A 71,807-nucleotide genomic window follows, 5' to 3' on the forward strand; every position below is an offset into this window, starting at 1 on the left:
ATCTTGAGCACCAGATACCTGTAATGAGGTATGGCCATGAACTTGGTGAGCGACGGTCGACCAAGAATAGCATGGTAGGTGCCATCGAAATTAGCGACCACGAAGTTGACGTAGTCGGTGCGGAAGTGGTCCGGAGTCCCGAATTGCACAGGTAGCGTGATCTGCCCGAGAGGTGTGGAGCTCTGTCCGGGGAGAACGCCCCAGAACTATGCCTCGTACGGCTTCAGGTCCACCTGGGCTATTTTTAGAGCGGGCAGGCTATTCTTGAATAGTATATCAATGGAGCTGCCGCCGTCGATCAGTACCCTGTCGAATTGAACCTTGTTGATACAAGGATTGAGGACCAGGGGAAAACGCCCTGGCTCGGGTATGGCGGCCCATTGGTCCTTCCTGCTGAAGTAGATTTCACGGTGAGACCACGGAGGAAGCCGCAGATCGGTGAGAAGGTTGTCGGTGTTTGCCACGTTCAAGCAAGCGCGGGCGAGCAGCTTGCGTTCTAGTTTGGTCTCGATGGACACCTTGCCGCCGATGATGGTGTGCACGCGATCAGTCGGCTTGACGTATTTATGACGAGGATCTGCATCGTCATCGTCATTGTCCTCGTTGCGTTGTTCCCCCGCGTCGTTAGGCTTGTTGGACGTATCCGGAGCCTGTTGACGCGTGTAGATAGTCTTGAGGACGCGGCAATTCTCCATGGTGTGGTTCGACTTAGGATGGAGCTGGCAGGGCCCCTTCAATGCTTTGGCATAGTCATCCTCGTAGTAACGACGTCCGCCGCCCTTTTTCACAGTATTGACCTCGCCGTCGTCTTCCCGAGCGCGCTTGCTCCTATAATCGTCATGGCGGTTGCGCCGCTGATTACGTTGTTCACGGTGGTCGCGGGAGTTGTTGCGCTGGTTGCGGCGGTCAAAATTGTCGTTCCGACCATGATTGCCACGGTAATTGTCGCGGTGTGGGGGGTGGTCGGAGCGTGGAACCCTTGCTGCTTCTTCAACGATTATCTTTTTAGCATCGTTAGCATCCACATATTTCTTAGCGGTGGCCAAAAGCGCTGTGACCGATTCGGGTCTCTTCCGGAGGAGCTTGTCTCTCAGGGCATCGTGGAAATGGAGGCCGGTGACGAAAGCCTCGATTGCTTCGTTGTCAGAGATTGATGGGACCTTGATGCGCATCTCCGAAAAACACTGAACGTACTCGTGCAGTGGTTCATCCTTCCGATCTTGGATCCGTTGCAGATCGTACTTGTTGTCGGGTTGTTCACAAGTAGCGATGAAATTGTCGATGAAGGCCTGCTTGAGCTCCTGCCAAGAGTCAAAATAGTTCGCTGGCAAGCTAACCAGCCATTGGTGACCTGCATGACCAACAGTGTCTGGGAAGTAGTTAGACATGATGTGCTCGTTAGCCATGGCTGAGCGGCACGCAGTTTCGTAGAGCAAGACCCATAATTTGGGGTTTTCCTTGCCGTCGTACTTCTGAAGTTTCTTGAGTTTGAAATTCTTGGGCCATATGACTTGGCGAAGGTGTGGAGTGAACTGCTTTAAACCCGGCGGGCCGTGGGCAGTGTCATATTCCATATGGCGATAGCTTTCATGGGATGCACGATCGTTGGCTCTTTGGTTGATGCGAGCGCGCAGATCACGTCCGACGAGGTAATGGCGGAGATCATTATTGCCATCACGGCGATCTTGATTGCCATCTGGATTAGCCCTGTGACCGTGGTTATCACAGTGATTGTCACGGTTATCTCGGGGGTTGTCGCCTCGAACGTCGTGGCGGTTATCCTCCCGGCGGCGGTTGTCGTCTCGACCACCATCATGACCGCCGTTTCCGCCTTGACGGTTGTCCGATGGGTCATTATTGCGTGAGCCACGTCGGTTGAGTGGCTGTGAGCGACTAGAGTATTGGTGGCTGTGGCTTGATTCGACAGAAACGAATGGAGCCCGAGCTTGATTCATCTCTGCGGTCTGAGCCATAGCAGCCGTCAGATAAGCCTGTACGCCATCACGGATTGCTTGGGTTTTGGGAGTGTTGGGCAGCCGCTGCATTGTCGCCATGGCGACGGCTACGTTGGCGCTTGGGGTCTTGAAGACTTGTTTGTCCCCCACCCTGTCGAAAGCATTGTTGAGGTCACGTGGTTGGACCCTTATGCGTCATGCCTCCTGGTCTGCTTTAGCTTTGATTTGCCGGTGATTAAACCGGTCAATATTGCGTGCTTTGCGTGCAGTCTTTTCTTGTTCTGTTTCGCCAACTGCTGGCAGGCTCGTCGTTGCTGACAACATGGACCAAATCCCCTCATCTTGGCGGGAAAGACGGAAATTGGGGGAAACCCGGGGCGTGGTCTGGTAGATCCAAATCGTATTTGACGCCTTCATCTTCGTGACGCTGAAGCTCGGTGTGGACAGATGCGTTGGATGCGATGCCGGATGAGGAGGTGGAGTCACCCTCTCGGACTGTGTGGACAGATCCTTCTTGATAATCTTCAATCCAGACCATGTTGACGATGTTGCATGGCTTCGGCCGAGATCGGTGTATAGGACACAGATCTGAGCGGCGTCGCAGGTTGTACGCGTAGCTGGAGGCAGCGTTTTGCAGGCCGTAGGGCTGGACCTGGTGGTTCTCCGTTGGGACTTCGTACTCGCAGAGTCGGAGACCCATCACGACGGCTGGCCGGCGACGAGCGAAATGCCCCTCAGGAGTTGATACGACCACAAGATCTGTTCCAAGTCGCGCAGGACGACTGGTCCGAGCTGGTCGGATAGATCTATTATGGGGAGCTATTACCTGCTCGTTAGGTTGGCTTTGAATCGTACTTACCAGAGCCAGGGTTTCAGCGAGTTGGATGCCGACCCGATCAACGGAGTCGAGCAGGTCGGTGTTGTCGATCTGCTTTCCTCTGTAGCAGGGAAGCGGATGATGAGTTGTCGGCGTGGCTATAGGCGTGGTCAGAGCCAGATGTCCCGTGGTCGGAGCCAGGTCCATCGTGGTTGGAGCCGTATTCACCGTGGTCGGAGCCGTGTTCACCGTGGTCGGAGCCGTTTTCACCGTGGTCGGAGCCGTAGCCGATGCAGGTGAAGTAGTCGTCGGCGCAGGCTGAACCCACGCCTCCTCCGTGGTCATGGCGATGGAGTCTTCGGAGCCGGTGGTCTAGGTGATCTGGCCGACGGTGAACGTGAGGACGTTGGGCGTAGACATGGAGCCGGAGATGATGACCATCTTGTTTGCTTGGAGAGCAGTACGCACACCCCCTACCTGGCGCGCCACTGTCGACGAAATATGGTCGGCAGTCTACCTAGGGGTATACCCAAGGTAGTAGATTATCGGTAGACAGATGCGCAAGCCCCAAACAAGACGGTGACACAAGACAGACACGAGTTTTTATCCAGGTTCGGCCGCCAAGAAGGCGTAATACCTACGTCCTGCGTCTGATTTGTATTGCTGTATGTTAATGAAAGATGTCTTTTTAGAGGGGTCCCCTGCCTGCCTTATATAGTCCAGGAGGCAGGGTTACAGATCTGGAAACTAATCCTAGTCAGTTACAATTGCCATATGTGGCCGGATAAGGATTCCTATTCTAACCGACCAGGATCCTGCTTGGTCGCCAAATCCGTCTTGATTCCTTGTGTAGGACTCCGATCAGGCTAACTGGGCCGCACATCATCTTTTGAGTGAACTAAAACCATCGATCTGGGCCAGCCCAAGCTTAGCCGTAAGGGTATAGGGGTTAATACCCCCACACACGGGGATGGACCTCCTCCTATCTTTAAGGGAGATGACTTTCCATATTGGAAAATCCGCATGGAGGCATACTTAGAAGCTCTAGACGTTGGTATACTTAGAGCCGCCTCACAAGGCTTCCCAAAACCTCAGGATGCTACTAACTTACAAGGTGATGAGGTTAGTTATGAAAAGTGGAATGCAAAGGCTTGAAACATCATCTTTAGAGGCCTTTACAAAGATGTGTTCAATCGCGTAAGGAACCACAAAGACGCCCATGCACTATGGTCGGATGTTTGTGCGCTCCATGAGGGAACCAAGAGTGAGCATGAGGAACGCTATCATCTTGTAATTAAAAAGCTAAATTCATTTGAGATGCTTCCCAAAAAAAGTGCTAATGAGATGTATTCATGTTTAAATGTTCTTGTAGAGGAAGTCAATGGGCTTGGACTTACTCAAATGTCACCATCCGACGTTGTGAGAAAGATCTTGAGTGTCCTCCCCATTGACAAATATGGGCATATTATGACCGTGCTACATTAAGGTGATCTTTCCGCCGCTACACCAACACAAATCTTGGGAAAGATCAATGCTCATGAGATGTACATGCACATCACACCACAAGATGGCTCATCCTCTACCAAGAAGAAAGAGAAGGACTTAGCATTCAAAGCTAGTTAAGATAAAGGCAAAGCAAGACTTGAGTATGAGAGCTCAAGTGATGAAGAAGATGATGATGAAAGTCTTTCTCTCATGGTGAAGAAGACCGCCAAGATGCTAAAGAAGCTCAATAAGAGTGGCATCAAGTTTGATGGCAAGAAGAAGAAGTTCTTCACAAGCTCAAGAAGAAAGCCAATCTCCGAGATGAATTGCTACAATTGTGGAGAACTTGGCCATCTAGCTCATCAATGCACAAAGCCCAAGAAAGACAAGTTCAAGAACAAGAACAAGGGCAAGAAAGATGACTCAAGCAATGAAGATGAAGATGAGAAGAAAAAGAACAAGCCATACAAGAAGAGAGATGGCAAAAAGAGGGACTTCTACAAGAAGAAGAAGAGTGGAAAGGCCTATAAAGTCGGTGATTAGCTCACGGATATTGATTCATCTAGTGGATTATCTGATGATGATAGTGACAATGAGAAGGTGGCCACCATTGCTATTGATCTTCCATCTTCACCACCACCATCGCCATCATCTTCTACATACCTATGCCTTATGGCCAAGGGTGAACGCAAGGTAACTAATAATGATGATAGTAGTGATAATGAGCAAGCTAGTGATGGTGATAGCGATAGCGATGATGATGATTCACCTTCATATGATGATCTTGTCAAAATACTAAGAAAATACACTAAGATCATTAGAAAGAGTAGAGCTAAAAATGAAAAGCTTGATGCTAAAAATAATTCACTCTTAGCAAAATGTTATACATTGGAAAAGACTAATGATGAGCTTAAAGAAACAAATGATGATATATCATCCAAACTTAAGGAGCTCAAATCTTCTAAGAAAGAGCTTAAAGATAAACATGATAAACTTGAGTGGGTGCACAATGAGATCATCACTAGCCACAACAAGCTAAAAGATGAATATACAACTCTAAAGATCAATTATGATACTCTTGTTATTGCTCAAGAATTTTTACCAAATGAGCCACATGATGCTACTAACCATGTTGTTAAGATTGATATAGCTACATCATGTGATGATTTAATTGATGTGAGCATTGAGCAAGGAACTAGTGGCAAAGGCAAGAAAGTGGTTGAGTGCAATGACTATGATGAATATGTCAAGCTCAAGAATGCAAATGAAAAGCTCATGAAAGATCTTGAAGAGATGAAAAGCCACAACACCATTGGGCTAGAAATTCTTGATCATGATGAAGAGTTGATCCTTGAGAATGAGAAGCTCAAAGAAGAGAACAAGAAGCTCAAGGAAGAGAAGAACAATGTTCTCAAGGAAGAGAACAAGAAGCTCAAGATGGAGAACAAACATCTCAAGATTGGGTTGAGCAAGTTTGCTAGAGGCAAGCACCTTCAAAGTGAGCTACTCATGAACACCGTCATGAAGATGGATAGAAGTGGCATTGGATATGTGGCAAGTGTAGAGAAGAAGAAGGCTAAAGTTCAACAACAATAATCAAAGCCAAAGCCAAAGCCAAAGAGATGTTTTGAGTGTGGACAAGAAGGCCACTTTGCTCATGAGTGCCAAACTCCACCGCCATAACCATTGCCCAAGCATGCTAGACCCTTTGCTTTCAATGCTCACTACATGCTTAGAAAGGATTCTAGTGGAAAGATGAAAGTCATGTTCTTAGGACCCCCTAACAAGAATAGGCCTAAGAATATTTGGGTGGCTAAGTCACTTGTTGAGAAGGTGAAGGGCCCTCAACAAGTTTGGGTTCCTAAAGCTTGAATCTCTTATGTGTAGGTGAACTACAAGACCAGTGGAAGTCATTGGGTTATTGATAGTGGTTACACTCAACATATGACTGGTGATCCTCGTATGTTCACCTCACTAGATGAAGAGGTAGATGGACAAGAGAAAATAACTTTTGGAGATAACTCAAAGGGCAAGGTTAAAGGATTGGGTAAAGTGGCAATATCAAATGATCATTCCATCTCCAATGTGCTATATGTTGCTTCATTGAGCTTCAACTTGCTATCCGTTGGATAATTGTGTGATTTTGGCTTCCAATGCTTGTTTACCGAGAAGGAGGTTGTTGTATCCAAGGTAGATGATAATCAAGTGATATTCAATGAATTTAGATACAACAACTTATATCTAGTGGACTTCACCTCTGAAGATGCAAATTTGAAGACTTGCCTATTTACCAAAACAACACTTGGGTGGCTATGGCATAGAAGACTTGCTCATGTTGAGATGAGCTCACTCAAGAAGCTTATGAAGAATGATTTGGTGAGAGGTTTGAAGGATGTGAAGTTTGAAAAGAACAAGCTTTATAATGCATGTCAAGCCGGCAAGCAAGTTGCAAATACTCATCCAACCAAAGCTTTCATGTCAACCACAAGAGTGCTAGAACTCCTTCACATGGATCTATTTGGACCAACAACATACAAGAGTTTGAGAGGAAATCTTTATTGCCTTGTGATTGTTGATGACTATTCAAGGTATACATGGGTATTCTTTCTTTATGACAAATCTGAAGTTGCATCTTGCTTCAAGAAGTTTGCCAAGAGAGCACAAAATGAATTTGAAGTGAAGCTCAAGAAGATTAGAAGTGATAATGGCAAAGAGTTTGACAACACAAACATTGAAGCCTATTGTGATGAAGTTAGAATCAAACATGAAGTCTCCACAACTTACACTCCTCAACAAAATGGTGTAGTTGAGAGGAAGAACTAGACTTTGATCACTCTTGCAAGGACAATGCTAGATGAGTACAACACCCCCGAAGCTCTATGGGCAGAAGCAAACAACACCGCATGCTATGCATCTAACCACCTATTCCTTGAAAAGTTCCTTGGCAAGACACCTTATGAGTTGCTAAATAGGAAGAAGCCGGACGTCTCCTTCTTTAGGGTGTTTGGTTGCAAATGCTACATCTACAAGAAGCGGCAACACCTAGGGAAGTTCCAAAGATATTGTGATATTGGTTTTTTTGTTGGTTACTCATCAAAGTCCAAAGCATATAGAGTATTTAATCATGCCACCGGCTTGGTTGAAGAAACATATGATGTGGAATTTGATGAATCTAACGGCTCCTAAGGAGCATATGAGAATCTTGATGATATAGGTGATGAACCATTGAGGGAGGCTATGAAGAATATTCCGGTGGGAGACATCAAGCCAAAAGATGATGAAGATGATGTACAAGTCATTGATCAACCTTCTTCATCAAGTGTGCCACAAGTTGGTGAAAAAAATGGGAGAGTAGAAAATGAAGATACTCATATTTCTCATGAGCAAATGGTGGTACAAGCATAAGATGTTGATGCTCCACAACCTCCTCCTCAAGTGGTCAATAGAAGAAATACACCTCTCCTACAAGATCATCCATAAGATCTCATCATAGGGAGTCCATCAAAGGGTGTAATGACTCGATCTCAAAAACTTACTTCATTTATTGCTCATCACTCTTTTGTCTCTTGCTATGAGCCTACCAAGGTAGAAGAAGCTCTTAAAGATCCAGATTGGATCAATGCCATGCATGAAGAGTTGAACAACTTCACTCGCAATGAAGTTTAGACTCTTGAAGAGCGACCAAAAGGTGCAAGAGTCATTGGAACAAAGTGGGTGTTCCGCAACAAGCAAGATGATCAAGGTGTTGTTGTGAGGAACAAGGCAAGACTAGTTGCAAAGGGGTTCTCCCAAGTTGAAGGTTTGGATTTTGTAGAGACCTTTGCACTGGTTGCAAGATTAGAAGCCATCCGTATCCTACTTGCATATGCATCACATCATGAAATGAAACTATATCAAATGGATGTGAAAAGTGCATTTTTAAATGGCTTTATTAATGAACTAGTCTATGTTGATCAACCTCCCAGGTTTGAAGACCCTAGATGTCCTAATCATGTTTATAGGTTGTCCAAGGCACTATATGGGCTTAAGCAAGCCCCAAGAGCTTGGTATGAGCGCCTTCGGGACTTCCTCATTGAGAAGGGCTTCACCATTAAGAAGGTCGACACCACACTATTCACCAAGAAGCTTGATGGGCATATCTTCATTTGTCAAGTATATGTTGATGATATCATGTTTGGATCATCAAATGAAGACTCATGCAAAGAATTTGGTGAATTGATGTCGAAGGAGTTCGAGATGTCAATGATTGGTGAGCTTATATTCTTTCTTGGTTTTCAAGTCAAGCAAATGAAAGAAGGCATCTTCATCTCTCAAGAGAAATACACAAAAGATCTTCTCAAGAGATTCAAGATGGATGAATGTAAGCCAATCAAGACACCAATGCCTACCAATGGACATCTCGACCTAGATGAGGGAGGTAACCCGATTGGTCAAACTCTCTACCGTTCCATAATTGGTAGCTTGTTCTATTTAACCGCATCTAGGCCCGACATCATATTTAGTGTGTGTATGTGTGCTAGATTTCAAGCTAGTCCTAAGAAAACACATTTAATTGCCGTAAAAAGAATCCTTAGGTACCTCAAGCACACACCAAGTGTTGGTCTTTGGTATCCCAAAGGAGCTAGATTTGAATTAGTTGGCTATTCTGATTCGGATTATGCCGGTTGCAAAGTTGATAAAAAAAGCACATCCGAAGGGTGCCATTTGCTTGGTAGATCACTTGTGTCTTGGTCCTCTAAGAAACAAAATAGTGTGGCTTTGTCCACCGCCGAAGCAGAATACATTGACGTGGGTGCTTGTTGTGCATAAATATTATATATGAAACAAACTTTGCTAGACTATGGTGTAGTTCTAGAAAAGGTACCTCTTTTGTGCGACAATGAAAGTGCGGTAAAACTTGCTAACAATTTGGTTCAACACTCTCGCACCAAGCACATTGATATCCGTCATCACTTTCTAAGAGATCATGTTGCTAAAAATGATATATCACTAGAAGGTGTAAGAACCGAAGATCAATTAGCGGATATCTTCACTAAACAGCTAGATGAGGCTACATTTTGTAGATTGCGAAATGAGCTCAATGTACTTGCTTTTAGTAACTTCACTAAAAATTGAGCTTGTGTTGTCCCTTGCATTCATTGTAATGTACAACATGTCTATTTTTTGGTAATGCATATAGGACTTGTCTAACATGGTTAAGATAACCGCCGAAAAGCGTGTGAAGAAGCTTAACCTTGGATCAAACTTGACAAGCAACTAGATTTACTTACAAGTAATGCATATGGATGGATGTTGTTTTGTCGTTTTGTTCCATTTGCCCTCTTATTGCCTATTTTCTTAAAAAGAATTATAGCCTAAGGCAAAATATTTTGAAAAATATGAGGGTTTGAGAGAGGTCACTCACATCAGTCCCAATTGGTGTTTATTTGGATCTTATTCATGTTGGGACTTTATTGGGAACAGGCAGCGTGGAGGAACATTAAAGATTTGCTGGAAAAGAGTGACCGGACGCTGCACCGGACTCTACAGTCCAGCGTTCGGTCAGTTCACAGGAGGTGAACAGAAGCTGAAGGAGTGACCGGACTCTGCGTTTGTGCGTCCGGTCAGGAAGGGTTCCAGTGTCTGGTCGATCTACATGGCATTCAAAGCAACTGATCGGACCCTTCCTGCATCTGGTCATGGACCACCGGACGCGTCTAGTCACGATTCTAGAGGAACTGGACCTCTCTAAAATCGACCGGACGCTGGGTGGTAGCGTCCGGTCGCTACCACCGGAGCGTCCGGTCAGTAGATCTCGTGCGGCTTTAGGACTCTTTATCCGTTTCCTTTCTTGTCGCGTCGGGGGATCTATTTAATCGTGTAAGCCATCCTTGCTGACCTATTCTGCCACCGCCAAGCCCTAGTCGCCGATGAGCTCCACCGCCCGCCATGTCCACAAGCCTCTCACGTGCCTCCCGTGCCAACGCCGCCGTGCCTCCACCACCACCGCGTCCGCCCTGCTCTTCCCCATGCCAGCGCTAGCCCTCGCTGAAGCCGCAGCCGTGCCTGTGCATCAACACCACAATCGCCCATGCAAGCTTCGTGCGCACGCCGTCGCCCAGTCCCGTGCCGCCATCGTGCATCTGCCACCGAAGCCTCCACTACAGTGTTCTTTCTCCTCTCCACCGGTAAGACCATGCCCTAGCACCCACTATGTTTTGCCCATGACCTAGATTGATTTCAAAGCATTGATTTCAAATCACATCCAGGGTTGCCGATTCATCGAAGTGTTTCGCTAACCCTAACCCTAGCCGGTTCCGAAGGTTCCCCGTGTGACGTCGCTTCTCTTCTTTTTCTTCAGATCATCGGTTCGTCAGGTAGCAAGCCAGTCGCTTCTATTTTGTACCTACATTGCTTGCTCTCATAGGGTTTCGCATCTTTTAGATATATCGTATTTACTCGTATATCCATCTATTCCATCGTGTAGCGAGTCGACATTGTTGAGGTGTCAGTGGCAGTTGACAGTTAACTCGGAGCCAAGCTCGTGAGTACGGATCGAGGCCAAGCCTCAAAAGTGTCAGTGGACAGTTGATCTAGTCAATGGCAGTTTTTCTCTTGTTAGATCAGATGGCTCGCACCAAGAACATTGGTGGTGGTCTAGGAGATGGTGATTGGAGGCCCCCGCCTCGCCAGCCGGCAGGACCTAAAGGCAAGGCAACAAAGCAGGTTACATCTAAGAAGTGCAAGTACCCCAACACAAAGATAGCGAGAGTAGCAGCAGTCGTTGAGGCCGTAGAGCATGCTGAGAAAGGAGGTGCTCATAGTGGTGTTGTCATTGTAGATCAGCAGCTTACACCAGCACAGAGGGCAACAGTTGAGGAGGCTGAGTGTCTTCATGGTGGTCCACCTGGGACTGTCATGATGGTAGGACGTTGTCTGGCTATTGAGGAGCCTTAGCCTCAGGGGGAGTCCTAGCAGGAGCCACAGCAGCAGCCCCCACCAGCAGAGCCTCAGCCGGCTTAGGAGACTCAGGAGGGCCAATAGGCCGAGGAGACCGAGTAGGCACCCTAGCTATGCCGCTCTGGTCGTACTAGTGTTACAGTTCCACCAAGGCCAGCTACACAGCACAAGGATTCATGCCCACTGCCTAGACCACAGGGTCCACCTCCAGTGGTACATCTTGACTTGAGGGCCACCATGGCCAAGCAGGTTCGGCAACTAAGGTTTGTTGAGTTTGAGGTGTGGTTCCCTCCGAGGAGGGATGAGAGAGCAGCAGAGGGTTTCTATACACCGCTCTAAGAAGACTTCTACAACGCATATTTGAATAGTGGGGCAATCTTCCGATCTCAGAGAGTCTACAGTATTGAGGCTATTGTGGCAGCAGCCGGAGAGCATATCCACCCCTGCTTATCATATTTGTCGGGGCTGATAGATCTGATTGGCCAGACAGGATTGTATGTACCATCTTGGGTTCGGCGGTTCTATGCTTCGCTCTATGTTGACCCGCATCATAACTTCATACACTTTGCATTCAACGACAGAGACTATAGGGTGATGAGTTTTAGGGCTAGGGAGATACTGAGGCTATAGGAGCAGCCTATCAGATTGCATAAGGTATGTTATGGACAGCAGGAGCCTCCCAGGCGTCCTCATGGTGGTTTGGTGCCCCCTACAGACCTTGTGTGCCATTGTTTCAAGGAGCCCTTTGGTGAGGGGTCAAGGAGGAACCCAGTGACCTTACTCCTACAGCTCATGTGCTAGAGGCCATCATCAGGAGGACACTACTTCTCAGGTTGGGATACAGAGAGGGCTTGACTTGCCTCCAGCTTTGGCTCCTCAATGCCCTGATGCAGCAGACTGTGTTTGATATTTGGGACCTCCTTCTATCAGAGATGGAGGATACTATAGCTGAGGGCTTCAAGGGTCACAGGAAGCTTCCGTATGCACATTGGATCACATTCCTGATGCTTAAGTCTATGCAAGTTAGGACCCTAGAGATGGTTGCTGAGTATAGAGGTGCCACCACAGAGTTTCTAGCTTATAACATGGCATAGAGGATCAGGCACAGCACACCATAGGCACCCACTTAGCCTAGCCGTCATCTAGATTTTCCAGAGTCAGTAGCTCAGCAGGACGAGATTATCAGAGGCATAGCCACTACTGAGAAGGAGCAGCTTAAGGCACAGCAGGAGGTGACAGAGTCTAGTGATAGTTTGGATGATGACTATTTGCCGATTCCTCATATGCCTCCACACAGACATGATGCAGAGGCCGGTAGTTCTAGCTCCGCTCCACCTACACCGCAGATGAACCCCATCTTGATTACTATTCTTGAGTGGATGTAGCAGGATCAGGCATGATAGGCTCAGGAGACCGCTACCAACTTTGCACAGTTTCAGGCTCATCAGGACGAGTTCCAACGCCAGCAGCAGGTCCTCCAGCAATAGCAGTAGCAGATGCATCAGCAATAGTTACTCATGCAGCAGCAGCTTATGGGATTTATGCAGCATGTAGTAACAGCACTTGGGGCCCCACAACCACATCTCTCACCCTAGCTTGCTCAGCCTGCCACCACTACGATGACTCCAGCAGTACAGCCTAGTGGGCTTTAGAGTCAGGGACAACCTTCAGCTCCATTTGCTTCACCCATAGTTCAGGTGTCCTAGTGGTTATCCTCACCAGTGGTAGCCCCGTAGTTCACTCCATATCTGACGAGCTTCACACCGGATCAGTCACCCTCATTTTTTGTGCCTGACACATCAGTCTCCAGGAGTCTTGGAGCATCCTTCAGCGATTGACAGGCATGCCTACACCGCCACATATGCATGTCACTAGTCCTTCTATAGCAGCTCCAGTCATCATGACTACTCAGCGGCTCCTGTCTTCTATCGCATCTTCAGATCCTACGACAGACGTACCATCAGCATCACAGGCAGCACCTGCCCTAGCTCAGACCCAGACCACTTCAGCGACGCTTCCTGCCACAGAGGGTCAGTCAGTATAGAGCTTAGGGTCAGATGATGATGGCGCCCAGTTCTAGCTTGCCCCTCGTACCTCAGTGCCCGGCTCATCGGCTGCAGCCCCGCCGACCGACCCTTAGGTTTTGGTGTTTGACGCCAAAGAGGAAGAGGATTTGAGTATGTAGACTCAGGGGGAGCGACGTTTAGGGGGAGCCTAATTAGCTATTAGTCTATTATATACATTTGGAGCTTTATTTGTGTGATACACTATTACTATTATGCATTTGTGTGTTACTTTCATGCATACTATTATATCTATGTGATAGTGATATCTACGTGATTGTGATTTATGACATGTGTGCTCTGTAACACCTCGGGTGTTTAAATATTAAAATCTGACATGTCATCATATGCATTGCAAAGCATTTGGCATTTGGTGAAAACTTTGATGTACATTTACTAAAACAAGTTTACAATTGTGTAATGAATGTTGAATTGTATTATTTGACTCAAGTTCAATATTTGTTTGGATTTTGAATTTTTCGAGAAAACCCCGCTTTTCAACATTTAAATCCTACCCTGAAAATCCATTTCAAAATCTAAGCATATTTTGGGGTTAGGCCCAAAAGCAAAAGTGTAGAGCTTGGCAAGTTATATAAAGTTTATTTTTGGAGTTTTTCAAGTTGTTTAGAAAAATTTTGAGTAATTCAAAAAGGCGTAATTCGTTAAATTTCCCTATTTGAATTTAAAAGATCATTTCAAAATCTAGATAGAATTAGGGGTTGGTTATAAAAGCAAAGTTGTAGAACTTTTGATTTTAAACAACTTTTATTTTTGGAGATTTTTGAGTTGCTATACAAATTTGGGAGTAATTTGAATTTGAAACCGAATGGCAAATCTATAAATTCGGTGAACAGTACTCACCGCCCTAGCTACATGGCCGGCGATCTTCGGTTTGCTTCCAGGCGCGGTCGTGGCCATCTTTGACGTCGCGCTGGCACGGTGAAGGCCATAGCGTAGCTTTCTTGCACTTCTGAGCCGCTCTACTTAGCCTTGGCCGTCGCCGTTTGCCTCCGCTCTCTTGCTCTGTTTTTCCGACGCCACGGCCATAACTCCGGCGAGCTCGTGTCGATGCCGTAGTGCTTCACCGTCGCTAATAAGCTTGTCCCAGCTCCGTCTCATCCTTGCGCACCTAAATAACTAGCCCTGGTCACTTGCCATCATCGGGAAACACCGTTCGGCGCTTTTCTTCCTCACAGCCGGCAGCACCACCGTGGAGTGCGCGTCGCCGTGGCTAGCGCGCTACGGTGAGTCCCTGCCCTTGCCGAGTCTTGCTTCGGCTTCACTGCAATGATGTAGTGCTTTGTGACCCATTGGTTTCTCATTTTGACCACCACAGCTACCGGAGCATCGCCGTCATCGAAGATCGCTCTGCCGTGACCGCTGTCAACGTCGACCCGTGTCACCGAAGCTTATCCGGTCTCGTTCTTTGCTCCAACGTGTTCGTCGTGAGCTACTGGGCCTTCCCATGCCCTCTGTTTCACCGTTTTTGGCTTCATTTCGCCGGCGTAGCGTAGCCGCACCGTCGTGGCCACCATGGCCGACGTAGTGCTCGGTCTAGTCCATATTTAGTAAGGCTTGTGCTCAAAATGGATGCGCGTAGTCTCGGGGAGGGTGTAGGTACCTTGGCCGTCGCCGTTGGACTCACCGACGGCGAGATATCGCCGGTCAGCGCCATCATCGCCATAGTCAAAGTGCGAGGTAGAAGATGACAGGTGGGGTCACAATGTCACTGACTCAACGTTCAAAATGAATTTTTCTATTTTCATATTTGAATGAATAGTGTCTGTTTTTGTTATTTTTGTGTAGATTTATTTAGAGCTCCAAAAATTATGAAAATTTTTGAGTGACTTCTCTGTGATGTATAGTATTTAATAAAAATATGAAATAATATTTTTCAGTACTTTTTGAATGTGGTAAAAATTGCTCAATTTATTAATAAATGGATTTCCATGATTTTTCTAGGCTTATTTAATTGTCCAAAAATTATGAATTTTGTTTTGCCACTTACTTATCATGTAATGGACATGTACTAAAATTTTGAGCTCAATTAGAATAAGTTGAATTATTTCATAATTTTGAATTAAATAATTAATTCATAAAAGCGAATAGTAACTTTTAATGATTTAGGTTTTTGGTTGGACTTTTGGATTGAGTGATGACCTCAGGTCATTAGTTGATAATGATCCTTGGCAATTGATGTATGTGTTACGATAAAGATTTAGTTTGTTTGACTTGCAACTGTACCGCGAAGGAAAGTTGTATTCAAATTGTTAATTTTTGTATCCATCATCGAGCATCATATTTAGTATTCCGCATCATGTTGAACATGTCATTGTTACTACGTATAGTGAACGAAGGTGAACACGTGGTAGTTAATCAAGTCGTGGAAGAAGTTTATCCGTCTGTTGAGGTCAGATCGAATCCTTATGTAACGTCGCTGGAACCAGACTTTTCCGTCAACGAAGGCAAGCCCCGGATGCATACAACCCTACCTTGTGTTTTACAAATTAATTTTGCTTTTGCTTTCCGTTACTGCATTAAGTGGTTAGGAGTTAAGTAAGAGCCTAATTGGTACATTACCACCCTTGTTATTCCATATTTACCATATTACCAGTTTTAAACTCGTATATGCCTAGTTTTGCTTAGCTATGCGTAGAACGATGAAAGTCGGGTGACCCCCTACCACCTGCAAGTTTTAAATGGGACATTGGTCAATATTGTTAGCATGTGATATGGGAATGTGGAGTAATAAATCTAGACCGGGCGGACTCGGTGTGTGTGAGCCACAAGACATGGAGGTCTTGTGAGCGGGTTCTTTCCGCCTGTGTCGATTAAGGCACGTCCGTTGTTGAATTGTATGAGGTGAGAATTTGTAGTACTAACCACATACTCCGGTAAGCCTGAACTTGGCAATTCTATTACGAGAATGGCTACTCGCGCACTGGGAGTGGAGAGATGGCGGGAATAGCGTGTACCCACGTGGCCATGGGCTGGAATGCTGGAGTACTGTGTTCTCGGGTGGCGTGGACCCATTCTTGTTTTAGAGGATCCAAGGGTAGGTTGATATATGTGAGTCGGGGACCTGCATATGTCGTGTGGTCTGGAATCCCCAGCTGGGCTTAATCGGTTTGAATCGTCGTTGCTCCTCGGTTATGGAGACTCAACTCACTGTTTATCATCGTAGAATTAATAACCGGAACTTGAATAAGGCTTGTAAAGGTGTTGGATATGAAGTTTCATGATCTCAGTGCGGATCGTGTCAGCTTTGTATATAATTCTTGAGAAGTTTTCTATATAAAGAATATTGTTAAAAGAGCTTTTACGTAAAAGAACTTTGATCATTGTTAAAGCTATACCTTGAATCCCTGAGCCTGCATTACTGAGTTTATCAGTTAATATTTTGGATAAGTCTTGTTGAGTACTTTCGTACTCAGGGTTCATTGACCCCTTGTTGTAGGTGAGCTTCATGAGCAGATCTGTTTTGGATCGTGCTACATGACTATCATTCGTTCTAACGATGAGAAGTAAATGTGTGATCCTTGGGCAGGATGTTTATTTTGTGTGTTAAGTATATGTTTATTATGCCACTCCACTACTACTATGGTTTGTAATAATTATCGAACTTAGTTTGTAAGGTTTGAAACAACTGATTTGTGAACTATGTTATCGTAAGACTTCCGCTGTTTTTACTCTGGTTTTGATATTTGAATAAATGTTGTAATACTGCAATGACTCCATAACGTGATCCTACTCGGAAATCATGGATGATTCGGGGTTCCCTGAGGACACCCGATAGTCTTTTTAAGTTATTGGAAACATATGCATAAATGTCAAAGGTCGTCGGACAGTGACAGGTGCATGTGGGCCCTATAACTTAGGAGGTTCTGCCATAGAATGGTATCAGAGCGATTGTTACAAGGTTTTTGTTGTATTGTTTTAGAAAAACTTCAAAATGATTTGGATGACTAAATTTAACTTGTTAATTTGGTCCAAATTGCTTCTGACTTATCTTATTTCTTTCTCACCATTCCCTATTAGATTAAAAAGGTTTTTGTGTGGTGGAGTAGTAATTATACTATGCCCTATATAAAAATAGATGTTGTTTATGTGCATTATAAACTTTGATGTTTTTGTTCATAAGAACGATGTATGCATCATGAATAATTCACTTGTTACTTCCTTCACCTCTTAGTCTAGAGTTAAGTAGTGAGTCTGGTTTGAGGAATGTAATCCATCTTAGCTACTTTTTGGATTTTGATCAAATGATCTTACTTGGATTAAATTGGCTTCCTATAGTATGGCTCGTGCCAAGATGACGCCCCATAAGTCCACCGGACCCAAAGGAGTTCCTCGTCACCAACTTGTCCCTAGAAATGATGGTGCTAGCAGTAGCAGCTCTAGGCCTAATCCCCAGGCAGAGATACTGAGGGTTTCTATGGAGTTAGCACAATCTACAAGAGATAGGGCTTTGGATGTTATACAAATAGGTGAATTACAGGGTCAATTGAGGCAGCTCACCACCGCGCATAGGAACTACGAAAGCATGTTAGTTCGTACGGTGGAAGGAAGAAATGAAGCTTGGCACAGGGAAAATGTAGCTAGAGCTAGAACTCATGAGCTAGAATTCTATGTAGAAGATTTAGAAGAACATAATACGTATCTACATGAGGAGGTTCATAGGCTTAGCAATCTACTAAATCCAAATCATGAGCCTCAAGCTGATGCCATGGACCCCGGTGTCATCCTTGCCGATGATGATGAATCGGGAGAGGAAGAAGAAGAAGATCCTGAAGAATTAGTAATGATTGATGAAAGTGATGATGAAGGCGGTAATAATTCCGGAATGGATACCGAGCCTGAAGTTTGAAGAAATTGAGGAAAAGAGTAGAGTTGTATAATAGTAGCTTTAGTTTAAGTTATGTAGTTCTATTTTCGTACTCGTGGGTTTGTTTGTACATTAGTAAACTCTATGTAATGTGTCTAGAGTAAGCTTTGGTACAATTCAATAAAGACATGTGAAGAAAGTTTGGTTTGTTATGAGCAGATGCGTCGTACACGGGGTTCGTTTATTCCGAAAACTTCACAAGATGAGGACGGTATTCCAGATCCACCATTAGTTCCAACCAATTTAGCTGATGCTATAACTGCACTTGTCAATGTGACGGCTGAAAATTCTTGTTTGCTTCATGAGATGGCTCAGAGTAATCAGAATCAGATGTACAGAAACCGTGGACGCCACCATAACTGACAGGAGGCTACATATGTTGATTTTACAGACACAAGACCCCCGGTGTTCACCAAGGCAGATGAACCATTGGAGGCTGATGACTGGCTTCGAACCATGGAATAGAAATTTGACCTTATCCCATGCACGGAGTATCAGAAACCTACGTTTGCCGCCCAACAACTTAGAGGAGCAGCAAGTGCTTGGTGGGCAAACTTAGTGGCTATGTAACCAGCTAGCATTCCAATAACTTGGACTGAGTTCTGTACTGCCTTTAGAGCCCATTATATCCCTAAACGAGTAATGGCTATGAAGCTAGATGAATTCCTTGCTTTGAAACAAGGAGATCAAAGCGTGATGCAGTATGTGGGAAGATTTAATCATCTGTCCCAATATGCATCCAAACATGTCAATACTGATGCCAAGAAGAAGAGGTGGTTTATGAGAGGCCTGAATACCAAGTTGCAGACTATGATGACCACTTGCACCAATGTCACTTACCATGAGGCAGTAAATATTGCAATTGCTTCAGAATCAAAGTATCGGCAGCATAAGGAGCTAAAAAAGAAAAAGAGTGTGCCGTCTGGATCTTTTGGGGGAAATCCGAAGAGGCAGAGGGTGATTTATCATCCAGTACATCATAATCGTCCTCCTTATCGTCCACCGCAGTTCCAAGCCGGGCAACAGTCAAATATCCATCCTGCTATAACCTATCTGAGTTCACAGTCAACCAATACTCCTGGTGGCAATGCTCCAACATCCCAGGGTCACAACTATCCGTGCTACAATTGTGGAAGGACTGGTCATTTCTCTAGGGAATGACCATATCCTAGGCAGGCTAATCAAAATTATCAGAAGGCCCCTGCTAATCAACAACAGGGTCAGGCACCAAACAAGAACCCCAATCAGAATGCTCAGAAGGGCAAAGATGAGAGGAAGACAGGATGGGTGTTCTATATTCAAGCTGGAGAAATTCTGGAAGGGGAGCCAGTGATGATGGGTATATTTCCTGTTGCCAATCACCCTGCAGTTATACTTTTTGATTCTGACGCATCGCATTCATTCATCAATAGAACATTTGTCGTGAAGTATGAAATTTCAATTGGGGCAACAAAGGAAAGTTTCTTTATACAGTCGCCCGGGGGACGTCTATGTACTAAGGAAATGGTATACCAGGTACCCATAAACCTGGGTGGGCATATTTTTCCCACTACCATGATTATCCTTAAGGATCAGGATATAGATGTAATCTTGGGAATGAATTGGATGTATTAGCATAAGGCTGTTATAGATGCTTTGAATAGGACCTTAAGAGTGAGTTTGCCTGATAGTAATTCTCAACTTCTTATCCAACTTCCAACCCTAAGAAGATCAGTGAGCAAGATTTGTGCAACTGCTGTCAAAGAGATTAGAGATATTCCGGTAGTGTGTGAATTTTCGGATGTATTTCCTGAAGATTTACCTGGTCTACCACCTGATAGGGATGTATAGTTCAATATAGAGTAACAACCTAGAACAGCTCCGATTTCTCGAAGAGCTTATAGGATGCCACCTAAGGAATTGGCCAAGTTGAAGACTCAGTTACAAGAATTGATTGAGAAAGGGTTTATCCAACCTAGTTCTTCACCTTAGGGATGTCCGGCAATTTTTGTGAAAAAGAAAGATGAGACTTTGAGGTTATGTGTCGACTATCGTCCATTGAATGAAGTGACCATCAAGAATAAGTATCCATTACCTCGGATAGATCTGCTTTTTGATCAATTGGCCGGAGCTAAAGTTTTCTCCAAGATAGATTTGAGGTCAGGATATCACCAAATCAAGATAAAGCCTGAAGATATTCCCAAAATGACATTTACCACAAGATATGGATTATATGAATACTTGGTAATGTCTTTTGGTTTGACAAATGCTCCAGCTCATTTCATGTATCTAATGAACTCAGTATTCATGCCTGAGCTAGACAAGTTTGTAGTGGTGTTTATTGATGACATTTTAGTATATTCCAAGAATAAGAAAGAACATGCGGAACATCTCAGAATTGTTCTGACCTGCTTGAGAGAACATCAACTATATGCCAAGTTCAGCAAGTGTGATTTTTGGCTTAAGGAAGTGCAATTTCTTGGACATGTCTTGTCAGCCGAAGGAGTTGCAGTTGATCCAAGCAAAGTGAAGGATGTGCTTGATTGGAAACCGCCAACCACAGTTCATCAAGTTCAGAGTTTTCTGGGTTTGGCGGGGTATTACCGTCGGTTTATTCTAGATTTCTCGAAAATATCAAAGTCCATAACTGAACTATTGAAGAACCAAGTTAAGTTTGTCTGGTCATCAGATTATGAGGAGGCTTTCCAGACTTTGAAGAGACTGTTAACCACTGCACCAGTATTAGCCCAACCTAACATCGAGAAGCCGTTTGATGTTTATTGTGATGCTTCAGGTATTGGTATTGGATGTGTGTTGATGCAAGAAGGCCGAGTCATTGCTTATGCGTCCTGGCAACTTAAGCAACATGAAGAACACTATTCGACTCATGATTTGGAGTTAGCAGCTGTGGTTCATGCTCTGAAGATTTGGCGGCATTACCTGCTTGGTAATACGTGTCATATGTATATAGACCACAAGAGCTTAAAGTATATCTTTACTCAGTCAGAGTTGAACATGCGACAAAGAAGATGGTTAGAACTGATTAAGGATTATGATTTGGAAGTACATTATCACCCTAGTAAAGCAAATGTGGTTGCAGATGCCCTCAGTCACAAAAGTTATTGCAATTGTCTAACAGTGAGAACAATGGGTTTGAATTTATGTCAAGAAATGGAAAAGTTGAATGTAGAAGTAATTCAACAAGGAAGTTTGACCAACATAATTGTTGAAGCCACTATTTGAGATCAAGTTATTGCTGCTCAGAAGGAAAACAAGGGTATAGCCCATATTAAGGAAAGAGTCAAGAATGGAAAAGCGGAATACTTTAGTATTGACAATGAAGATGTGTTGTGGTTCAAGGATCGCCTGGTGGTACCAAAAGTTCCTGAGTTGCGACAGTCAATTCTAGATGAGGCGCATGCTACTAGGTTATCAATCCATCCGGGAAGTAACAAGATGTACCATGACTTGAAGCAAAGATTCTGGTGGACTAAAATGAAAATAGAGATTGCTAGATACATAGCAAAGTGTGATACTTGTCAAAAGGTGAAAGCTATACATTTGAGGTCTGCTGGTGAGTTACAACCATTACCTATTCCATCTTGGAAGTGGGAGGACATAAGTATGGACTTTATTGTTGGTCTACCCAAGACATCAAAGGGATTTGACTCAGTATGGGTTATTGTAGATCGACTCACTAAGTCAGCACATTTTCTTCCAGTCAAGACAATATATCCTACGATCCAATATGCCAAGATGTATTTAGCAAGAATCATGAGTCTCCATGGAGTACCCAAGACTATTGTGTCAGATAGAGGTACACAATTTGTCTCCAACTTTTGGAAACAATTGCATTCTTCATTGGGTACCAAACTTTTGTATAGTACAGCTTATCATCCGCAGACTGATGAACAGACTGAAAGGGTTAATCAAGTACTTGAAGATATATTAAGGTGTTGTGTCTTTAACTATTCCAATAAGTGGGACGAATGCTTACCTTTGGCCGAGTTCTCATACAACAATAGTTATCAGGAAAGTATTAGAATGGCTCCATTTGAAGCACTCTATGGTCGTAGATGTAGGACATCATTGAGTTGGTCTGAGCCTGGAGAAAGAAGATTCTTTGGAGTTGACCTTGTGAAAGAAACAGAAGACAAGGTTAGACAAATACAGAGTAATTTAAAGATAGCTCAGTCTCACCAAAAGAGTTATGCGGATAGACGACGGAGACCATTGGTATTCAACAAAGGAGATTTTGTATATCTGAAAGTATCACCAATGAAGGGAGTTAACCGTTTTGGTGTTAAAGGGAAGTTGGCACCCCGATACATTGGACCATATCAAATTTTGGAGAGGGTATGGAAAAGTGGCATATCGCTTGAAATTACCTGAACATCTTGCAGCTGTGCATGATGTGTTCCATGTTTCTCAATTGAAGAAGTGTCTCCGAGTGCCTGAACAGAATGTTGAAGTTGAAGGAGTGGAACTAGAACCGGATTTAACTTATTCCGAATATCCTATCCGAGTGTTAGATCAGAAAGATCGTGTTACTCGAAGACGAACAATCAAGTTCTATAAAATACAATGGAATCAATATTCAGAAGAGGAAGCTACTTGGGAATCAGAAGATTACTTGTTAGAAAAGTTTCCAGAGTTTCTAGCATCAATATAGAATAGAGTAGTGTTAGTTGTGCTCGGTTGCTACAAGTTGTGTTTTATAAAGGAACCTCAGCTGTTTTATAGGCAAGTTTTGGATGTTTTTGGACTGACATATTTCCTTTTCCATTACTTACCCTATGGCTTTGAATCTTGGGGTGAGATTTCTTTTAGGGGAAGGATTGTAACACCTCGGGTGTTTAAATATTAAAATATGACATGTCATCATATGCATTACAAAGCATTTGGCATTTGGTGAAAACTTTGATGTACATTTACTAAAACAAGTTTACAATTGTGTAATGAATGTTGAATTGTATTGTTTGACTCAAGTTCAATATTTGTTTGGATTTTGAATTTTTTGAGAAAACCCCGCTTTTCAACATTTAAATCCTACCCTGAAAATCCATTTCAAAATCTAAGCATATTTTGGGGTTGGGCCCAAAAGCAAAAGTGTAGAGCTTGGCAAGTTATACAAAGTTTATTTTTGGAGTTTTTCAAGTTGTTTAGAAAAATTTTGAGTAATTCAAAAAGGCGTAATTCGTTAAATTTCCCTATTTGAATTTAAAAGATCATTTCAAAATCTAGATAGAATTAGGGGTTGGTTATAAAAGCAAAGTTGTAGAACTTTTGATTTTAAACAACTTTTATTTTTGGAGATTTTTGAGTTGCTATACAAATTTGGGAGTAATTTGAATTTGAAACCGAATGGCAAATCTATAAATTCGGTGAACAGTACTCACCACCCTAGCTACATGGCCGGCGATCTTCGGTTTGCTTCCAGGCGCGGTCGTGGCCATCTTTGACGTTGCGCTGGCGCGGTGAAGGCCACAGCGTAGCTTCCTTGCGCTTCTGAGTCGCTCTACTTAGCCTTGGCCGTCGTCATTTGCCTCCGCTCTCTTGCTCTGTTTTTCCGACGCCACGGCCATAACTCCGACGAGCTCGTGTCGATGCCATAGTGCTTCACCATCACTGATAAGCTTGTCCCAGCTCCGTCTCATCCTTGCACACCTAAATAACTAGCCCTGGTCACTTGCCATCATCGGGAAACGCCGTTCGGCGCTTTTCTTCCTCACAGCCGGCACCACCACCATGGAGTGCGCGTCGCCGTGGCTAGCGCGCTATGGTGAGTCCCTGCCCTTGCTGAGTCTTGCTTCAGCTTCACTGCAATGATGTAGTGCTTTGTGACCCATTGGTTTCTCATTTTGACCACCACAGCTACCGGAGCATCGCCGTCGTCGAAGATCGCTCCGCCGTGACCGCTGTCAACGTCGACCCGTGTCACCGAAGCTTATCCGGTCTCGTTCTTTGCTCCAATGTGTTCATGGTGAGCTACTGGGCCTTCCCATGCCCTCTGTTTCACCGTTTTTAGCTTCATTTCGCTGGCATAGCGTAGCCACGCCGTCGTGGCCGCCATGGCCGACGTAGTGCTCGGTCCAGTCCATATTTAGTAAGGCTTATGCTCAAAATGGATGCGCCTAGTCTCGGGGAGGGTGTAGGTACCTTGGCCGTCGCCGTTGGACTCACCGGCGACGAGATATCGCCGGTCAGCGCCATCATCGCCGTAGTCAAAGTGCGAGGTAGAAGATGACAGGTGGGGTCACAATGTCAGTGACTCAACGTTCAAAATGAATTTTTCTATTTTCAGATTTGAATGAATAGTGTATGTTTTTGTTATTTTTGTATAGATTTATTTAGAGCTCTAAAAATTATGAAAATTTTTGAGTGACTTCTCTGTGATGTATAGTATTTAATAAAAATATGAAATAATATTTTTTAGTACTTTTTGAATGTGGTAAAAATTGCTCAATTTATTAATAAATGGATTTCCATGATTTTTCTAGGCTTATTTAATTGTCCAAAAATTATGAATTTTGTTTTGCCACTTACTTATCATGTAATGAACATGTACTAAAATTTTGAGCTCAATTAGAATAAGTTGAATTATTTCATAATTTTGAATTAAATAATTAATTCATAAAAGCGAATAGTAACTTTTAATGATTTAGGTTTTTGGTTGGACTTTTGGATTGAGTGATGACCTCGGGTCATTAGTTGATAATGATCCTTGGCAATTGATGTATGTGTTACGATAAAGATTTAGTTTGTTTGACTTGCAACTGTACCGCGAAGGAAAGTTGTATTCAAATTGTTAATTTTTGTATCCATCATCGAACATCATATTTAGTATTCCGCATCATGTTGAACATGTCATTGTTACTACGTGTAGTGAACGAAGGTGAACACGTGGTAGTTAATCAAGTCGTGGAAGAAGTTTATCTGTCTGTTGAGGTCGGATCAAATCCTTGTGTAACGTCGCTGGAACCGGACTTTTCCGTCAACGAAGGCAAGCCCCGGATGCATATAACCCTACCTTGTGTTTTACAAATTAATTTCGCTTTTGCTTTCCGTTACTATATTAAGTGGTTAGGAGTTAAGTAAGAGCCTAATTGGTGCATTACCACCCTTGTTATTCCATATTTACCATATTACCAGTTTTAAACTCGTATATGCCTAGTTTTGCTTAGCTATGCGTAGAACGATGAAAGTCGGGTGACCCCCTGCCACCTGCAAGTTTTAAATGGGACATTGGTCAATATTGTTAGCATGTGATATGGGAATGTGGAGTAATAAATCTAGACCGGGCGGACTCAGTGTGTGTGAGCCACAAGACATGGAGGTCTTGTGAGCGGGTTCTTTCCGCCTGTGTCGATTAAGACACGTCCGTTGTTGAATTGTATGAGATGAGAATTTGTAGTACTAACCACATACTCCGGTAAGCCTGAACTTGGCAATTCTATTATGAGAATGGCTACTCGCACACTGGGAGTGGAGAGATGGCGGGAATAGCGTGTACCCACGTGGCCATGGGCTAGAATGCTGGAGTACTGTGTTCTCGGGTGGCGTGGACCCATTCTTGTTTTAGAGGATCTAAGGGTAGGTTGATATATGTGAGTCAGGGACCTGCATATGTCGTGTGGTCTGGAATCCCCAGCTGGGCTTAATCGGTTCGAATCGTCGTTGCTCCTCGGTTATGGAGACTCAACTCACTGTTCATCATCGTAGAATTAATAACCGGAACTTGAATAAGGCTTGTAAAGGTGTTGGATATGAAGTTTCATGATCTTAGTGCGAATCATGTCAGCTTTGTATATAATTCTTGAGAAGTTTTCTATATAAAGAATGTTGTTAAAAGAGCTTTTATGCAAAAGAACTTTGATCATTGTTAAAGCTATACCTTGAATCCCTGAGCCTGCATTATTGAGTTTATCAGTTAATATTTCGGATAAGTCTTATTGAGTACTTTCGTACTCAGGGTTCGTTGACCCCTTGTTGCAGGTGAGCTTCATGAGCAGATCTGTTTTGGATCGTGCTGCATGACTATCGTTCATTCTGACGATGAGAAGTAAATGTGTGATCCTTGGGCAGGATGTTTATTTTGTGTGTTAAGTATATGTTCATTATGCCACTCCACTACTACTATGGTTTGTAATAATTATCGAACTTAGTTTGTAAGGTTTGAAACAACTGGTTTGTGAACTATGTTATCGTAAGACTTCCGCTGTTTTTACTCTGGTTTTGATATTTGAATAAATGTTGTAATACTGCAATGACTCTATAACGTGATCCTGCTCGGAAATTATGGATGATTCGGGGTTCCCCGAGGACACCCGACAGTCTTTTTAAGTTATTGGAAACATATGCATAAATGTCAAAGGTCGTCGGACAGTGACAGGTGCATGTGGGCCCTATAACTTAGGAGGTTCTGCCACATGCTCTCTACTTTGAATTCCTTTATATGTCATATCACTTGTGTTATGCTCATTTGCCTTTGCTTCCATGTTTATACTCCGATGCAAATGAGCTTTATTACTTATACTCTTGCTTAATTCATATCCTTTGAGTATATTGTGTTGGCTTGGGTCATATAAGCTTTCTTAACTCTTTTATTCTTAATGACAAAAGCTTATATGAACCAAGCCCGTCAAAAACCTCACTCTTTCACATACTCGAGGTGGTATTGTCATCAATCACCAAAAAGGGGGAGATTGAAAGCATCTAGGCCCCTAGTTGGATTTTGGTGATTAATGATAATACAAGATTACTATGACTAACGTGTGTTTTGTAGAGGCAATTAAGTTAGGTCATGGTAATGGAGATCGATTGGGCAATCGAGGTGGTCATGCCCCTATGATGGAAATCATTTTGGTTTTCAAAGGATGGACGACAAGGTTAAGGATAACTAGATCTAAGTGTCGATTGGAGTTGGAGAGACACTTAGAGCAGTTTAGGACTTTATTTTTCCTTTGGCTGTACTATAAAGGGGGATATGGACGGGTAGCTTGACCTAGGTGAGTCTAGTGAGTTAGGTGTGGTGCATACTTATTAAAACTAGCACTAGGTAGCTCCTCAATATGCCTAAGATCCTTTGGAGCAAACTTCATTCACATATGATCGAGAGTTGGAAGTGAATGGAGGGTCAAATGCTGACCGGACGCTGGCTTCGGTGCGACCGGACGCTGGCCGCAGGGTCCGGTCAGTTCATTTGATCAAGCAGATTGTGTTCGGTGCGACCGGACGCTGGAGATGTCAAGTGACCGGACGCTGGGGACCAGCATCCGGTCGACTCCAGTAAGGTTTCAGAGAAGGGAATCTATGACTGGACGCGTCCGATCAGTGCTGACCGGACCCTGGGGGTTCAGCGTCTGGTCGAGTACAGTAAGCATCCAGTGAGGGTTTAATGCGATCGGACACGTCCGGTCAGTGGTGATCAGACCCTACCAGCGTTCGGTCAACACTTTATCACTGGTTTGTGGGTTGAACTGACCGGAGCGTCCGATCAACATGACCGGAGCGTCCGGTCACCCCGCAGAAGCTCATAACGGTTTGTTTTTTAGGCTGCCTTATAAATAGAAGCTCCACTCATGTGTGGAGTGACTTTTGCTCATTCCAACAGCTAAGAAACACGTTTGTGAGTGCCAAGAATTTCAAGGTCCTAGTGAGGTGATTGAGATTTGAGAATCCAAGAGAGTAGCCTCATTAGTGAATCAAGAGTAGCAAAGTGTGCATTCATCTTCTCATTAGGCTTCGCGTGGTCAAGTGAGAGTTCGTGCTTGTTACTCTTGGTGATCGCCATCACCTAGACAGCTTGGTGGTGATTAGGAGCTTAGTGATCACCCGGCGGAGCTTATGGGTGACCCAACTCAAGTTGTGAGTGGCTTTGGGTGATTCACCGTGACGGAGTATCGAAGAATCAACCCATAGAGAGCACTTGATCCTTGTGCGAATCAAGGGGGAGCTACACCCTTGCGCGGGTGCTCCAACAAGGACTAGTGGGGAGTGGCGACTCTCCGATACCTCGACAAAATATCGTCGCGTTCCTCTCTCTCCATTTACTTTGAGCATTTACTTTGAGCAATTTAATACTTATCTTTACATTCATAGAATTACCATGCTAGAGTAAGTTTGGAACATAGGTTGCAAGTCCATTGTGTGTTAGTTTAATAAAAACACTTTTCTAGGCACAAGGGGTTAATTGGGCTAACCGTAGGATTTGATTATTGCAAAAAAATTTAGAATTAGCCCAATTCACCCCCCCTCTTGGGCATCTTGATCCTTTTAACTCTTTATTTGTTCATATAATAAGTTATCAGCCTTTGTAAACTGAATTGGAAAATCACTTGTTGCATGTCTGCATCTGACGGCAGGCCCCTCGAAGGTCAATTATTGGAGACTAGGCATATGATTCTTTGCATTGTTGTTTAGCTATTAACATCTTTAGCTATCTAGGCAACATGATAGCATTTTATGGTCAGTCGGACCAATACTCATGTTGTAGAGTTCCTCATCTAACAAGTCAGCATTAAGTAATATGTTCATTGTAGTGTTCTGCTGATGTTCCTTATAGTTCGGTGCTCTGTACTCTTTCTCTTCTTAATGAAATGAAGCTCCTGCTATCCTGCAGGTTCTTTGAAAGCAGTACCACGTAGCTCTTGATTATGAAAATATAGTATATAGCATTGTTAATGAATATATGAAAATTTAGTATATCACATATACTATCTCGAGTCTTTATCTTAATTGTTGTGGTTGCTGTTTAGATTCACCCCAGTGCTCTGAAGCAAGGTGGAGTCCCATTGGTAGCATGTTGCATTGCTGCTGCAGAACAATCCAGTGTAAGAGAAACTTGAGAATCTACCATTTTCAAAGAGAGCAAATTCAACTATCTGTACTCCTAAATAAACCACATGTTTAACAATTATTTGAATAAATTGAAAACTCTAGTGTTCACATTCTGTGATTCTCTTATCACATGTTCCTATCAGTGTTCACTATGATCACGACATTTCCAAGTCAGACTTGCTTCAAGCTCTTGAAGCGGTATGTGAAGATCCGTGGTTTCCTCAAGTATGCATTACCAAAGATGACATGCAAGTTTATTTCATAACCATTAATCTTAAGTTTTTTTCCTGGTCAATGTCGTGACCCTTGAATTTCTAGGGATTTGATTCAGTCATGGTGGATGGTTCCCATCTAACTTTAGGGAAGAACATCTTATACACAAAGAGCATATCTTCCTTGGCTCATGCAAAAGGTTTACTTGTGGAAGCTGAGTTGGGTAGGCTCTCAGGCTCTAAAGATGGCCTGACCGTTGAAGAATATGAAGCAAGATTTACTGATGTTGCCCAGGTGCGTTCTTCTACAACAATGTTAATTGAGTGACCTTCTACTGTGATACTTTTGCCTATTTCAAAGGATTTATGTGCCTTCATGGTATATATTTACAGGCTGAGGGATTTATTGATGAGACAAGCATTGATGCTCTAGCCGTTTGCATTGGAAATGTTCATGGAAAATATCCACCTAGTGGACCAAACCTCATATTTGAGTTTCAGTACAATCGCAGAAGAAGATAAGTCATGATGGAGTTGTGCATGAAAAATATATGTTCTGGTCGAATTTAAATTATAAATTTAAAATTTGTTGGCCAAAAAATATACTGTAAGGGCGGTTCTAGACTGAATCGCCCCTACAAACAGGTATTATAGGGGCGGCTGGTACTACATCCACCTCTACAAATCAATCTGTAGGGACGGCTGATAACACCAGCCGTCTCTACAAATCGATTTGTAGAGACGATCTGTGAACCGCCTCTACAAATTCATGATTTGTAGAGGCGCTTGGGTAAGGACGGCTAGGCAAACCGCTCCTACAAAGCCTCTAGAGCCGCCCCTACTAATACTATATGGCAGCTATAATTTCAACTAAACACATATATCAATCACTAGTGGAGGGCATGATGCAAAAGGAAACATAAATAGGGATGAAACAATATATAAACCATTAATTGTATTGACAAAGATAAGAAATGTCTATGCTACATTATGAATGAGTTAGAGAGGGTAAATATAAAAAAACAACTTTGATTAGTTATTGCATAACCAACAATACCTATCTATACAACAATATCTAACATTTGTTACTAACCCGGGGTTGGTGTATTATTAAAGAGTTTTGTAGCCGTGGCACACGGATATTGCAGTCACTTTTTTTTTAATATCCTCCAGAGTATTTATTTTGTTTGGTACGGATGGTGTGCGCTTATTTGGATAGAAGGACATATGTACTTACCTATGATGTGGCCAGCTAGCTTATTAACAATCTTTTCAAAATAATAACTGAAGAATCCATAATCAAGCCGTGTACGTACTTACCGATATCGAACCAATTAGGAACAATCACGCTAACACACACTTGTTTTGGATCGGTCGTCCACATTAATGCATGACTCATTTAGTAGGGACCCAGATCCACGTAGAACATTCAGATCTAGATTCTCTCAAAAAAAAAATCTCATGGCGAATCAAAATAACTAGATTATTTGGCTGTAGAATCAGAATCACTGTGCCCACGTTTTCATCGGTTCACTTTCGTAGGCGAAAAAGTGAGAATCACTTGTAACGGTTCTAGCAAAAACGTTTCACCATAGTACCGTCTGGCTATTATTCTCAGGATTCACGCGAGAAACAGAACCCATTCGAGCATCAAACGCACCCTAACATGCATCTCCTACATGTACACAGTACTCCTGCCGTCGTCGCCGTCGGACATGCCGCGGAGAAGAGAACTGGGAGTGGACCCGAGCCTACCAGCATTGATGTGCAACTAGGAGCGGGCTCCTACCAGCATTGACGTGCAACTAGGAGCGGGCTGCAAGGCAGCGAAGGGTTTTCAGTTGATGAACAGTATTTTTCTCTTATAATATATCAGCCAACAGTAGTCATGGCTTATCAGCCAAGCAGACAGGGCATATCGTGTCCTATTCGTTTGGATTTGTTTGGTTTATAAGCTATGATTAAAAGTACCGTTGATTGATTTGATGTGAGAAAAAAATATTATTTATTAATTGATAAATCATAACTTATAAGCTAAATACGACAAAGCGTACGCAGTCTCTTGCCGCTCGGCCGGGAAGGTGATTCCGTGATTGTGACATGGTAATTAAATGTGAGCAAGGAAAGCACACAGAAGCTTTTCTGGGACCGATTTATTTCTGGCAAGGAGAGGTTAACCAAGTTTAGCAATGGCGCGTCCGCAGCTAAACCAGACGACGTCCAGACTGAAGCGGCGGAGCCAGGGCCAGCAGGCGGCGGCTGCAGAGGCGGCGACGATGAGGGCATGTACAACCCGTGTTGTCTGTACGACGATGTAACACTATATAAAGACGGCTAAATAGACAGTGGTATAATCCATAGACAACATGCTGTCTTTAGTGCTGCCATGTAGCCATGATCAATCGTAGATAAGATTTGTGTGTATCCTTGTGTGGCTTGTTGAAAAAAGAAAGATCAAATATAAATAAGATGATCATGGTTATACTATTTTTTAGAAACCATAAATATAAATGATATATGAATATATTTATATTAATGTAATAGAACAAAATTTTCATAAATCAAATAAAACATAATCACCCTGTTCGTTCATGCTAAAATTTGGTTTATGCTTATGCTTATGCTTATGTTGAAATATTGTAAGAGAAAACACCGTTCTATAGCTGAAAAGTAGATCAAGCGAACGGAGCGAATATGACTACCAAGGAAGCTTCGCTATTGTTCACACCCGCAAGGAAACAAAGATTCACACATGTTCATACTAGAGGCAGTAGCTTTGACAGAGTCAGGCCTCGTTTAGTTCGGCGAAATTTGGAAATTTGGCTACTGTAGTATTTTCGTTTTTATTTGTCAATTAGTGTTCAATTATGGACTAATTAGGCTCAAAACGTTCGTCTAGCGATTTCCAACCAAACTGTGCAATTATTTTTTTCGTCTATATTTAATACTCCATGCACGTATCACAAGATTCGATGTGATACCTACTGTAGCACTTTTTGAGAAAAGTTTTTTGAAACTAAACATGGATGAAGTGGAATCTTCACGGTCGAATTAGCATCTTACTTTTGGGCAAGAAGGAAACCAAATCAGTTTTCGCATCCAAAACATTGAACAACTTCTACGTCCTGAGGTAGTCGCTGCTCCTGCTGCCGTGCTGCACGCTGTTGTCGTCCGCAAGCCGATGGATCTCCATGGCCACCTTTCGTCGAGCACCTCGTTTACATCAGAAACGCCGACTAAGCCAGAGGGTGGGAGGCTCTATCGCCGTGGTCCTCGCGATGGGGCGGGGTCACCAGGAGGAGGTTTCCGCGGCAGCGCTTCTTGCACCTGCAGGGCGGGGGCGCCGGCGTGTGAGCGGTGGGCTCCGCGACGTCGATTGCTCTCTTGACGACGGCGTCATGCGAGGGAGACGGCGACATCGTCAACCGCGTCATGGCGGAGGCCGCTGTTGCCGTAACCGGCGCCGGCGGTGATGGGTGATGCCGCTGCGCCCAAGCCACGAACAACGGGGCGGGCCGCCATTGCTGCTCCAGCTGCCGACCTGCTGCCGCGCGGGCCACCATCGCCGCCTCCGTTGCCGCTGACCGGGTGGAGAGATTGGATAGATTTTTGGCGCGCAGCAACCATCTCGCGCGCGTCGAATTGGCTGTTCACTTGAATTTATCGGTCGACGGTTCAGCAAAATAATATTATTTTTATCTAATAATAAATCAACGTCAGCCTTTTTTTTTTAACCAAAGGCTTCGAGCGTGCCCGCAATAGGATCCGCGCCGTCTCTGGCCATACGAGGGTGTTCTGTGCAAACACTACAGGACGTAGACGGCACTCGACGGCGCGTTAACGTGCCCTGACGAGATGAGGCGACCCGGCACGAGAGGACGGCCCAATTGTCTGTCTCGAATAATTGGCCGCGCGCGTATATGCATGCATGCATTGAGTGCCCCCGATGGATCTAGCTAGCATGCAGCGCCTAGCTCGCAGCTTGGTTGCAGCTACCGGGCGTAGTCTGCTTGCTAGCTGTAGTTAATGGCGGGGGAGGAAGTCGCGACTGTGCCTGCGTGATGGCGCGGTCGGGTACTCGTACCGGCCGCGGTGGCCAAGCGGTACGACGGCGGAAAAAAAGAGGGCGCCGTACGTCGTCTGCTACTGTGGGGATCTTCAGAGAGATGAGACAGCCGGATAGGCTTCACCGCTTCAGGTACTGTTGGCGAAGGTGGTACGTAAAATGGACAGATCACGTCGTCTAGTGAAGGGAACGCGCTCGTCCAATTGAAATTGGAACGAGACAATATATATAATTCTATGCGAAAAAGAACCAAGCAATTACTTACATGGTTATTATGGGAAGGGTGGCTGTATCCTCTTTCATAGTGCGAAAAAGAACCAAGCAATTTTTGCTGTTTGTGCGTTTTTTCTATATTTTTTTTTGGATTTTTTTCTATAAAACTAAATTGATTCATGCGAAACTTCTATGTGAATCCTGCAAAATTCTTACGTTTCAAAGGGCTAGGGAGTATATATATGTATCTCATTAATATCACTACTTGTTTCGTCCACAATGTGGCCGTCCGCGTTGTTGTGACTTCGTAGGTGTGCCAACTAGTCATTTGAGCAAAGGTAGGATGCACATAGATTTATAGATGTGAGCGTTCTTGAATGTGTAAACGTGGGCATCTAGTTGTACTCCTAAAATATAGTATGATATTCAAAGTATTTGAAATCTGTCATAAATTATAAATGATTCTAAGTGAACAATTAATCCTCCAACTCATTTTGAAAAGCCAATATTTATATGCATATCTGCCATTACAGTCTATTACCAAAATCTAAATATATATGAAAATTATAGAGGATTATATACGTCATTTATTTTAGGAAAAAAATCCATTTTTGGTTCTCCAACTATGGCAGCAGTTTGGTTTTAGCCCTCCAACTCCAAAACCAGACAACCGCAGTCTATCGACTCTGTAAACCAGATAGAAATGGCCCTCGCGCCGGCGCGACAGCGGTTTCCGCCCGGTCAGCCCGCGACGACCGCGGTATTGGGCTTTTTTCCTTTTCTCGTGGCCCACTTACTTGCGATGTCTCCTCTCACTCTCTTTCGTTCGTTCCCCAACCCCGAACCCTAACTCTCGACGGCGGCGATGGCGACGGCGGAGGGTGCTGGTGCGGGTGCGGATCGACAGCTCCTAACATTCCTCGCGCGGGGACCCATTCCAATCGCCGACCTGCTGCTGTGGCGGCAGACGAACGCCTCAGCGGCGGGCGTTGTGGGCGCCACCACGGTCTGGTTCGTCTTCGAGCGCGCGGGCTACAGCTTTCCCTCCTGTCCAACGCCTTGCTCCTCCTCGTCGCCATCCTCTTCTTCTGGGCCAAGTGCGCGTCGCTGCTCAACAGGTATGGTCATTGTTCTTAGGAATTCCTCGTTCATATTCTGCTTCGGCAACTCGTAGCACTAAGTCATTGTGTATGATATGTTAACTTGATAGGAATTGGTTTGGTCTTCATTTTGCAATGCCTCTAATTGATATTTAGATTTTTGTGATTTTGCGTGATATTTTGTGATCAGCAATGTACATTGTACTTCCATTGTTACTAGGCTACATGTTGTCCATTCAGAGTGGTAGTCTGAAAGAGTTTTTTTGGTTCCTGTTGCATGTAGTGTAGGACATTTTATGCGCCATGGACCCTCTGGACACTCTTCCTATTCGGTTTCATTATGTAGGAGAATTCTTGAGAAGAGAAAATTATGTGTATTACTTGGGAGGAGAAGTGGAGGTGTCATATATTGACCGTGATAAAGTCTCTCTCCCTGAGGTTATGGGGCACCGTAAGGATCATTGCACCGTTGAAGAAGGAGCATTGTTGCACTGACTTGTTCCTAGAAGGCAGCTTTCTAATGGCCTACGTGTTCTGATGGATGATCAAACTTGCATTGAAATGGCAAACAACATTGAGGAAGGAGATGTAGCAGAGATATATGTTGAAGGACATGCAGTTGATGATGAAGAGGAAGAGGATGATGAGGACAGCAACTATGAAGATGAGATTGAAGGTGAGCAAGAAGAACATGATGACAGTGAGTTTGAAGATGGATATGAGGAACTGACAGATCCAGGTGAAGATGTCTTGGTTGCTCATAATAAGCATGAAAGTAGGGAAGATGTAGAGAAACAGATCAAATTTGTAAGGGAGTGGTACAGCCCTAGCAAGATGGACAAGGGGAAGCAGGTGGTTGATGACCAAAGGAGTCAGCCAGTTTCAAGTGTTTTGAATGACAAAGAGATTTTAGAGGAAAGCAGCGACAATGAGTTTTTGTCTAGAGATGACAATTCATTTGAGGAAGATGAAGAAGTTGTACAGATTTAAAAGAAGTTCAAGAAATTCAAGAAGAGCATGAAGAGTGGACAAGTAGCAAATCTAGATGATGTCATCTTGGATAGGCCAAATTCTGTGCCAACCACATTTGAGCTTGATGATGATGCAAATGACACCCTATATGCTAACAGCAGTGCAGAGGATGTGTCAGAGGAGGAAGCAAGTGAGGGGCACTTAGAGACCAAGCACAGCTATTACCTAAGGTTCAACAAGAGTGAACCTAGTCCTAGGTTTGTGATTGGCATGAAGTTCACTGGGAAAAACAGTTCAAGAAAGCAGTTATCAGGCAAAGTTTGCTAGAGAGGAGGGTGATCAGGTTTAGGAGGAATGAGTCACACAGGATGTTAGCTCTATGTGATTGGGCCACATGTACCTAGAGATGTTTGTTGTCAACCAATTCAAAGACAGACCACTGCCAGGTGGCTAGTCTAAATGATTTGCACACATGCCCCCCAAGGAGGGACAACAAGTTAGTAACTGCTAGTAGGATTGCAGAGAAGTATGAGAAGTTCATAATGGCCAACCCAACATGGAGTTTGGAAAGAATGAGAACCACAATTCAAGAGGAGATGTTTGCTATGGTAAGCATCTCAAAACTGAAAAGAGCAAAGGCCATTGTCATGCAGAAAGAACTAGATGCAACCAAAGGCCAATACCAACTTCTATACAGATATCAGCTTGAATTATTGAGAAGTAATCCTGGCAGCACAGTCATTGTCAAAAAAGAACTTCAGTTGGAACCACCAGTATTCCAGAGAATGTATATTTGTCTGGATGCATGTAAAAAAGGATTCATGGCAGGGTATAGAAAAGTGTTAGGTCTAGATGGTTGCTTCTTTAAGGGTGCAACGAATGGGGAGCTTCTATGTGCAATAGGAAGGGATGCCAACATCCAGATGTATCCCATAGCATGGGCAGTAGTAGAGAAGGAAAACAATGGATCATGGGACTGGTTTTGTGACATTTTGTTCAAAGATGTTGGAGTGGGAGATGGGGAGGGGTGGGTTATCATATCTGATCAATAGAAGGGTATCCTCAATGTAGTATAGAAATGGGCTCCTAGTGCTGAACATAGAAACTATGCCAGGCATATATATGCTAATTGGAGAAAGAAATTCAAGAACAAGGAGTGGCAATAGAAATTCTGGCATTGTGCAAAGGCACCCTATCCATCATTGTTCAATCTTGCAAGGGCCAGACTAGCAAAGTATACACTAGATGGTGCACAAGCCTTGATGAACACTGATCCAGCTCATTAGAGCAGGGCCTGGTTTAAGATAGGATCAAATTGTGATTCTATTGACAACAATATGTGTGAAACATTTAACAAATGGATTGTGGAAGCTAGGTTCTTTCCTATTGTAACTATGCTGGAGACAATTAGAAGGAAGGTGATGGTGAGGATCAAACAGAATAGGTCTAAGTCACAAACATGGATAGGAACAGTGTGTCCCAACATCTGTAAAAAGCTAAATGCAAGTATCACCCTTTCAGGGGTATGCCATGCTATTAGCAATGGAGCTAACATATTTGAAGTCAATCATTGGGACAATAGGTTCATAGTTGACCTACAGGCTAGAGAGTGCTCTTGTAGGTATTGGCAGTTGTCTGGGTTACCATGCTACCATGTTATTTCATGCATCTTTTACAACACAAATGTGCTAGATGATTACATTGTATCTTGTTATCATATTACTGAGTTCAACAAGAGTTACTCTCACTGCCTAAACCCATTGGAGGGTATGCAGAGTTGGCCAGAGTCTCATCTCCCACCCTTGAAGGCACCTGGATATGTGAGAATGCTAGGCAGACCTAAGAAAGAAAGGAAGAGGGAGCCACAAGAACAACCAAAGACAAAGAGACTTTCTAAGGTAGGGACAGTCATCAGATGCAGGAAACATAAGGGAATAGGCCACAATAGGTCCACTTGTGACAAGAGACATGGGGTTCCATCTAGCAGTGAAACTCTAGGAGGCACAGGTCATGCTGCTCCACAACCAAGTAATGTATCAGCTGATGCTTCTACACATGGCAGCTTTGTACCCACTGCTACCTCTAATGAAAGCAGTAGAGGAAGAGGGAAAAGAAGAGCATCTCAGCAAAGCCAAGTAACTGTATGTGCTACTGCTTATATTTTGCCTCACATTGCTTATATTTTGCCGCCAATTGCTTATATTTTAACTCACATGTAGAAAAATATCAAGTGCACTGCAACAACTAGAGTGCAAACACCTGGGCAAGCTACCTTGCATTTACAAGCTAATGTTCCATTGTCATAGGCAAGTTCTTCTGTCAACTTGAGTTTTAATGGTGGAAAAGCATGTGTTACAGTCACTGTCGAGGAACCTCCAAGGAAGAAGTAAGCAATGAAGAAGCGCACACAACCAAGCCAACTGCTGCTTCTCAAAGACCATGCTGATCCCTAAGAGCATGTATTGCCATATTATGATGTTACCTTGTAATGTAATGCCAGACTTTTAAGGCATTTGTAATGTAATATTCAGTTGTTTCTATCACTCCTTGGTTGAACTTGTAATGTAATGCCATACTTTTAAGGCTATAAGTGCTCGAAGTTGTGCTGGTGTGTAAATTATAATGCTAGGCTTTAATGTCTTGTAATGTAATGCTAGACTTTTAAGTTCTCGAAGCTGTGCAAATACATGGTTATTAAGTCCTGAGTCCTGACAACTTTTCAAGTTTAGAGCCTGGTTCCTGTCCTGATAGGCCGCAACGTTGGCTCCATTTTGCTGTAGTAGCTATTGAATGCATACGAAGCATGGGAAGCTAAAGTGTTCGGCTGGTAGCAAGGTTGGCCTGGTTGAATGGCAGAGCAATCTACGATGCCTGGACGACATGCCTAGTTGAGGGTATTTTGTAGATCTATTTCTGATGCATTAGTTGAAGCAATACACCAGGTACCATTTGCACTTGTAATGTTTGCTCCAGTCATAACATCCACATTGCCTCAGTCCATCCAATCAAGGCTGTAGATAGAGCTCTTATCAGGAAAGAACAGTCCCCAGTTCCCCTCCGACTCAATGTCAGGTTTCCTATTCTCATTGAACAATGAAAATATGTAGACATCAATTTCTTCCCCTGGTTTCACCAGTGTGCCATTGTCATTAACAACATGATGTATCAAATTGGTATTGTAAGTCTGAGCATTGTCTAGAGTGGCTCTAGTCTCCTTGGCTACCCCTTTGTTTGGCCAAGCTGACAAAGAATCTCACTTATGCCGTCAGACACCAGGTCATGGGATAGTGGGTGCTAGCCTCCTGACTATAGCCTATAGGTAAAGAAGTTGTTATTGCCTATGGATCATAGAATCACAGAACCTAAGTAAAGGCAAAATAGAAGAAAAGGGTATTTCTCCATCAGAGAGCAAGTCATCCTGGATGACAGCCAATTTGAGTTCCTCAGTTCACATGAAAAGATTAAGACTTCATGTCACTAGATACATGAAAGCCTTATCTTGGAGTTCATAATCGATTCAAAGATAGCAAAATACATCTTCAATTCAATACATCTTCCATACTTCTACACCACAAACTAACAAGCATCCAACTACTACCATTCACAACTAAAAAAGCAACAAACATCTACTTCCTAAAAAGTACAGCAAGCACTACAATCACACAGGCCGCTAATACAAACTTCAACAAACCTAGTTCCTTCTCTACCATCCTACATTTCAATTGAACATCATCTGTTCTAGCTGTTTGCACTGTTGGTGCCACAACATCTGTGCCTGCAAATCCTGCTTCCACCATGGCTCTTTCTTGCCACCTTGACGCTTCTGCATCAACTAATGCCAGATCCATATGGCCATTTCCCTGTCTATTAGCCGTCCTCATTGCTCGTACTTGGTCACGGAGCTCAATAAGAATGGGTACAAGGTGCTCTGGGGTTGGTGGATCAATCCAGCGATAAAATTGGCATGGCCGCATATTGCTCTGCAATCGTGATTACAACCAAAACCAAGACAACTTCAATCATCACATCCAACAAAGAACCAAGGACAAGAACCAAACCCTAAATAAGTCATTGATCGAACTCACTTGAGATCTGAAGCAATTGTAGAACCTGCGGCCCGGATTATCATTGGTCCACGATGTCCACTTTGCCGCCTTCGCTCCACAATCGCAAAGCACGGGCGGTCAATAATCAAGAGGGCCTTGATGACACAACAAGGGGGACGACCGAAAGCCACCACGGTCGGACCTTCCTCCTCCCCTCCAGTTACTCGCGCTGCTCGAGCTCGCCATGCTGTCGCTGTCGTCGGGAGTTAGGGTTTGGGGTTGGGGAAGGAATGGAAGAGAGTGAGCAAGTTAGCGACTGGAGCTGTCGATCCGCACCCACACCAGCACCCTTTGCCGTCATCGTCGTCGCCATCGAGAGTTAGGGTTCAGGGTTGGGGAATGAGCGGAAGAGAGTGAGAGGAGACAGCACGAGTAAGTGGGCCGCGAGAAAAGGAAAAAGGCCCAATACCGCGGTCATCGCGGGTTGACCGGGCGGAAACTGCCGTCGTGCCGGCGCGAGGGCCATTTCTATCTGGTTTACAGAGTTGATAGACTGCGGTTGTCTGGTTTTGGAGTTGGAGGGCTAAAACCAAACTGTTGCCATAGTTGGAGGGCAAAAAATGAGCTTTTTCCTTTATTTTACCATATAATATGCCATAGAATTCTTATCATATTTTGTATTTTAGGATGGAGAGAGCTACGGAGTATTATTAGAAAAGCAGAATCTATGATGTGAGCACTTTTTTTGTAGCCCTTGATTGATATAGCAGAATATATGCTAATCCGATGGATTCGATCAAGTTGTTTTGTTGTGATGCCGGATGGCATGCATTTACATGATGTGCGAGTTTGTACTTCTTATAAGTGGAATTGTGAATGAGGGTGAACTCCTAGCTGAGTTAATGTCTGTCCGACATAGAACTAGTAACTCCGACACAAATAAATAAAATGAGAAATAATTAAATCCTCGTTCTCATCTTACCATATGAATCCTGCACCTAAAAGAGGGTCAGGCAGCGTGGCCACGTCGCCTGCTTTTCGAGACCGTTCGATCGGGGGGCGCGGACGTCCCAGATCGGGAGAGCAGTAGTCATTTTACCAAAAACCCCTTCTATTTTTTGAAAATCAACCCACACTTCATAGGCCCTCTCTGTATTTTTCAAAAAACACCTCAGATTGCGCTGACCGCCGCTCCTCCTCCCCAGTCTTCTCTGCGCTGCCGCCCCCTCCCTACTCCGGTCCCTCCCCCGCAGCCCGGCGAGCCAGATCCGTCCGGCCGAGAGGTAGACCTCGCCGGCGTAGCGTCCTATTGCAACACGGAGGAGCGATGCGGGAGATTGTCGATTCGCGGAGCGGCCTCGACCCTGCAACCTGGACGGCCGAGCCATAGGCGCCTGTCCCGCACGGGGATGCTGTGGGCAGCACCAGGACGGCCACACGCAGCAGCGGGGCTCCTCGGAGGCGCCCAGGCAGCAGCGGGGCTCCTCGGAGGCATGCAAGATTCTCGCCGTGCTCTAGTCAGCGGGTAGCACAGCACGCCGCGGTGCTTGGGCGCCTGCTCCACACACATTTCTGGCCAGCGCTCCAGAGCCTCCACATCCCAGCGTCTTCCTCGCTCAACGATGGCTAGCTTGTCATGGCCGTGTACTGCACGTGGAGGAGGCAACTGATGCAACCGTGGATGCCCCACGCTACTTCAAAGTAGCACTGACTTTCGGCATCGCCTCCTCCAAATATACACCTTACACACCACAATGTCGCTGCTGTGGAGAAGAAGCTGAGCATGGCTCCCATGAGGAAGAAGGCAAGTAGCGCCGGCACTATGCAGCTTCCCCATGCCTCTGTGCTCCCTCCCACGCCGTAGAGCACGCCACCTAATGCCCCAGCAGCTGCTAGGGACAGTGCCATGGACGGCACCCACCATATGCTCGATCAAATGACTACAAGGTTTAGCTCTCTTTAGCAGACAGTTATACTTTGCATATGAACGGCTTCTTTATCTAATAAAACGTACTAAAGTTTCAGTCCATTTCTACGTTGAAACACATCTCGTGCCTTTTTCTTGACTAGAAAACTTTGCTGGTTGAATTTTGCAGAATGAAAAAAAAAACGATGTGCCTGGGCAGCACCATGTGAACTAGGAGGTACATATACTGTGTAATGCACTTCTAAAATCATTCGTGTTAATCACTTGAGATTGTATTTAATGGCATGCTTTTAAATAGTGATGACCTGTGTCCTCCGTGTGCTTTCAGACTCTTGCAGAGCTTCAACATCCGAGGAACTGCTTGCCTGATCAAGTGGTGGTTCAGAGTATTGATGAGAGGTTATCTGCCGTTGTCAATTGCATACAGCAGCATGATTTTAGGACTTAGGCAAAAACAGCTTTGAAAAATAATATAGCTTTTAGTTAAGCTGGGGGTAGTAATATATTTTGATGATAGGTAGTTATATATTATAGGATTAGGACTAGCTTTGTTTGGGGCAACCTCAGAAGATGCTTCATCTCCCTTTACTTGCAATCACCATCTTACAAGTTTGGCCTTATATTACATTGCTTCCACGGCCACGGGTGAAGATAACTAGAAGACGAGGATGTCTGAAACCAACAATTACATAGCATATCTGATGTGTTTTTTTATTACACTATGATAAAAGCTAAGAAAGCAGCTTTAGTTTGAAAAAAACCCCTATATTTGAGGTCCTAATAATAAAGGGAAAAATAGAAAGCAGCCAGCTATACCTACCTTAAAAAAAACATTTTTCCTATCGTCTGGAACTCAGTATCTGAAATGATTGATAGTCTGGTTTTTCAATGCTCAAACTTGCACATTTTATCAACACCTATGCATATATCAGATAATTTCGATGATAGAACTCACAACATAAAACTTTGCAATATACTATCCAATAGCTTTGTTGCTGACAAATTCATTGCCGTGGCCTGGATTGTGTTAAAGATTCAAATGTTCCATGGATTTCAGTTTACTGATTCTATTTTAGTTTTTGCCACATGGATTTCATCCCCCATATCCTAATTTAGGCATCTGACATTTCTTCTTCTGTTTGATGAAATTTCCATGGCCTAATTGCTTCTAGCAGGTAGTGATGATTGGTCTATTTATCGGTTTTGTACTCCATGCCACAACTCCATTCAGGGGCAGTGGTGGAGTCATCAAAGGCAGTGGCCAATGATCCAGCTGAGGGGGCAGCATGGTCACGCAGCTCACATTCAGCTCCATGATTTCTGTAATATATCATTGTGATCGATCTACCAATGACAAGCTGATGTTCCATCAGAAACTTGTATTTCGTTGTCTATAAAATTTCATCAATGTTCTCCCACAAATATTGCAACGACGATGATAACTAAATTGTGTTCCCCAACTTCCCGCTTATAAAAATGGAGATATGTGTTAAAAAAATATTAGTCTTGCACCATTAAATAGATACATCAATGTGTATGTAATCCTTTCTATCTATTGGAAGCAGCTACTCTGCACTGATACTCTGACATAATCGCGCAACGCGGACTGGCCTAACATAGCCAGGCGCGTGGCAACGTCGCGCTTGTTTCTAGTTAAATAGTTATTCACGTGTAGGAGTACTTATCATTAGGATCGGAGCATATATGCACAAGAACACAGCAGCATGCACGCACTTTTACAACACCTAATGAATCAGATCCACAGATACGACAAAACACCATGCTTTCCAACAAAGCTCCTATATATCTTGCATGATTATTATCTTTGGATTGTTGTCTTGTACGGTGGCTAATAAACCATATAAACGTATTGATCCTAATCTTTTGTATAACATACCTATCCCAATTATTAATAGAATATTATTGTAGAATTCATCCAAATAGTGTACACATTACTATAGAAATAGTTTTTACCAACTATATTTTCACTACTAGTTTTGTTAAAATCATTGATGAAAATATATCACCACCAGTACATAGTTTAGAATAAAATCGATTCTTGTCATGAACCGGCCGGTAAAAACAAGGATAAGTTTTCGCCGCCGGTTCGGGATAAAAATCGGTGGTAAAAATGTCCTTTAATAGTACATCATAACTATACTCAAGATCAGAAGGATATGTCTATTTCAATCGCTTGTGTCTTCAATGTTTTATATGCCATTTCTACTCAATATCTCTTCATAAGGGTCGCAACCATCTTTGTCTCACTCTTCTTGAGCAAACCCACCCTTAAGCATGTGACTTAACCATTTCAACACATGTAAGTTTTATTCATGGCTTAAGTCAGTTCCACTTATGATTCGAACAAAGATTTGATCCTCCACATAATATGATTCCTCATAGCTTGAGTAGTACGTTGACTCAATACAAGTACTCTCTTCTTCACCACAGCCTTGGTCCATCAGCACCTAAAGCCCTCACTTGCCCTTCACCTTTGCTTGGTCCTTCGAAACCATTTTGTTGCTATCTTCACCCTCTCAAGCTATCCACAAGTCACATCTCTAAATACTAATGCTGAGCCAAAAGCGGGCTAACGGATAGGGCCACGTCGCCCGTTAACGCTCGGGCCGTCTGATCTGGCGAAGAAGCAATACTATCTGTCCGATTACGGATCGGTTCGGGCGTCGCCCGCTTCGTCCATCCGGTAACTCGCGAAGATTCTCGGGCCGTCATGCTCTGGCCTCCGAGAATGGAAGAGGGGGCGACAACGCAGGCGAGGCGATGTGGATATGACCCATCGGCAAGGCGACGGGGCGCGGGGCGGCCGCTGACCCCAATGCCTGCGCACGCAACGCCGGGCAGAGTGTCGGACGCCGGTCGGCGAAGAGACGAGCTCAGGCCATCAGATCGATGCCGGACGCTGGGCAGGGTGCTCGGTCCTACTCCTCCGCCATGGTTGCTGCTCCATGAGTCCCGCTCCACCCCCTCCCTCCTCTTCCTGATCCCCTCCCTCCTTGCTCTGCCCTTACAGCCCGTTGCCAATCCGGGCAGATGGAGTTCTCGATCAGCGTGCTGCTCACCAGCCTCGGCTACCTCCGCGGTGTCCTCTACACCGCGACGACGATGACTGTGTCTATGTCGCCTGACCAATGGACGGATGCCCGTGGTGCTCTGGTCCGTGCTTCTGCTACCTCCGTCCGCTATACCGTGTGCATCTCTATGTTGGGTTAGTGGAATCCATCCTGTGTCAATCTGTAAACTATAAATTTGTGTACCCAATTTGACAATCTGGACTAATTCATTCGATAAAAATCTGGTGTTGTGGGATATGTGCAGTTAATTGGGGTTACTTTGCTACCACGTTCAGTTTTGCTTGTGGATGAAACTGCAAATGGTTATTAATCCCCTGCATTTTCCCTCATTGCTAGTTGAAATCAATTCGAGACAGCTTATTGCTTTGTATATCCCTTCCTCAGACCCCACTCATGGGTCTGCCCTATGTCAATCCATCCTGGCGGTGACTCGCTTGTAGTGAGCAATCAAGTACCATGCCACTAGAATTAAAAATAGCTACCTCGTACCAACACAAAACAGCCATGAGCTAAAAAGCAATCAATAAAGTAATTCAGATTCGAATAGAGCGTCAGAGCCTCTATTAGCCATATTAGCTAGTGGTGTCAATTTGGAGCTGTTCTTACAAGCTCATTGGTCGGTGGTAAATATTGTCTAGTAATGTCTAGGAAGTAAGTTCTAACTCTAAAAAAGAGCAACAAGCTTTATTTGTTTTCTTTGCCGTATTTTAGGAGCATCAGATGGTCAGGGGTTCCTCCATCGGGGGGTGATTCTGTACTGGGAAATACACAACGTGAGCAGATGAATCCACGACAAAGTGCTCGGGTGTAAGTTCTGACAACTGGGAAATGGAAGGTCTGACCTCAATCTCTTTACATGATATATTCTCAATTGGTGCTCAATATTGCTGCCACGATACACTTTTGCTAAATATGAAAGTAAATTCACCCAATTGTATAAGAATCCTTTTGTATCCTGCACTTGCTTTTGCTTTGCCTGTGTAGTATAAATTTAAAAATTTTCCTATCTGCTTCAACTCATAGCCTGAAACTCAGTAATGTCTTAGAGCTGACACACATCCATCCATAATACCTGGATTGAATTTATTTTTCTTCAAGAGTATATATGAGATGTTTAATGTCATGTCTTGTGAACTTCATGGGATCCATAAATTAACTGAAGCTCTTGCCTAAATTTTACATGATTCAATAATGTGATGATCTCTTGCCTCTCTGTTTCTAAGTCCTTATGGACGATTGTTAGTGGCCTAAATTTCTTGAGGCACAAATCATATTTACCTTCTCTTCTTCACCTATAATATTGAAGAAGACCTCATCACTGGTTGACCAAAGGGTAGGTAAAGAACACACAAGGAACAAATTGTTGTTGTTTGCCATCTCCTTTGTGGGAACTGAACAACAGAAGCACCCAACTTTTCCCACAGATCTTCACAGGAGCACTTCGACGGATAGGCTCTATGCTTCAGCCCACATTATGATCACTTCAGATCTTGACCAGACCATGGTGCCTAAACCTTTTTGCTTATGATCTATACAAATTCAAGAGCTAACTCATACTGTGTTCGATATGGTCGATCAGAAGATATACCCTCAAGGAAGAACGTCTCAGCAATTCTGTTAGATGAAAATCGGCAATTATTTGTCTGCAAAAGGACCAAAGATATTCATACATGGTCCACCTTATAATACTATTTTCTCTATAATCTTTTGAGGACCTTCCTTTTTGCGACACTGGAAAGGACATGTTTGTTTGTTTTGTGGGAGTGATAGCATTTATTTTAGCAAAGGCAAGAAATGGATAAAACAGCAAAAAAATACCCAGAAGTTCTAGGATGACATGTATCTGAAAGAAGTTGAGAACGATAGTATAATATCTATTTTCAATCTGAGGGAGTATTTTACTAATAAAAATATACATATACTCATGGTATGCATTGTGGCCTTTCAATATTGAAGTAATGCTTCCCTAACGTAGGGTCATTTAAGTACCAACCTGGAGAAGTGAGAGCCATTGGAATGATAACTGAAGGATCAGGCATTACCCCAATGTTCCAAATAATGACGAATGGTTCAAAGTTCTTTATGCTGTAAAGCTTAGATATTTCTTTTAGCTTTTACCACTCTCAGCAGTTCCTTCACTTTTTTGCTTCATACTGCAAGTGGAAGCAGAGCTCGAGCTCAGGCAATGATGGCTTGTGAATCGTGATCAGTAGTCTGCAACTATAATATCGGCAGGTTGTAGTGGAGAGTCACTACCATGCTGCTTAATAGTGTTTCGAGACTTTAGCTAAAGTAAAACTGATTTTATACATGCGACTTGGTCATAGCCATATATACAATACAATATATAAGAATACCATATTCCTATTTGTGCAATTTTGAGTTGAAGTGTAACCTTTTTCGTTGAAGTAGATAGACCATGCCATCATGCTATGCTTGCTATTATACGATTTATGATGTCACTGACTCGTAACACCTTAGATTCTCAAATACTTATCATGAGCACCAACAAGTAGTGATAGGTGACATTGAGCCACATTGTATTGTATTACTTCCTCCGTCCCATATTATTCGCACATTTGTGATTTGAATTTTGTCCCACAATAAACGTTACACATAGGTTGAGACCATAGGCAGAAGTTACCAGAACCTCGTGGCATGGGCCAAAGGAATAAAAAAATCGACTAAAAAAGGTAAAGAAATCCGATGGAGGCTTTGCAACCGAACTGCGCTGCTTCCAGTCCGCTCGTTCCACACAGAGGTAGCAGTGTGTCAGCTTTTTTTCATAGGCTTTATAGGGGCAGCAGCGTCATTTGCCATCTATCCTAAGTTTCTCGTTTGAAAGCCAGATGTGCGAATAATATGGGACGGATGGAGTAGACATCATTAAAACCAGATTCACAATAATGGCAGCACTCCATGTAAGCCGCGTGGCAACGCCGCGCGTTGCTTTCTTGTTATATCTAGAACCAACATTAAGATTTCATTTGAAGTTCAATAGCAATATTGTCCATATCCAAGCCATATTCAAATATTGTCTATCTTACTTGACTTGGTTTTCAACTTGATCAAATCAATGCATAGTGATTTTCAAATCTTTATCCATACCAGCAAACTAATATAGGAGACCCTATTATATCCATTACACACACATTGTCTCCTTTGTTATTTGAACTTTGCTTGTCATTTCCTCACTTCTACATTTTGGACTCATTCTTCAATACTTGATCAAAGCCAATCTACAATCAACCCCTTCTTGTTCATGCAAAGCAAGCCCTCTATATGAGAACAAACCATATTCATTCCTCTCATGCCTCATTTGACATTTGCCAAATATGCTTGCTTTCACATGATGCTATGATATCCTACAACATGGAAGTCATTTCATTAATACCATTTGCATTGTTGTCTTCTACTTGAACTAGATTGTTTTCATAATCTTCTAACACAACAATAAAAAATGATCAAAGCATCATGATCTACTAGTCCACGACCATTTCGGAGTGCCACGCATAGCAAATTCCAAAGTCTTTCGGTGCAATTTTGACCACTGAGCAGAAATATCACTTAAATATTTGATCAAGCGTTTGGTTAAACCATGCGCGATTTCATCGACTCAATGGATGCAGTCAACAGATCAATAGACAATAAAGCCTTTTAACTTCAGCTAGGGAGTATTATACTTCTTTATCTAAAAAAGGGAGTATTATACTTTCCCCACCTTACAATCAAATTAATGTATAGTGCGCAAAGCGTGATTATATTGTTTATATTTACTCGAAAATAGCAACTACGCCTCTCACTAGAGTCAGGACTCAGGATCAGTGTTCAACTGGTAATGACTATGCGTGTATCCTAGCTATAAAATAAGATAGCTATCTGTTTCGTGATAATGTAAGCTTATAATTTGTGATGTACTTATTACTACTATATTATGCTCCCTCTATTTCAAATTCTAAGATGTTTTGGTTTTTCTATATTTATAACTTTTACTATACACTTAGATATACACTATGTCTGGATACGTAGTAAAAACAATGTATCTAGAAAAACTAAAATGTCTTATAATTTAAAACGGAAGGAGTAGCTATTAAACTGATCGAGTATTATACAAAGCTAGTAACTAGTGGGATGCTAGAAGTTTTCTATTTTATCACAGTAAAGGGGTGTTTGGTTCAACTAGGAGCTACTAAATCTAGTCTCATTTAGTCACTATTTACTCAAACACTATGACTAAATGGGACTAAATGAGCTTTAGTCCTCTCTAGTAACTCTGGAGTGACTAAATGGGACTAAACTATTTAGGAGATACTAAATTTAACAGTTGCAATCTAAACAGGATCTAAATAGTAGAAAAAATATACGTTTTCTCAAATAATTTGTCACCAATAATGTGGGGGCAGACACGCATGACATGACCATCGTACTCGTACCTTGGTTTTCAAAGAAGCTCCACTCATGGCAGTCGCACTTAAATAGTCTGTTCGTTTGTTGCTTTCAGTCATGACTCATTAGCTATGGTGTAGTATTTTTTTCTCACAACAAATCAGTATCAGTCAGGTTTATCAGTCCAAAAACCAACCAACGAGCAGGCTGAAAATTATAGACTCCACAGACGAGGATGCTACAGCGTATATAATCATACATTTCTCGTTTTACCTTTTCAATGTGAAGAGCGAGGTCATAGACGTACATTTGGCAAGGTTAGACAAGAAACCGAAAAAAACTGTATGTGTGTAATGTTTTTTTAATTTGGTTTGAAGAACGAGTTAGTCCATTATCTACTCATTTTTCATTTTTTTTATTTGGTTTGTGGGATAGAATAGGTTGATACATCATCACCCTATTTCTCACGAACTAATAATTAGTATTGGCACGAGGAATGAAGGCTCCGTTCAGTTCGCTGAAAAAATAAGTCGAAACACTGTTCCGGCTGATTGGTTGTGAGAGAAAAATACTGTTTCGACTGAAAAAAAAAAGCTAAAAATACGGATTATAAAAGAAACAAACAGGCCGAAGTCATTCCACCAGATTTAATAAATGGATTTGTGATGGACCATCTCACGTAGTATGGAGTGATTCCTCGAACAAACACAACCAAAAGGAAATAATCTAGTCCTTTCACGTCAACAGCTGGATATATATTGTGATAATTGATTGATGGTGGTAATAGAATTCTTCATCACGTCATGAGCTTGTGCACAACTTTGCAACTGTAGAATGTAATGTATGCACAAGAGAATAGCACGTACTAGACACGCAGCACAGAATCACGATCAGCTGGCGTATCGTGACTGCAGACTGTGGGGCTGTCCAGTTGGAGTAGCAGGCACAGTCTTGTGCAGGAAGAGCCATGGGAGGAATTTATTGTGGCTTCTCCTAATAATCAATTGAAATCTGGAACTGAGGAAGGGAGCGAGAGACGTGATCTCACTCACCAAATTAGTTTCTGCCCTACACCCTGACTCCTCCTGTGTCTGAGCCTGCCTGCCTGCCTGCCTGTCCGCGCCACCCTCTCTTCGCTCGTCCCCTCTCCCTGCGACCCTGCATCATCCTATCAATCTATCTATAGCAGGCTATAGCCGGCCGCCTCTCAGACTCTCTCAACACTTCACCCACACAAAAATAAAATTAAAAGAAGGGATATATATCTATCAGGAAATTGGAGAAGAAGAGACATGCTGATCTTCTCCACATCAGCTCAATATATATGGTACTAGGAGCTGTAGTAGCTCATGTCCTTGTCAAGGTGTAGGTAAGATCGAAGGAATACTAGTAGAATCATAATTATCTCACCTTTTGGTAGAGAGGTCCTAATCTTTTTTTTTCTTTAGTTGCTCCGAGCCGAGATCTTCTTTTCCTCCCTCCTCCGGCTCCCCCCGGCCACTGTAAGCTTAGCTAGCTGCACACAGAGAGATTGCCGAGATAAGATCTGCACTGCCGCCCTCTTTTGCTTGTCGCTTTCACAAAAGAGAGGCCGGCCGGCTGCATGCACCCAGGCCACCAGCGCGCGCAGTATTAAGCAGCTTGGTGTGGTGTGGTGTGGTTCTATCTGCCTGCCTCCTGCGGACGGCCGGAGTCGTTGTGCTTGTTGTGGACGCTGTGGGGTTGGTTCCCAACTTCCTTGCGCCCAGCATATGGCCATTAAATATTTTTCCTCGACATGGCCAGCCGAGTGAGCTTTGGCGCGGGGGAATCGCATGCAGCTGCCTGAAACAGTTCGGTCTCTTTAATTAGGTGATTAATTAGTTTAGTTTTTCTCTTTTGATTCCTAGCTAGCATAGTAGCTTGTTCTTTCTTCATTCTTTCCGGCTGTAGGGAGGAGAGGACAAGTGAGTTTGCTCAAGCTGGAGGAGGACAAGAACCAGTTGTCCAAGGGCTTGGACCCTTGGAGCAACCCTACCGCCGCCACGGCCAGCACCCTGCACTACCTGCTCCAGGAGAAGGAGAGAGCGCAGGCGCAGGAGCAGCTCCAGATCTACCACCAGCAAGGATTCAGCTACCTCCAGCACCACCACCGGAGGCAGCAGCAGCAGCAGTCGAGGGCTGCAGCAGGAGCCAGCGCCGGCGGCGATGGCGTCAGCAGCGGCGAGTCGATGCCCGTTGACGCCTTGGCGACCGCATTCGGGGGCGGCCGCATCGTGCGGTCCGCCGCCGGGCGCAAGGACCGCCACAGCAAGGTGTGCACCGCGCGCGGGCTGCGCGACCGCCGTGTTCGCCTCGCCGCGCACACGGCCATCCGGTTCTACGACGTGCAGGACCGCCTAGGCTACGACCGCCCCAGCAAGGCCGTCGACTGGCTCATTCGTAACGCCAAGGCCGCCATCGACGATCTTCCGGCCGACCGGGCAGAGGGGCAGCAGCCTGCCACGGAGGCAGCAAATGCGACTGAGCCGGCCGAGCAGGTGACCTCCACGTCGTCCTACGGGTTCGGCAACCCCGGTGGTGGCGCCATCGGTGGTGTGGCCGGCTCCTTCATGCCACATTCTGTCGGCGCCGATGGTGGCGTCTCCGGCTCCGGCAACGTCAAGTCTTTGTTCCCCTCGTCGTCGACAGCCAGCACCACCCCCACCCAGGACGAGTACAGGGGCTCCCCGCCGGACCTGCTGTCCCGCACGACCAGCAGCCACCAGCCGCAGGAGCTTCGCCTCACTCTCCAGTCTACTAATAACCAGCAGCAGCACCCGATCTTCAGCCATCATGTGTCCCCGAACCACCACGGTATGATCTCTGGTGCAGGCGTCCAAGGCTGGCCGGAGCACGGCCAGAGAATGCAGTCGTGGCATGCTGCTTCGGAGAACAGCAGCGCCGGCAATGGGGACAGCTACATGTTCGGCGTGCCCCCACGGCATCAAGGGCTAGACCACCAGGGCCAGCTCTTTTCCCAAGGGGAACCCCTTCAGTCCAGTGGCGGCTGGCCGTCTGCCCGCGCTTGGCTAGACCCTCTCGCCGCGATCCACCAACCATCGACGATGGCTGGGCAGGTCGGCGGCTTCAGCCATCTGGTTGGCGCCGGCGCCGGCGGGTTCATGGGTTTCCTCGCGCCGGCGACGGCCCATCAGCGGCTCCAGGGCGAGGACGAGCAAGGAAGTGAAGCAATGAGAGAGTGATGAGCGTGCTTAACTACGAGGTACGGTGTGCGAGCTTAACACACACGCTGCTACACTCTTCATTGATCTGGTTGGTCAGCTGTATGTCATTTCATGTAGGAGTTTGTTTAATTTAGGTAATGGAATTTCGCATTATTAATTATTAGCTGCTGCTATATTCAATCATGCCTGTATAACTAAGGTTTAATCAAGTCGTCGTTCCCTTTGAACTAGACAGCCGTACTGTTGCATTAGTGGCTTTGCTACTACTACTTCTGTTTTATTTCAATATTTTTTTTTCCATTCCGTGATTCTCTCAGCATGGACAAGATGTGGTGACGATGAGATAGACGAGACGATGTGATCTCGATGGGTTTCCCCCTTTGGACCTTTTAATGTTTCTCTTCTCACCTCATTATTCTAAGGAAGATTCCGGCCTGCCTTTAGCCACAATTTGAAGGTTGTCGCCCCTAAATCCTGATTCCAGAAAGCAAGCAGGCAAAGCAGCAGCCGATGCAACTGCAGCCTCTAATAATGTTACGTATAATGAAGAAGAAAGCGGCGGCAAAAGGGATCGAGCAAAATAAACAAAGAACACGAGCCGGCACCGGCAGGCGGGGGGGGGGGGGGGGGGGGGGGGGGGGGCAGCTGAATTTAAAATCAGTTTAGTCCCCTGTAGCAGTGAGGAGTGCAAGTGCTGTGCTGTTTGCTCCTGATGTCTCCTCTCCATCCATGCCGATAATGATAGGGGGCCGGGGCTGGGGCAGGCAGCAGGAAGAAGAGGCCGGAGGCGCGCAGCTGCGGTGGGATCTGCGGACTGCGGCCGCCGCTCTATGAATTGCATGCCTCTATTATTGGAACTGGTGAGTGTGGTATCTTTGCCCTCTTCCCACTTTCCTCTTTCCTTTGCTTTCACTATGTGGGGGTATCTTTTCGCTCACCAGAGACTGTGAATCTTCTGAAAATTGCATGTATGGCATGTCGTACCGGTACCCCTGCGACAACTGCATGAAAGAAGGGCCAAAGGGGGCGCTGGGACAATAGCATATCAACGACCTGCTAATTTGGCAGTGGCTCGGCGGGCGCAGACAGAGCTCGCCGCGCCGGTGTTCGTTTCTGGTTGTTTTTAGCCCTAGGGAGTAGGGACTTGCTGCTGCTTTGCATGTCAGCCTCCATATATATTCCTTTGAATTTCTTCGCCAGTTCATGGAAGCATGCATATCTTGTTCATTCCATGCGTCAATCTGTCATTGACCTATGCAAAAAATAACTGTCATTGACCTCAGCTCACAACAATACTACAGCACACCGAACATAGTATTTGTTTGATTGATGCAACATAACCCCCATTAATCCACATTAGGTCATCGTATATATGTTAACTTTGAGATTCCTCTTTTTTTTTTTTTTGCGCACTACGCTAGCTGTTTAGGCTGTGTTTGGCTGGGAAAGAAGCCGGCTTGTTCGGCTTATTTTTCCCTCACAACATTCCAGCGTAAACAGTGTTTTCTGGCGTGAACAGTAAATAATCCATACCAGCTGAACACTTCCTAATTTCCTGGTGATATGCAGACTTGCAGGACGTATATATAGTGCCTGTTTAGTTCCCAAAATTTTGCAAAATTTTTCAAGATTCCCCATCACATCGAATCTTTGGACGCATGCATGAAGCATTCAATATAAATAAAAAATAAAACTAATTACACAGTTTAGATGAAATTCACGAGACGAATCTTTTAAGCCTAATTAGACTATGATTAGACACTAATTGTCAAATAACAATGAAAGTGCTACGGTATCATTTCTCAAAAAATTTCGCCAACTAAACAAGGCTACAGTGGAATGGGAAAGCTGCCGTTAGAGAAAAGCATGAAGGGCTATACTGTAGACTGTAGTAGTCGTTTGCCAGTAACATCTCTCTCTCCCTCTCTTGTGCGCCGTCGTTGGAGCTCAGCTTGCTCAGAAGACACCGAACATGGTAGATAAAAGTATGGCACAAAATGATTGCGGGCTCTCTTTCCCATTTGAAGATGCTGAGGATAGGTCACTTTCTACTGCCACAGTCCACAGAGCAGATCCCCAGTCGCTAGCTATGGCCACTCTCTTTTGCATATATATAGTGCTCGCAGACCGTTGTACTTTGTCGTTGTTGTATCCTGTAGTAAGAAAAAAATAAAATAAAAAGGCATGCATGCTTATTACTGCAAGTCTGCAACAACTACGTATGGAAGTGGAAGGCAGTGCGTGCAGAAGTCCTCTGGGCATATTATTAGTACATACCGTCGTTTTATAAAGATTCATGGGATGCTTGCAAATTTGGACCAAACGTTACAATCTATACATGTGATGTAATGCAACTAATACAATTTGTCGTGTACGGGTTGATTAATGAAAATACACATTAGCAGTCATAGCTTGTGGCATGCATTAGCTGAGTCTACATATATACTCTATGTAGAATTCTACATAGAGTATATATGTAGACTCAGCTAATGCATACATTGCAGTTTGCATTGGTAATAGATGTGAAAGCTTTTAATAAGGAGTGGTTGCATTTGTCCGGTGACAACATATTTCCATTTCGAAATGGAAATATGTTGTCACCGGATAAATGCAACCACCCCTTATTAAAAGCTTTCACATCTATTACCAATGCAAACTGCAATGTATGTATTAGTAAAGTTGTCATCCGTTTGTATGAACACCGTGGTGGTGGTGGTGGGTGGGTGGGGGGGGGGGGGGGGGGAGATGAGACCTAGCGTGTCACTGGTATTGCTACAGTTATATAGAAATGCTTTGCATATACTCCCTCCGTTTACATTTAACTGGCGTGAGGGACTTCATTTCAGTTACCAAGACACGTATCTCAGCATGAATAATCACCGCATTGCATGCAAGAAAGTAATTACTGCATGGCATGTGAAAGAAAAAAAAGGGTGTTTTGATTACTTCACGCCACGAAACTGATGCTAGATATGCAGTGCACCGCTTTGTTTTTTTACTCCCGAGTAATTAATTGTCCCTTGATACCTGCAGTCTAGCTATCTCCTATTATGGCCAAAATGAAAAACTGGTGTACGCCAGTTAAATGGGAACGGAGGGAGTACAACTCAATTACATCCACACTTCTTTTGCATTTATAACATTTCATAAGTGATTTCAAAATGTTGCATGGTAAGGTTGCACTACCGCAGACGGTCTTTAGAGGCGGTGTCGTGGATTCGTTTATGTGGCAGTAATCGTGTTGTTCGACGTGGACGATGTGTATGCCTTTGGAGGCTTAAGCACCCAAAGCATAGGGGGTTTATCCTAGTTCGTCGGGCGTCTAAGCCCTGCATCTAGCAATGGTGTTCTTCGTGTTGAGAATGCTCAGTTGAGTTCTTACAATGGAGAAAGAGGGAGGTGTAGGGGGGACATTATGCTATTCTAGGGTTTGATCTGCTATGATTTGATCGATCCTTCCCTTTCAATAGGATCCCATACCCTACCTTATATACCGAAGGGCGGTGAGAGTACAAGTCATGTGGTTGCTATCCAACATCAAATTCAGACAATAAGATATACCATTAAACATCACCATCAGTACCATACGACCATCAAACATAACAAAATAGCAGATTCATGACCATCAGACATCAGTAAAACTAAGCATATATTAAACAAGAACATATCTTTAATGGATTGCAACTGGAACCGAGACACGGAATCGCTGGCGAAGTAGGGCCGCCTAAGGGGCGGTAGGAGGCGAGGCGGGAGGGCATGCTGGTTGCATGCACCTTGAACATGGTCTCCACAGAATTGGTGATGCCAGAGAGCCAGTCCCCATAGGAACGCCTCGACGCGACCGAGCAGGTCACCGACGTTGGCGGGGCCGAGCACGATGACTGGGTGGAGGTGGGGGCGGCAGGATCGGAGCAGGAGCGGAGGCCGGGCGGAGCGGCGAGGGCAGGTGCTGCCGCTTTCATGCCTCCGGGGACGACTTTGTAACGTGTCTGGAAGCTATTGACGATTACAAGTGTGTCTAGCACGATGTCAGTTTGAGACGCTTACAATATCATTATAAATAGTGTCTTTAGATGGCTTTTAACACACACAAAATGTGTCTAATACCGTGTTATGTTGAGACGTTCATAATATCATGTCAAAAAACATCTTTACATGACTATGTAGAGACATTTTTAATGTGTGTTACTATAAAAGTGTGCCTAAAGCGACTTTTTCATGTAGTGAAAGTTGTTGTCGCCTCTGCTCTCATGGCTCCAGGGACTGGGCGCTGCCGCCGCCGTCTCACAGAGGAGTCGGAGAGACGCGAGTGGAAGAGAATAGAGAGAAGAGGCTAGGTATGAACATTGAATTGAAGAGTGGGCTGCCATTTGGGGCTTTCATGGGCTGCGACTATTTTCTGGGCGGACGTGTCAAACTTTTAGCTGAAGCTAAATTGGTCATTAATTAGCGGCTATCTCCAGTTATCTCTGGCTATTAGCGGCAACGGTTGCTTAAGCTAAAAATTGCTTCTTCTTCTAGCTGTACTCTTTCAGCAACCATCTTCGGATGGATGGACGGAAGAAGTAAGGATGATACAAGTTAGCAGGCCACCATGTTGTTTTGTGTAGTACGTCTCCTGTTTAGGCCGGCAATATGGAGAGATGCCGACGTGGAAGGGCTTGCCAAAAGGTGGCTGCTTGCAAGGCTGCAAGCCTGCAACCCGCGCGCCATGGCATCTCCCGGAAAGGCCTCTCTGCCTCCCTCTTCCATTGCAACGGCATCTCGTCCGGCGAGTCACTTTGCCGGTCCTTCCGTCCACGTAGTAGCGCTCACAGGCGCCTCTGTCGTACGTGCGCCCATGCCGAGCACATCGCGACGTCTCCGACAGCTTTTTCACGAGCGCAGGGCCGCCCGACCCGGTGGCGCTTTCCATTATTCGGTCGACCGGTGAGGCTGTCGCCGCCTCACCGGGCCTCGCGCGCTGATGTTTTCGGTTTTCCAAGGAATAACCCGCAACTCCCCTTCGACGACGAGTTCGATCGATCGATGCATCTCGTGCCGGGCGTCGGTGGACGTATGCGTCGCTTCGGTAATAGCAGCATCGGCGGTAACCTGATTGGAAAAATGCCCTGCTCTTTTGGTGATTCGGCAGGCCGCTTATCAGGGAGCGGGAGAGGGCATATTCCGCTTTGCGAATTGCGAATCCCACCACAGCCAGCGCCGCAACGCACGTTGATATCGACGGATGCTTGCGCCAAGGCCCAAAGGTGGTCACCACTGGAGGTGGAGGCTATGTCATGTCTGTCTCCGATCATGGGATGCTGCGTGTGACAAATCTTCAATCAAAAGCGAAGTGGCCTTGGCAGTTGGCACCGTACGCGAGTCAGATTCCCGCGAATGTTTTAATGACCGCAAAAACCAACGCCATGGAAGTCCGGCCCAGTTATTAGAGACTCCAGTTCTGGCCCAGTAAGGCAGTAAATTCCTTCGCACTCCAACTCTGGCCCAGTACTTCTTTGTAGAGGAGGCTCTGGCGCCTGGCCTATTGTGTGTGGTTGGCACTAAGTAGCGAGCTTTTAGCTGCAGGCCCAAATCAAGACGTGATTACTTGCAAGTTACTAGACCTGGGCCTGCGAGACCATGATGGAGTGGTGAGATCTCCTACATGTCGCCGTTGCTGTGCTGTGTGCTGCCTGCCCTGCCACTACGCTGGCTTTATGCTGAAACTTCTGAGGCTGAGGGCACGATAGAACCAGAATCCTTCCGTTGCACTACCAGTAGTTATTGTCGGTAGAACAAAGACCAAGCGAGGAACAACTCTTGACACAAACGACTCCAAACGGACAAGGGAATGAAGGGCCTTGTCCCTGTCGGTGTAGACACGAGAAAGCTGGAGGAGGAGAACTGGATATGTGTGTCCAGAACAGGTGGCAAGTGAGCGAGTGACAACTGGCCGGCCCTCAGTGACGAACTCGGTTTTGTACTGTAGTTACACCGGTCAGTGTCGTCGATGGCGAGCGAGCAATCACCAACACGCGGTGAGCCTTCAGTTGCCGACCACCGGCTGCCGAGTGTCTCGGCTTGTCACCATGCAACACGAGTATTCTCAGAGACTCTTCCCCCATCCTGCTGCCTGGACCTTTACCTCCGAGGCTAAGCAAGTTTTTGGGCGCGATTCGCGTCGCAGTCCCGTCACGGCGTCACGTCTCGTCGAGTCGAGGAAAAGAAAAGAGAGAGAGAGAGAGAGAGAGAGAGAGAGAGAGAGAGAAAAAGAGGAAGGGCGCACGCCAATGGCCACGTCGAAATTTCAAATACCCACACGGCTGCACCGCTTTCCGGCACACATGACTTGACAGACATCCGACTCCAGCACTCGTCTCGTTGCTGTGGTGCGTGCTGCGTGCTGCGTGCTGCCTGCCCACTACGCACCGCCCACGCCCTGGCAGGCCCCAGTCGGCCGGTCACGTCTGAAACCTATGCGCCTAAGCAAGCCACTAAACAAACCCGTCGCAAATCATTAGCGGCGCGCGCCGCGCGCTGCTGCCGCTGCTTAAGCTTATAAGAGCAGGCGAGGTCTGCTACTAACCCGCCCACCAAACCGCGTCACCTAGTCTTCTCTTCTCACTTCTCACTTCTCACTCACCAACCAACGGAGCAACTTGGCTCGTACCTGCGACACGCCGAGGAGCTAGAGGAGCGCGCGCGTGCTGAGGCTGAGCTGTTGGAGCTAGGCAGAAGAAACCATGTCGACGACGACGACGACGACGATGAAGGCAAGCGACCCGGGGTCCGCGTGGTTCGGCAGCGGCGGCGCCCGGACACCGTCGGCGGCGGGGACGGGCCACAACGCGCTTCTCATCACCGCCGCGGTCGCCGCGGTCGTGTCCGTGCTCGGGCTCGCCCTCTTCCTCCACCTCTACGTCTGCCACGTCCGCCGCCGCAACCGGCGCCGCGAGGCGGCCAGAGCCGCCGTGCTGCCGACCACGGCAGCGGCCGCGACGAAGTGCGGTCTGGATCCCGCGGCCATCGCGGCGCTGACGACCACCATCTACAGGGACGACGTGGGCTGCGAGGCGGGCGCCGGCGGCACCGACGAGTGCACCATCTGCCTCGGCGCCGTGGAGGACGGAGAGGTGGTGCGGGCGCTCCCGGCCTGCGGCCACATCTTCCACGTCCCCTGCGTCGACACCTGGCTCGCGTCAAGCTCGTCGTGCCCGGTCTGCCGCGCCGAGGTGGAGCCGCCGCCGCCGACGGCGGTGGGCTCAGCTCGGTTCGTGCAGGAGAAGGTGCAGGACGCTGTGAAGGAGGAGGCCGGCAGCTGCAGCTCGACGCCGGAGCGGGGGATCGGTGCCTGTGCGTCGTTGATGAAGATGTTGAGCAGAGAGAGACCGGCGCCGCGAAGGTCACAGGGCGCCGACGCCGACGCCGGGGACTTGGACGACTTGGAACGGCAGCAGTATGCTGTTGCCGTGAATAATTAGTCTATTAGTTTTTTCTTTAAAAAAAAAGGACGGCCTTTTTAGTTTGGTCGTTTTCCACATCATGTGTACATCCCGCACTTGCGTTGCGTGAGCGGTGCAGACAATGCAAGTCTGTGAGCTCTTAACTTTTTTGATGAATGTAAGGGCCCGTTTGAAAAGATTATTGATATGGTTCGAATCTCTACAATTTAGTTCAAATTTGAACTAAATCTTAAAATGTTAGGTTTGTCCACACTCAAGTTTTGATGCTTAGCAGACATCAAACATGGATGAAGCTTCAAGTTTTACCCTATACCCTTGCTGTCCGTAATTAAGCCAGGGGGGTGGATAAAGCTGTGGAAAAAAAAAGTTAAAGCAAAGTGGCCCCTATTAGAGTATGTGCTGTATTTTGTTCCAATATGTGTCTTAAGATGACTTTCCTAGGTGGCAAGATTTTATTCGACGGATATTTATAGACCCTCTTCTTTTTCCTCCTCTTACTCCGCCAATTGTTGGCACATCTGCATTTTTGTTACTTGATGTTGTCACTCAAACTTCACTCCCTCTCAGGGATTGAGGTAGCGAAAATAACTTTTTTTTTTGCATGACTCTATCCTTTTCCGTTTACGATTTTGCAAAAGGCTTAAGCCAGGTAGAACCTCTCCCATCTGATCAGTGTTATAAGGCATGGTTTTCTCTTGTAAAACACAATATAGACACTAAGACTCTTACACGCAAATCCACGCATATGCATGAGCATCCTACATCTATCAAAGTCTATGGAAGACTAGGCAGGTAGGTCTTTAAATTGAAAAGGTCATAGATACCAGCCTGTTCGGTTGGCTGGTTCGTATCGTTGCTGGTTCGTGAAGAAGTACTGCTGGCTAGTTTGTGTGAGAGAAAAATACTGTTTCGGCTGGAAATTTACGATCGTTTACGACAAGCCACAGCCAAACGAACAGGCTTGCAGTTGATGGGTATGTCACCTACCGTTGAAAAAAATAGTCGCATTAAAAAGACATAAGAGATATCAAACCTAAGGTTTGATCCTTGATGGATAGAGTGCACAATGTACCACATGCACTACTTAGGGTCCCTAGCACTACTAAAGTACCCATGTGTGATTTTATTGTTCAAGTTCACACTTTGGCCAATGTTTGTTATCTAATGATATGTGAGTTATGTCAATTGCAAATCTGAATGCTATTTTAAAGAAAGAGCCTTCATTAATCAATACCTAGAAGGTGTAATTAATCTCATTGATTTTCTTTTTGGCCTTCTTTGTTTCATAACTCTTATACTTTTTTCTTTCTTCTTTTATATATAACATATAATATAATCAGTATCTACCATTGGATTTATATGGTTATGATCTTGTGTAATCTGAATTTATATGTGTGTGTTTTGGCCTTCTTTTATATATAAGAGATATTTAGTCATGTTCCTTCAAATGTGCCACAAAATTGGTACCATTGGATTTATATGGTCATGATCTTGTGAATTTATTATAGGTAAAAAGATCGACTTTGCATATTCAAAACACATGTCTTATAAAAACGGATCAAGGGAGTGCATACTTTGTATGGCCCTTGAAATTCAAAGTATGCACTTGTAAGCTAATTGTTGCCAACAACATTTTGGCATGATCTTATCCTAGAGGTCTAAGAACTTAAAATTCATTTAACACAACTCAACTACAAACATGCTTCACGTTTGTTGAGTAAACAAATGGTTCGGTATCCCAGATTGTTTTAAGGTCACTTCAGCAAGTGGTAGCATCGTGCATGACCGCACGCTCTTATATATTCGATGGGTCACGTACATTCTGGACGCACGCACCTCTAAAGACTGCTTGTTTATCAAAAAAAAGAAGATCTACAAATTGCACGTGACGATGATGGTCACATACAATGTTCCTTACTCGCCCTATAAAGCAGCTACTGCTGTCATTTTTACAGAGATTAAAAAGAAAGGACAGTGGATCATGAACATGATGCCGCGCGCATTCCGGATAAGCTTACTATAGTACGGAGAAAGCACCAGTGATAGAAGCTGCGAGAATGCACAAGTTGACCCTTGCGCCAATTCCTCTTTTATTTCCGCGACCACGCACTGCTCTGCCAGACTGCCACTCCCATATGGTGGTGTGAATTGATCACGTACATACAGGTCCTGCTCCTCAGAAATGCAAATGCTCAGAGGAGAAGTGTCCACACGAGTCAACACCACACACGGCAAGAGGGAGGTAAACGTCGCGCGTGTCGCCGTCGCCCAAAGGACTCCCCGGTTCTCTGCGCACTTCTTTACTTGCATCTGCTGGAGAAAAAGCAGGCAGCCGGGAGTGGCCGTCCGACGCAAAAGCTGCCTCCTCCAACACGAAAGTTGCGGCCGGTGACTTGGAAAGTCGCCGGTGACGTCTCCGTACTGGGCCGAGAAAAATTCGGTTACATCGCCGGAGAGATAAAAAAAAGTGACGGTAACGGGATTCCGGCCGGTCGGCGGACTAGCTAGCCCCGCGCGTGCGAGCCGAGGGAGCGGTAGTTGGATGGGACCGGAGACGGACGATCAAGCATCCATTCGTGACCGTGAGAGCAATTGCAATTCAGCTCGAGTTCCATATGGGGATACTACAGCTACAGCCTCCGGTGGCTAGCTAGCTAATCCATTTGAATATCTCCGTGCACCGCGTTTGGGGGCAGCAGAGCAAGATAAGCATGGCGAGTTAGCGCCGTGGTGATATTCAATGGCGAGTTAGGGTTTTCTTTTGGTTTAGTAGTGGGCAAAGTTTTATTAGGGGAAGGAATCAGGGGAGCATGGAATGGAACCTCGCCGAACGTACGTAAAGAAAAGCTGTTTGTGCTCCGGCGCTGCAATCTGGACCAGTCGAGGGCACTACACTAAGCGCTCTGGATTAGCAGGGATAGATTCGGCCATCGAAGATTTGTTAAGGATTAAAAGCAAGATAAGGCTCACCAGCTTCATGCTTCGCATGATTAGTAGTACCCGCTAGTGTGTAATCTAACCTTATTAGGCTAACGCTAACAGGGCCAAATTTGGTACAATGGCATCGCGTCAGGACAAGCAGTCTGAACAGTACAGACTAATCGGGTAGCGAAAGATAGGCCAGTTTTCGAGCTCTTTTCTGTAGCCTGGACTAGGGAAAATCGGGTTGCGGATAACCCTCACAACATCTGGCGAGCCAATGGCCGTGTGCCTGTATCTGTATTTAGATTTAGATTACACTTTTGTTTTCTGAGATCATGACTCTTTCTTTCCTGGAACCTGGCCGGATATGGATAGAGAGATTGGGGAAGACCGCCTGTAACAGTGACAGAGAATCAAATAAGCACCATGAGCGAAAAAAGAGCAGTACTTAAAAGCAACATGTTAAAGACAGTTTAACTTATTACGCTCAACAACTCGTCGAGTTTATCTGAAACGAGAGGTGGACTGAACAATTGTAACACTCAGCGCCAACACAGGTGCCGCATCAACAGAGACTTAGCTGGCTGGTGTACATGAAAGCAGGATCCAGAACATGTAGGCTGGAGACTTGGAGTTCCGTAAGGAGATTGGAGATAGAGTGCCAAGAAAAAAAATGCCTCACAAGTCACATGTAAAGGCTATGGTAAAGCAAAATAGCAAATATATACAAGTTCAAAGAAAAGGTAAATGCTCAGGATATTTAGAGTAAAAAAAGCGTACAAAATATGCAGATGTAGGCTTCATAAGCTTAAGGAGTATAGCTATTTAATTTTCGAGCACACAGATATTTGCCCACACATACTCCGCAGAGAGATCTAATCTAACTACGACTCGGATGCTCTGGGGCTCGCCAAACTTGTACAACAATGGTCCACATTCTGAACTTGGTATAAACGACAAGAGCTCTTATCGGTTGGGAGTATAACAAAAGAGAGTATGAGATAGACTGCTAACAAAAGAGGAGGTGGCCTAAAAGTCTAAAACTGAAACTGACGGGACGATTATTAGTCGCATCACAAAGCCGCCGCCCACGTATCAGGAAGAGGCTTTAAGGGCGATTGACATGCCGGGCCCAGCCCAGCCCACCCACGGCTTCGTGCTAGAATAGTCAGCTCCCGACCTTCTTTGCAAAGCGCTTCAGACCTCAGACGGCGGGCATCAATTTGCAACGAGTCGGCCGGAACTGAATCCGAATGCGCTCGTTCGTTTCACTTTCACTTCCACAAAACCACCTAGCAGGCCAGGTAGCCGAGTCTCGAGCAGGATCCAGCAGTCAGGCCCCAGCACGCTCGCCGACTAGCCCAACCGCGTGCCCGCCGTCATCTGGCTCCCTGGCCGTCGTCGTCACGGCTATACTCGTTGCTTCCCGTGGCCATGCTGTCACCTGAAGGCAACCAGGTTGCAGTTGCAGTGACGCCGACTGCCGTTATTAGGCCCAAACTCCCCACGCCATTCAGATTCAGCCACACCTTTGGGCCTGTCCATGGCAAATTATGGCTAGGAACCAACAAGCCAGTCAGCCTCCTCAGCCAGTCAGCCCACACCTACAGGCGTGTATACTCCAGGCTTCAGCGTCCAATACGATTGCCATCGCGGGCCAGTTAAAATAATCTGAACATCAATGACGACGACGCGCGACACTACATGAAGAGAAACAAGTCCGTCAGATAACCATCAGCTGAACATGTCCGGTGGTTGCAATGCCTTCTTTCTGTCAATAAAAGCATTGCTCACTGCTGCCGTTCTTGCCATACAAATTGCTGCTGAACACTCACTGCATTGTAGACAGTGACCACTGGCAAAACACCGTGCATTCAGCTACGGACCCAAATCCACATTAATGGCACGTTGGCTTGGCTGATGAGCCATGGTTGGCTGATTTGTTGTGGAAAAAATAATAATGTTTGTTGGCTGAAAAAATATGGCTTATAAGCCAAGCGAACGAGGCACGAAAGAACAAGGGACAAAGCCTAGATCACAACTGGACTGCTCTAGGACTAGCCGGCTAGCCCCATCTCTTAAGTTCAAGGTTGCGCGCCCATCACCAAGAGCTGAAAACAAAACCTGCAAATCTGCAAACAGATAATAAGCCAAATTTCAGCGAAACAAATAGGGCTGCCCTGTTCGTTTCGCTAAAATTTGGCTTATGCTGATGCTTATGCTGATTTGTTGTGAGAGAAAAATAGTATTCTTTCATTAAAAAATACCGTTGAAGTAGTTCAAGCGAACAGGACAAGGTCAAACATCAAAACACCCATAGTAAGTCTCCAAACTGAAATCGTAAACCGTTAACATGATCAGGCAATATTTTAAGTTAGCATCACTGCCAGCTGCTTGCCCCTTTCCTTATTTCAGAGTAAACCAATACAACACATGCGTATGTGAGCCTGGTCTGGAGAAAATTGTGAACCAGAATCGACTTCAACCACCAAATCCCATCACAAAGAAATGCTTGAGCTAAGCCAGTAGAACAAAGCCAGTGCATTTCTGGTTTCATTTATATGATAAAGTACGGTTCAGCAATGTACATGGCAATGCCAGGACGCATTGCTTGTAAAATACTAAACAGAGCTAAAAAGGTAGATAGCATGTTGCAGAAACTTCCCATTCATGTCCAACCATAGCACCATCACTGCTACTGGTTACACTATTCTTACAGACTACTAAGTTAGGATAACCTTGTATAATAATACCACTATATTAGGTCCACATGACAAAACACTTGTGCAATCTCATCAGCACTTTTGCATGATACTAGCACACGATCAACCGTTAACAAAATATCTGAGAGGCTGCTCTGCCATGGCATGCTTCATCTGCAGAGCTTCGTCCCTGACTGAGCTCCATCAAGATCCATGCTCTCCCTGGTGTCATTCCTTTTATCGGGGTTTGCTATCAACCCAACAAGCTGTTTTCCTCCCTGCAGCACAATACCATAAGTTATGCGATGCCGAGGTGCTTTAAAAAAAATCACAATGAAGCTTCATAGCAGTAAGCTAGAAAAAAGTTCCATAGATTGGATGGACCATAAGGCTTTCTTTCTAACAATCGGCCTGTTCTCTAGTTGGTTTCTGGACTGATAAGCCCGGCTGGTGCTGGTTTGTTGTGAGAGAAAAACACTGTTGGCTGGCTGATAAGCCCTGGCTGAAACCAACAAGCGAACAGGCTGAATATTATAAGTAGTTCTGCAGCAAATTCCAAGCAATGAAAATGTATGTTGTGTCAGCAAATCAAGAATCTCCTAAATCAGGAATGGCCAAAGATGTTTTCAGATTTAGTTGCACCTTCAGTATATTGACCAATTGTCATTGTCTCAACGTGAGCCAAATTGCTCCCGTTGTCCCAAAAGACCCCAGTTGTCATAAATAGGTATAACAGATTATTCAGACTTCAGAGCACAAAAAAGTGCTGAGAGCAATTCAGGACAAGTGTTGGACAGCAGATCGGATAGTAGCTCACGGCTTGGCGGAGGCCGGAGCTCGACTGCACGCACCTCGGTCGTTGGGGAGTTCGAGCTGTGAGCACATCTTCTTGACTGCAAACTGCACCAAGCACCATCCGCTCTCTCCACGTGCTACGCTGATCTACTGATTCTTTTTCTCAAATCTCAATCCTTTTAGCTAGAAGTAGTAGTACTGTAGTACTACTTGGATTCGTCACACGCTAGTAGATTGGATAGTGGATACCAGAGATCTGTTAGTAGAAACACTACTCCTATTGATTAGTACAAGTACTACTGCTAGTCTGCTACTTGATTAGTTAGTAGAAATTAATGCGTACCAGATCTATTAGTAGAAGTTGTAAACTTATACTTAGATTCTTTAGTACCTAAAAGTACTACTGCTACTTGATTAGCTAATAGAAATGTGGCTAGTACTTTAATCATTAGAAGCACACTGAAGCAATGAAGCTAGATCTGTGTGTTTTGGTGTTTCCTGTCTTGACTGTGCTCCTTTCTTTGCACAGCGATGGTGGTCACAAGGTCAGCAAGCTCTTCACAAGTTGCGCCAGCTTCTGGTGCACCATATTCTGATACACCTCCTAGTGACAACCAACTCCAGGGAGGTGTCACAGCTCAACCTGAGTGCTATTGATTCACAAACTGATGGTATTGATTCAGAGGTGGGGCAGCAGCAGCAAAAAGGAGAAAGCTTAAATCTATTGTTTGGAATGAGTTTAAAAGGTTGGAAGTAGGTGGCAAATGGAAGGCAGAATGCATGTGGTGTCATGCAATTGTAATACTGCTACTTTATTTGCTTGCCTAAATGCCTGGACATGCAGTTGGAATATTGGATTGGTGCCTTAGTGCCTTCTGCCTTGCAGCCATGCTGTGCTGCCAGGTGGATCACTAAGGCTAATCTAGTTGCAGGTTTCTATTTAATTGTGGTTTCTTATTGTAAAAAGTTACATTCTGTCAGTTAGGACTGTGGCTAAATACCTAATCAAATAGGGTGTTTAGCCTCCACGGGCCCCCGTTGGGGTTCAGGGATCCAACGGGGAACGGGACGGGGCAAGTTTTGTCCCCGTTTAGCTTATCAGGGACGGGGCAGGGATTCGAGTTCGGGGATCGGGGCGGGGCCGGGGGTTGTTAGAACGTTAATCATGTTTGGCTTGTAGCTCTTGCATGAACAAATGGTCTGAGCAGAAACATAATGTGCTAAATCACCTCTGACTTATTGCCTGGTATGATAAACTGATGTAGGATTGATGCAACCTGTTTTATCCACTTTTTCATATGCTGTTTCTGAACGGTCTCCAACTATGTTAATCAAGATCACTAAAATTTGGTAACTATAACTATGCTATGTGTAACCTGTAGGACCTTGATAATGTAATAGCTAGGCTGTATGTGAGCAACAGCAGCCCTAGTACTTTTGTAATGCTAAGCAAAATTTGTTCTTGATTTTGTGCATACAACAAGCATACACGGCAACTTGTAAATTATATAGAATGATCATTACCACACAAGGCCACAGGGTGTCTAGGGAGATTGGCTCAACCTCATCTGAGACGCTATTTGTCTTCAACATGCGCATGTTGAAACAATGAGAGTTAAAGCAATTTAGTCTAAGGTCATATTCTTTGGACATGCACTACTCATCCCAGCAAGCTACTTTAAACACCAGTAGAGTGTTAGTTAATTATCTAACATTTCATATGCAAAGAGCATGCCAGGAGGTCTAAACATACACAACCATATATGAGTACAAATATAACACAAGTCACTACGACATTCGGAAATTAACAAGCGAGGGCAACAGTAGCACAACCAACATAGATTATATAGTTCGATAACAAAAACAACAGCACTTTTCCATTCACTTCATAATTATTTTATTGCTCAAGTAGATGGAAAGCAAGAAAGTTTGGTTATTAAAGCTAAGGAACACATACAACTTCTATGCAGGAAACACACTAATGTGAAGCTATACACGCAGCTAAAATCATGCAATTGCAAGATCTGAAATCGTAGGACAGAAACAGTACAGTCAATTAGGAAAAACATAACGGGAGCTATAGACCATGAAAAACTGTGTTCTTTTAACATTTTAGAAAGTTCATGAAATTGTCTATAACTTCATGGACAGAAACTGACAGGAAACTTCACAAATTTATAACTGGAGTTCTAGCCAACCAAAAATATTGTTCTTTAACAATTTGAAAAGCTCAAGAAAAACACTACAACTTCCTAGTTATCAACAGGAGCTAGTTTTGAAGTCAACATGGTCGAAATACACAAAAGTCCAGAGCTGTACAGCACACAGTCCAACCTGACAGCGAAAATTCAAAAATCTATATCTCCCAAACCTAATGGCCTAAAATCAGGAAATTTTAGGACAACAGAGATACTTAAATCCTCTCCAACTTTTGTATTATCAAGATTCACAGAAAGGGGTCATTTAAAACACGACACATTCCTCCCTAACAAAACTATACAATCTGCAGTTTTCAGCACACATTGCAAAATGATTCGTGCATCCCTTTACTTGTCCCCAAACAAAGCAGCACCTATTCAACTTATTTGCACAACCAAAACCACTCCTATCCACACAAGTTAGTCATGGTCTCTAGAATTAGTTTTGTTCATCAGCAGATAGGTTCAGATAGAGCAATTATCTCCAAAAATCTTGGACTTCAGTATGAACCTGTTAACTCCAAGTGTAAACCCCTAAATTCCCCTGAACAAACATGTGCAGAAAGACCTCAACTCACTTGTGTGGTGTTGCTAACACGATCTCCTTCACCTGTCCAAGATGCACCCAATGTTGTGGCTAGGGATGCTTTGCCCTCACCATCGTCTTCCACACCTGCAGAAAGTGTGCATGATTTGAGTCATGTAAGTTAGCATTCACCTAAACTGTAGATAACGATAGTTCATGTTTGAGGCTTGCCATTGTTGAGGTCCGGAATTGATCTACAATTCTTTAGCCTTTCCAGTTCATGCTTGAGGCGTGCAATGCTCCTCTCCATTTCTGTAAACTCCTTGAGAAGCTTCAAAGAATTTGAATCACATGTTTCAAACATCTGGCGCTGATAACGCATTTGGCACATCCAAGTGAGATTCTGCCCACCAGTTATACCAAGATTCTCCAAATACGAGTCAACACCTTTCCCACGTGTTACCATATTCCTATGGTCCTGAAATTTGGATAAAGACTTCTTAAGTAACTTACGGTAATGTTGAACACTGCGGCACAACTGATCCTTGTCTGCTTCGAATTTTTGCATTACAACTCTCCTAGCTAAAAGCTCCTGTTGTATACCCTTGACAGTAGCTTCAATTTGTTTATCTTTTTCCTTCACCATATCCTTAATGCACTCCACCTCATGTTGAGTGTCCCTGCAAGTCTGTTCCTTATCCAGGTATTTACTGTTCATGTCAGACACATAACCTTGGATTTGTTGCATGAGGGCTTGGAAATGCGAAATGTTTTGGGTGTCCCTGCACTCCACCTCCTGCAGTTGAGGAAAAAAACACATGTTTTGGCTGCCAAAAATTGGCATTTCTTCCAAGTCCCCAATGTTTTGGGTGCCCAGAAAAACCAAAGAGGCTTCTTCTTCGTCTTCCAACTGGCACTGCTGCAATACCTGATCTTTGATCCGCTTCCCAAGCGGTAAGCTCTCCGCGAAAAGCTCCGGCCTTTGGCACACCATCAGATGGAGGAGGTACGGCGCGTACCGCCACGGCGTCCCAGCAACCACCTCCCTCTTCACCACTGCCCAAATCAAGCCGCCCCAGTCCACCTCGTATGCCTTGCCTTCCTCCACCAACCGCAGCGCGGCAGCGACCTCCATCGGCACCGCAACGCCGCTCCCTCCCCATCCCAGCAGCACGCGATCGCAGACAATCCCCTTCACGGCTCCGATCGCCTCCGCCGTGGAGAACACGGCCGCGTCCAACCCCGCCGGGAGGCCAACCGGGCCCATCGGCAGCCCGAGGGCCCCCGCGAAGTCGGCGAGGGAGGCGGAGACAGCGCCGCCGCAGACGGAGACCATAATGCGGCCTGAAGCGTCGTCGTAGGCGGCGGAGAGCCCAAGCTCGTCGGGCGGGTGGTCGGGGAGGTAGAGCTGCGCGAACTCCCCAAGCCCCACGAAGTCGAGCACCGCCGCGTCGCGGGGGTCGGCGCCGCCGGCGCCGCGCTTCAGATGCCGCATCGGATGCTGTTTGGTGCTAGGGTTGGGTTGGGAGGCCGGGGAAGATTGGGGTTTTGAGCTGCCGGAGTGGGGTTTTTTGCGCAAAGAGGTTAGAGGAGACTAGAGACGCAGGTGATTGATTTGAACAAGAGACTGGGGAGTGGGAAGGGAAGGGGCGCCACTCGGTTTCCTACTTTCCCGGCTCCTGAAACTTGCTTATCTCACTGAAAGTGGGCCCCGTAACTTCTAGGTCCCACCGGTCAGTGGAAATAGTATTCTAAAGCAGCGTGCGTCTTCTGAGTTGAGCATCGAGGGATACTGGCTCGGAGTCTTTTCTCCGCTCTGACACGTAGTACTAAGGCCTTGTTAGTCACTTCTAAATTCTAAGTTTTTTTACTCTTTCTCTATCACATCAATTTATATATATATATATATACATGGAGCATTAAATATAGGTAAAAAAATAACTAATTGCACAGTTTGGTTATAAATCACGAGACGAATCTTTTGAGCCTAGTTAGTCCATGATCGGACAAAGTTTGTCAAATACAAACGAAACGTGCTACAGTATCCAGATTACAAAAATTTGCAATTTAAACAAGGCCTAAAAATGAAGACAACTGTAGTTAGATGCCTTCACATTTCATTAAATTTCTACTGAATATTATTCATATTTTTAGTTCTAAAATAATTTATTATAAAATATATTTCATATTTAATCTAATGATATTTATTTTATATTATAAATATAGATATTTTTTATCTATAATTGATCGAACTTAGGATCCTAAACCATGATATTGCGATAGAATTGTATTCTTTCCTAGACGGAGGGAGTAGACTTAGGGGGTGTTTGGTTTCCTGGACTAAATTTTAGTCCATGTCACATCGGATGTTCGAATGCTATTTAGAAGAACTAAATATGAGTTAATTATAAAACTAATTACACAGATGGAGACTAATTTACGAGACGAATTTATTAAGCCTAATTAATCCGCTATTAGCACATACTTACTGTAGCACAACATTGTCAAATCATGCACTAATTAGGTTTAAAAAATTCGTCTCGCAAATTAGCCACAATCTGTGCAATTAGTTATTTTTTTCGTCTATATTTAATACTTCATGCATGTGTCCAAACATCCGATGGGACAGGGACTAAAATTTTCGTGTAGGAACCAAACACCCCCTTAAATAGGGATAGTGCCCAGCTGTCACCGAGAACACGGGAACTAATTTACTGTAATTTACTGCATCTTTATTCGGCTTGAGATACCACAAGCTACTCTCATAAAAAATATCATTCTCGCTTTTAAAAAAGACAACATTTTAACTTTGCAAGTGAGAATAGTGCCTAGCAGTCGGTGAGTCTATGAGGTGTAATGGGTTCGTGCTTCTAATGAAAAAATTTTCCTATAGCACGAACACACGAACACGAACCACAACGATCCTCAAGTGCCACTAGATGCTCAAACACAATGCAAATACACTTGGATCACTCCCAATCTCACTTTGGATGATCAAATCACAAGCTAGATAAGTGAGAGATGTAGGAGTATGCTC

The 71,807-nt window shown here is 44.7% G+C and overlaps 4 protein-coding genes and 1 long non-coding RNA gene across 5 annotated transcripts; 4 read left to right on the forward strand and 1 right to left on the reverse strand.

Annotated features, from left to right (window-relative positions):
• The first annotated feature begins 35,570 nt into the window (after window positions 1-35,570).
• Window positions 35,571-36,577, forward strand: LOC136455110 (uncharacterized). Its single transcript, XM_066455264.1, has 2 exons — window positions 35,571-35,843; window positions 35,930-36,577. Exons 1-2 carry the CDS (start codon window positions 35,571-35,573, stop codon window positions 36,575-36,577), a joined length of 921 nt encoding a protein of 306 aa, XP_066311361.1.
• A 4,189-nt stretch (window positions 36,578-40,766) lies between these two features.
• LOC136453000 (uncharacterized) lies at window positions 40,767-43,146 on the forward strand. Its single transcript, XR_010758934.1, has 3 exons — window positions 40,767-41,518; window positions 41,668-41,715; window positions 41,827-43,146. It is a non-coding gene; the product is annotated as an uncharacterized lncRNA (long non-coding RNA).
• Window positions 43,147-51,053: 7,907 nt separating this feature from the next.
• On the forward strand, window positions 51,054-52,430 carry LOC136453001 (transcription factor PCF7-like). The gene has a single exon (XM_066453578.1). It carries the CDS (start codon window positions 51,187-51,189, stop codon window positions 52,198-52,200), a length of 1,014 nt encoding a protein of 337 aa, XP_066309675.1. The 5' UTR covers window positions 51,054-51,186; the 3' UTR covers window positions 52,201-52,430.
• A 6,309-nt stretch (window positions 52,431-58,739) lies between these two features.
• Window positions 58,740-59,913, forward strand: LOC136453002 (RING-H2 finger protein ATL73-like). Its single transcript, XM_066453579.1, has one exon. It carries the CDS (start codon window positions 58,908-58,910, stop codon window positions 59,643-59,645), a length of 738 nt encoding a protein of 245 aa, XP_066309676.1. The 5' UTR covers window positions 58,740-58,907; the 3' UTR covers window positions 59,646-59,913.
• Window positions 59,914-65,099: 5,186 nt separating this feature from the next.
• On the reverse strand, window positions 65,100-70,337 carry LOC136453003 (uncharacterized). The gene is made up of 3 exons (XM_066453580.1): window positions 69,002-70,337; window positions 68,823-68,917; window positions 65,100-65,529 (listed from the first exon to the last, which is right to left on the reverse strand). The coding sequence occupies exons 1-3, from the start codon at window positions 70,263-70,265 to the stop codon at window positions 65,422-65,424; spliced, it is 1,467 nt and encodes a 488-aa protein (XP_066309677.1). The 5' UTR covers window positions 70,266-70,337; the 3' UTR covers window positions 65,100-65,421.
• Window positions 70,338-71,807: the final 1,470 nt, after the last annotated feature.

This window comes from Miscanthus floridulus, chromosome 5 (assembly GCF_019320115.1).
Source record: "Miscanthus floridulus cultivar M001 chromosome 5, ASM1932011v1, whole genome shotgun sequence".
In the NCBI taxonomy this organism is placed as follows: Eukaryota; Viridiplantae; Streptophyta; class Magnoliopsida; order Poales; family Poaceae; genus Miscanthus; species Miscanthus floridulus.

Coding starts and splice junctions, on each gene's coding strand:
- LOC136455110 (XM_066455264.1), top strand. CDS start 35,571: ATGAAGAGTGGACAAGTAGCAAATCTAGATGATGTCATCTTGGATAGG. Junction 35,844..35,929: donor GAAAGCAGTTATCAGGCAAA/GTTTGCTAGAGA, acceptor ACATGTACCTAG/AGATGTTTGTTGTCAACCAA.
- LOC136453001 (XM_066453578.1), top strand. CDS start 51,187: ATGCCCGTTGACGCCTTGGCGACCGCATTCGGGGGCGGCCGCATCGTG.
- LOC136453002 (XM_066453579.1), top strand. CDS start 58,908: ATGTCGACGACGACGACGACGACGATGAAGGCAAGCGACCCGGGGTCC.
- LOC136453003 (XM_066453580.1), bottom strand. CDS start 70,265: ATGCGGCATCTGAAGCGCGGCGCCGGCGGCGCCGACCCCCGCGACGCG. Junction 68,918..69,001: donor AATTCCGGACCTCAACAATG/GCAAGCCTCAAA, acceptor CACTTTCTGCAG/GTGTGGAAGACGATGGTGAG. Junction 65,530..68,822: donor GTGTTAGCAACACCACACAA/GTGAGTTGAGGT, acceptor ATTGTGCTGCAG/GGAGGAAAACAGCTTGTTGG.